Source organism: Vespa mandarinia, chromosome 3 (genome assembly GCF_050613455.1).
Source record: "Vespa mandarinia isolate Hongniang chromosome 3, ASM5061345v1, whole genome shotgun sequence".
NCBI classification, from domain to species: Eukaryota; Metazoa; Arthropoda; class Insecta; order Hymenoptera; family Vespidae; genus Vespa; species Vespa mandarinia.
The window spans coordinates 8,087,729-8,159,817 of NC_140812.1; the positions used below are offsets into that span (position 1 = coordinate 8,087,729).

A 72,089-nucleotide genomic window follows, 5' to 3' on the forward strand; every position below is an offset into this window, starting at 1 on the left:
TCTGTCTCTCTCTCTCTCTCTCTCTCTCTCTCTCTCTCTTTTTCTCTCTTTCTCTCTTTCTCTCTCTCTATATTTCTATCTATTTTTATCTCTTCTTTCTTTCCTATTAATTTATGATAATATTTAATAATTAAATAAATAATTCATATATATATATAGATATAGAGAGAGAGAGATATTTGTTATTTAATTAAATATATATTTAATTATTTAATATTATTGCTATATTATATTGTCTTTTAAAGAACAAAGACGAAAGATGAAAATATAATAAATATTCGTTAATATTATTTACATAAATTTATATATTATATAAATTTAATTGGTAATAAATTTATATAATATGTAAATTTAAATAGTATATAAATTATTTATATTATTAAATAATAAATAATCATAATTGTAATAACGTTAATGAATTACGTGTAATTATGTATGAATATTTATTATCTATTTTTGTAACCATTATTGAGTATTGAAAATTTTAATTATGAAAATGAAAAGTATACAATTCGATGAACATCACATTAAACATAATTTAAAAAAAAAGATCGAACCTATCAGCGTTAATATTAAATTTAAATAATATTCATGAGCGCATCTAGATCGAAATAATATATTTAGTATCTGTTCTAATTTTTCTATCTCTCTCTCTCTCTCTCTCTCTCTCTTTCTCTTTCATTCTTTCTATCAATGTTTCTCTTCTTAAATTGAAAAGATCTCGATAGATGATTTCCAACATGATAAAAGAAGATTAATATTTTCGACTGATCGAATTTCAATATCAAATCGAATCAATCCTATAAAGAAGATCGTGCTTCAATTTGAAAGCTAACGTTAGAGCGGCGCTATCATGAATATTCCTTTCTATTTCTTTCTCTCTCTCTCTCTCTCTCTCCCTCTCTCTCTCTCTCTCTCTTTCTCTTTCTCTTTCTCGACGTCTTCCTAATTGCATCGAGAAAGCGTATCTTGATCCGTTCTACCTCTCTCTCTTTTTCTCTCTCTCTCTCTCTCTCTCTTCTATCTCTTCTATCTCTCCTATCTCTATCTCTATCTCTCTTTATTTCATTCGTTGTTAGAGAACATAAGAAGAAGAATATCTGTCAAACGTTTTTAAAGATACCATGCGTACAATACATGCATACGTATATAGTGTAAAGATTTAACCGTGTTGGCGTGGATTTAACGTTTATTGACAACTCTATTGAGGATTATTTAAATAAACGAGAAAAGATAATTCGAGAAAAGTGTTGATCTTCCCCCCCCCTCCCTCTCTCCTCCACCATCGATATTTATGAATACGAACGGATAGTAAGAAGAAATTTTCTCGTCCTTTATTTTTCCTCTTTTTTCCCCTGTTTTTTTTTTCCTTCCATTTTTTTTTTTCTTTACTCCTTTATTCTTTGTTTTTACTTTCTTTCTCCTATTCGATAGGGCGTTACTATACTATTACTCGTGATTGGAAATATCGTTTATCTCTTTCTCTCTTTCTCGATATAATTTATACGCAGTACCTACGTCTAGTCAAAAGCTCGCGATACGATCGACCGAGTATTAATATAAACGTGGGCTCTCTTGTCTCGGAGCCCACCTACGCCCTTCTCAATCCTGATAAGATCTTCTCGTCGAAAAGTTTAAGCATGAAACTATATATATATATATATATATATATATATATATATATATATATATACACATACATACATAACATACGTACACATATACATACATATATACATACATACATGAATATATATACACTTTACATGCCTGTGTGTATATATATATATATATATGTATTTATCTTCTACCACCTTGTCCCGTCATCGTTGTACGTGGCACACGAGAAATCATCACGAGCTCTCACCCGTTGAAGAGAAAATGTCGTCGATGGGTACTGGAATGAAAGAGAATTTATGTTTGACGGCCTCTTCTTCTTCTTCTTCTTCTTCTTCTTCTTCTTCTTCTTCATTTGCTTCTTCTTCTTCTTCTTCTTCTTCTTCTTCATCTTCTTCATATTCTTCTTGTACTTGTTTTTTCATTTTATTATTCTTCTTCGTCTTATCGGATCACGATCGATTTTTTTGATCGATCATCTCTCATATCCGGTACACACATGTTGTCTTACAAATTTCATCTCTTGTTCCTTCTCTTCCTTTCTCTTTCTCTTTTATATATGTACGTTACACGCGATATTACGAAAGTGACGAAAGGAAATAATTCTTTTTGTTTCTTCCTTTCTTTTTCTTTTTTTTTCCTTTGCTTTTTTCCTCTCCTTCTCCCCTCCCCGCTCCTCCCCACACCCACCCATTCATCCCTACCTTTCTCGAGAACTATCGAGAAATTTCATTCAAAAATATTTTTTCTTTCTCTTACCTGTGTACATATATCTGTTATATATATATATATATATATATATATATATATATATATATACATGTTTCTTTTTCTTATATAATGAAAAAAAAAATAATTCAATATTTTTGTCTCTTTTTTCTTTTCTCTTCGAACGTCGAAAAATTTCATTCAAAATTTTTCGTTCTCCATTCACTTGTGCATGTACAGAATAATATTTAATAATGTAACATTTAATATATTTACATTCTTTATATTTAGACATTTTTTTATATTACAAACTGACAAAGAGGACGATTAATTTTTTTTTCATTTTTGTTTCTCGTACTTCGTGAGAAATTTCATTTACAAAATTTTTCCCTTCTTTTGATTATATTTATTTTTATTGTTTTTTCTTTTTTCTTTTTTCTTTTTTTTTTTTTCAATCTTTTCTTAATATAATATGCAAGTTTCCATGGAGATGTGAAACACAATGAGAACTTATTGTTGTTTCTCCTTCTCTGTCCCTTTCTCTTTCGTAACTTCAATAAGAAATGATTGCAGCTAAATAACAAAATAGAGAAGGAGAGAAATAAAGAAAAAAAAAACGAGAGAAAGAGAAAGAAAGACAAAGAGAGAGAGAGAGAGAGAGAGAGTGAGAGAGAGAGAGAGAGACAGAGAATAACAGTTTCGACTATTCTTTCTTTCTCTCTCTCTCTCTCTCTCTCTCTCTCTCTCTCTCTCTCTCTCTCAAGAAGACGATCTCGAAAGAACGTACAATTTGCATCCAGCCGGTAGGCAATTTCAGATAGCGAAGACGCTATGAAGAAGAGGACGTGTCGACGAAGACGTGAAATTCGATTCGACTCGTTGTATTTATCTTCCTCTTCTGACTCGTTTATTATAAGCCTCTTGTATACGAGATAATATCGATTGAATACTTCCTTAAAAAAAAAAAAGAAAAAAAAAATATATATATATATATATAGAGAGAGAGAGAGAGAAGAAACAAAAAAAAAATATATATATATATATATAGAGAGAGAAGAAACAAAAACTCTTTCGAAAAAAATAACGAAAAACAAATAGAAATAAAAGAAAAAGAAAAAAAAACCCAGTGATTGATACTGATACGTGCATAGAAGAGATATGAACCATTATTCTCTCTCACTCTCTCTCTCTCTCTCTCTCTCTCTCTCTCTCTCTCTCCCTCTTTCTTTCTCAATCTCTGTCTCGTTTATTTTTACGGTTCATGCAAAAAAGTAGCGTTTGAAGCCCCCTGGGTGCTAATTGTTTTCCTAATTCGGACGTGCCGCAATGTTGCGAGACAGGATTATGCACACTTCCAATTACAGTGATGCATCGGCAACACGAGACCAACGTCTCGGCTAAGTTGTCTCCTCCTTTTCCTCCTCCTCCTCCTCCTCCTCCTCCTCCTCCTCCTCTTCCTCCTCTTCCTCCTCTTCCTCCTACTACTTCTCTTTATCCTCTTTCTACTCATTCTCTTCTTTCCTCTCATCCTATCTTGACGTCCTCCTCCCTTTCTATACTTCAAGACTACTCGCTCTACGTTCTCTCTCTCTCTCTCTCTCTTTCTCTCTTTCTCTCTCTCTCTCTTTCTCTCTCTCTCTTTCTCTCTCTTTGTTTTTCCCTTTTATTTTCTCTCTAGTAAAGTAGAAAGACGAACAAATTGCCGTGTACAAGAGAAGAAAGAAGGTCTTTACCTTTCAATCGATTCGTTTTACATTCGATAAATCGATGAATTCGTAATTAAGTTACTTTAGTGACAAAAATAATAAAATTATTATTTATTCGAGGATTTTGTTTATCTTGCTTTCTCTCTCTCTCTCTTTCTCTCTCTCTTTCTCTCTCTCTCTCTTTCTCTCTCTCTTTCTCTCTCTCTTTCTCTCTCTCTCTCTCTCTCTCTCTCTCTCTTTCTCTCTCTCTTCAATTTTCTTTTCTCATTTCTTTTTCTTTTTTCTTTTTTTTTTTTTTACTTCTTTACTTTCCTTCTCCTTTCATTATTATCAAATGATATCTCGCAAAGCTATGAATAAAAGTAGACCATTATGGTTCCTTCTATCTCTTTTTGTCTGTCTGTCTGTTTTTTTTTTTTTTTTTTTTTTCTTTCAATTCAAATTTGCAAGTAAGTATGTCTTACGATTTGTTTCGTTTAAAGTTTTTGAAAGGAAGATTCGAAAAAATAAATTTCTTACAAAATTTTTGTCGATTCGAATTCGTATACATTACTTACGGTTTATTTATTTAATATTCGAGAGAAATGCTCGGGAAAAAAAAGAAGAAAGAAATTGAGTTTATACGTCCGTTTTTTAATCCAGAGACCGATTTCTATTTTTTACGATTTATTTGTTCATTTAAAATACGAGAGAAGTCTTCGATTGCAATCGAGATGTTTGTACATATTTCTTACGATATATTTATCTCCTCTACAACATATAAATATTTTTATATTTGTTTATATGCAATACGTTTATATCGCATAACATGTTTATTTCGTACGATAAAACGTATAGATAAATATCTTTTTCAAATTTCTTTTTCTCGTTACTTTTTTCTTTTTTTCTTTTCTTTTTTTTTTTCTCTCTTTTTTTTTTTTAATCATCCAACATTTACGTAAGTACGGAATCATTATTAAAGCGAAATTATTATTTCATTGAGGTACATTGCAAACGTGTTCGAAAATATTTTTATCTTAATTCTTGTTACTTTCTTTCTTTCTTTATTTTTTCCTTCTTTATTTTTTCTTTCATTCTTTATTTTATCGAAGAGTTTAAAATTAGATGAGTGTAATGGACTTTCGTAATCGGGATGTATTTTCGTCCTATCTCGCTGGAGCCGTCCTTCCTCGACGAATGCACGTCGTCGTGACGTTGCAGGTTTCATCGTTGAACGTTAACTCTCATTCTCTCTCTCTCTCTCTCTCTCTCTCTTTCTCTCTCTCTGTCTGTCTCTCTCTCACTCTCTCTTCTTTTCTTTCTTTCTAAGTCGACCTCTTGAACCCAATCACCGATCTACGGGAGTGCACGAATTGGAGCGCAGTATCCTCCGATGTCTACATCTTCTCTTTACATCGTACGAGTTAAGAGAACGAATGAGAATGAAAGAAGAGAGAACGAGAGAAGAGAAATAATGAGATAAGAAAAAGGAAGGAGTTAGATTCCGGACGAACAGTTTCAAATCGTATACGAATTAGATTAAAAAATAAGATAAATATTTGATATCGTCGATACTTTGCATTGTAATAAAAAAAGAAAAAAGTAAATAAATAAATGAAAAGAGAAAAAGAAAAATTGTGAAATCACAAGAAAAATAAAATTTCTTAACAATAATCTATATATATATATACATATATATATTTATAATAACAATATTTATTATCGTTAATATTACTATTTAATATTGTTATCAATATAATATTATTTAATATCATTATTAATATTATTAATTATTACAACTGATATCTAATATACAATTAATATATTCTTCAATAATTATTATTCTTATCATTCCTCTTGCTATTTTTAAACAATAATATAATATAATTATTACTATCGCTATCGTATGAATGAAACTTTCACTGTTTTGTAAGCTTAAAAAAAAAAGAAAAAAAAACAAAGAAAGAAAAAGAAAATAAAGAGAAAAGGAAGAAAGCGAGCCAAAAGAAAAGAAAATAAAAAGAGAGAAAAAGAATTCTTGACGGACGTTATTGAAAAAAAAAAAAAAAAAAAAAAAAAAAAAAAAAGAAAATAAAACAAACTAACAAACAAACAAGAAGAAAGAAAAAACAAAAAACTTTTCTTCCCTATCCCTTTTCTTTTCTTTAATACTTTTTTTTTTCAAATTTTTTTTTTCTTTCTCTTTCTTTCTTTCTTTCTTTCTTCCTCTTTTTTTTCCTCGCGAAACCGTTATTGACTCAGCTTGCATCCATTCAAATGGAGAACACACGACACGTTTAATCTTTGAAAGGACCGAAGATAAATCGCAAGGCAAGGCCACTCGCTCGTTACGAGATCGACGTTCGTCCCGTTTCGCAGGTGCAACGACGTACATATTTCTCCATGGGTAACATTTGTTCCGCTCTTCAATGGAAAGAGGAAGATTATGGAAAGAGAAAAAGAGAAGTAGATGGGTGAAGAAGGATGAGAGAATGGGAGGATGATGATCGGTTGGAAGGGGTAAAGGGGTTGAGAGGGATAGAAGAGATAGGAATGGTAGGAAGGGGAAATGATGGGAGGAGAATGTGGTGGGGTGAAGAAAGGATGATAGTGGTGGGCTGGAGGGATGGAGGTTGACGGGTAAGAAGGAGGATAAAAGAAATGATGAGAAACGCGCGAGGAGGAACGGGTGAAAGTCTGTACCAAACGATGCTACGTTTACACGGAAAGATTAGACGTCTAAAGTGACCGTCACTGTTTCTCTTTCTCTTTCTCTCTTTCTCTTTCTCTCTCTCTCTCTCTCTCTCTCCTTCTCCCCCTCTCTCTCCTTCTCACTCTCTCTGTTTCTCTTATTTACCATACCAATCTCTTCTCTTTTTTTTTTCAGCATACCCTCTATATCTTTCTCTCACTTCATTCATCTTCGTTTTTTTCTTTTTTCTTTCTTCAAACAACTTCTTTTTCCTTTTGAATTTTTTTTCCTTCAAATTTTGTTAACTCATCGTTAATCAAGTTGTCGAAGGAAAAAAAAACGAATTACTCTTAAAAGATTTCGAATTGAATAATAATTTTTTTTCTTTCTTTTTTTTTTTTTTTTTTTTCGATATTATTTGTCAGAGTTATCGAGACTTATTGCGAAAAGAGATAGAGCATATTTTGATTCTGTCTGTTTTATTAATGCAGCCCACGACAGAGAGACAGAGAGAGAAAGAGAAAGAAAGAGAGAGAGATGGAAAGATCATATGTTTAGAAATTTGTTCTTCTTCTTCACATACATACATCACTTACAAACATCTTTTTTACTACATATGTATATGTATTAGGATGGAAATTATGAAACGGGCGTTGAATGAAAATAAAAAACTAAACAAAAAAGCCCGTTTCATAGTTTCCAACCTAATATATATATATATATATATTATTCAATATATTTTAAACAACATATAAATATTGTTACATTGTAACCTGAAAAGAAATTGGTGAATTGAAGAGATTGATATGTAATACCTGATAAATAATAATTATAATTCAGAAAATTTAATTAATTTAATAAACTAATTCTCTCTCTCTCTCTCTCTCTCTTTCTCTCTTTCTCTTTCTCTTTTTCTCTTTATTTCTTTATCCGTCTATTTCTTTAATTCATTAAATGTATTACATATATCTACTAATGTATGTAATACTTATACGTGTATTCGTAATGAAAAGACACGCCCTTCGATAGTCCTCCTTCGTAAACTTTCTTTCATGTCTCTAAAATATATTTTATTGACGTTGAAAGAACACTTTGTAGCAATTCGATTCGTCGTTCGATACCGTCACTAAATGTTCTCCTTGTACTTCGCCGACTCGAGAAAGGCGATTAGCATCACTAAAAGACCAACCTACTCTGTGTGGCGCTTTCCGTTCCCTCCTCCGCGATTTATGTATTTTCGTAAGCGGTCACGTTCGTTTTAATAAACTGCCTTATCGCGAACACTTTTACCGAATCCGCAAATTTAACACGCGCGAGAAACGATTACACGAAGACGACGACGACAACGACGACAATGACGAGTTTTGAAAAGTTAACACGAACTAACTTCGAGGTCGTTTTTAAAATTATTCTCTTAGCGAGAAACATTTTTCAATTTGTTTTAAATAAATAATAAAAAAGTTCATTCGTATGCGCATAATGTAAAATGTTAAAGGAATTTAATGTATTATTTAAAAATTTTTACATTGATTATTAATACGATATTAATGAGATCGATAAGAAATGATAATGATTAAAGTATGCAAGAATGTGGAAGAAAGTAAATTTTGATTGTCTATAATGAAAAATTATATAACGGCGAAAATCATTTGGTTATATTAAATACGATTATATTTGAGTGTAAGTGAAATATGTATGATGGAAAAGGAAGAAGAAAAGAAAATTTGTTGTTAATGTTCATTTTAAAAGTTTACAATAATAATAATAATTCATAAAAGCGTTCATACTGACGCTGCGAAAAATAAAAATGAAAAAATTGAATATAAATAAAATATAAAAGATAAGTTTATAAGTTGCACGAACGATAATTCGTAAAAAATTATAACAATTACAAATAATTCTATTCACAAATGTAAATAAATATATAAAAACAAACGAAATGTATATATTCATATAATAATACATTGATGAATATACACATACGTAAATATACGTACATATATATATGTAAATATATATATTTATTTATTTTTTTACGAATGATCAATTTAAAAAGAAAAAGAAAAAGATGAAAAGAAAATATTTTTTTAATTAAAAAAAATTAAGAAGAGATCACAAATATATCTAAATGAAATACATAAAAAATAAACTTGTAAGAACAAACGGTCATAATAAAAATTAAAATAATAATTATGAAAAATTTGGATACATGTAATATCGTATCGATGAATATATATCTATAAACACACGTACGCAAGCCACACACGTACGCACACGCGTATATATTTACGCATAAAAATATTCACGCACGCGATCAGCTCGAGCCAAGGCGCCTTTTCATGAGCGCTCGCGCGCAACAGGCACGCGCAATAAGGCGAGCAATAAGATAACGGGGCGTAACCGAAGCGGCTTTGCCTCGCGGTGAAAGTTAGCGCCATGACGTTAATTGAGGAGCGCCTTAACGCCAAGGAATTAGAATTTTATTCGTATAAATGGAATCAAATGTAACGTCTCTCCTTAAAAAAAAATCTTATAACACACTTTCCACAATTTTATTACTTTATCACGTGTCTTTTTTCTCAATCAATTGTTTAAATTCACTTCGATCGAACGATTTATTCGTGATCGTTATTTGGCACAAATTTTTTGATCGTATCTCAAATTAAATTACCCTCGATTTCTATTGGAGAAAAAAAATTAAATAAATAGATAAATAAATAAATAAAATTAGTGATAATTGTTTTAATTCTCCTCTTAAACTTGATAGAAAAATTAGAAATTGTTAAATTCATGTACGTACGATTTCTTTTTCCTCTTTCTTTTTTTTTTTTTTTTTTTTTTTTTACTTTAACTTTCCCAACGTTCTAACTCAATTTAAATTATGAAAGAATAAGGATAAATTAAATTCTTTATCTTCATGAATTTCTTTTCAAGTTCTAATTTGATTTAAACGATTGAAAAAATGTATAATGGATAAATTTATGTTCATGCAATTCTTCGAGTTTCTAATCGTTCTAATTCAACTTGAATGATAAAAAAGAAAAAAAAAATTATAATTATTAAATTAATGTTTTTACTATTATGAATTTCTAATCATTCTGATTTAACTTAAATAATAGAAAAAAAAAAACTCGAATTGTTAAATAGATAGTGATAGACGATTAAATTTCTAATCGTATTAATAAAATGTATATCATAGGAGAACAAGAATGATGTATTTCATATACATACGATTACATTTTCCTTCAAATTCCAATCTCAACGATCGTTCAACGTCAATATCTCTTTTACGATCACGAATTTAGAACAAAATATACTTGTTAGAACAAAATATATTTTTGTTTAAAATAAAATACATTTGTTATTTCCAAATTCTTCTAAATCGTAATATTAATGTTCGATTTTACTTCAACACTATTACTAACGTGACTTCATTGAAAAATAAATCAATCTAAACTCTATCAAAACAAACGTACACAGAGATAAGAAAATTACATTTACGTATCATTCGTCTTTCTATCATTTTCATAAAATTTCATGATCATAAATTTTCCAAAAAAAATTCATAATTCATACGTACGATACATATACGCTCGCTTGAACATACATGCATACACACACACACACACACACAACAGACAAATTTCATAGCAACAGTTGCATTCGGACTCTGAACTCTGAACGACTTTCTCACCGCACATAACATTCGTCTCCCTATTCTATTCCTGGAGCCTTCGTAAACGCACTGCTTGCTTATATGCCTTCGTGCCAGTACTTCGCATATTTTTCCTACAAAAAAAAAAAAAGGAAAAAAAGAGAAAAAATCACACTTTAAAGAGAATATCGTGAAATAAACTGAAAGTCTCATCGAAGAACGAAATATGGATGCAGTCATACTAATACGAATATGAAAAATGTTTCCAGTTTCTCTCTCTCTCTCTCTCTCTTTTGTATCATTTTATATACAAAAATGATTTTCTTTTTTTCTTTTTCTTCTTTTATTTTATTTCTTACCATTATAATCAATTTTTCATCTCTTTCTATCAGCTTCGTTCTCCTTCTCATTCTATTCTCTCTCAATTTCTTTCCTCATTTATTTTTCTCTCTTTTTTTTTTTGTTTTTTTTCAATTTTATTTCTCTCTACATCATTACGATTTTCTGTTTCTCCCTATCGCAATTTCATCCTCTTTCGTCTTTCCATTTCACACCATTGTCGTAAATTTTTTCACCATTTCTCAATCAGTTTCATTCTCTATCTCCTTATACTAATATATCTATTTTAATCGATATCTTTCTATTCCCTATCATTCTCATTTTCTTATTTCTCTCTATTCCCCTTTGAAAGATTTCCTTATACCACTGTATATTCTACTTTTTCTTTCCTATTTCCATCCTTCTCATAGCAATTCTATTTAAATCCTTCAGAATTTCTTTCCCCCATTCTCTTCTATTCCCTCAGAATTTCTATCTCCTTTTATCTTTATTCTATTTATCTATTTTCTCTATTTCTACCTTTCTATCGCCGCAGGGGATTAGAGCTCATTCGGTCGAAGAAATCGGAGCAAGACCCTCTTGTACTCTACGGGTAATCGTCTATAAACGCGGGTGGTACCGTATACGGCCTCGTAAAATCCCTTAGGTAGAACACAACGGAATCCCTTTTGTGGATCATGGCGCCACGTAGATCCAACAGCCGATCGTTCCACCAACCAGGAGTTCCACTTACTATCGGGCTTTAACAATAACTGCAGAAATAGCATGCGACGACCGAACATCGATAATAAACTCGCCGTTTCGAGAATATCTTCTTGAGTTTTTTCTTTACTTTTTCCTTTTTTTTTTCATTTTTTTTTTTTTTTTTTTTTTTATTTATTCATATTTTTCTTCCCTCTCCGACATGCAATTCGTACGATATAAGTTGTACTGGAAATTGTGCGAATTGAAAATTATTTCCAATTGATTGACGATTATTGCCCGACGAAAATAGACAATCATTTTTGTTTCTTTTCTTTCTTCACAATTTTCACCTTTTCTTGTCTCGCATTAGCTCGTTGAACTGTTTCTTTGCCGAAAAAAAAAAGAAAAAGTGATCAATTTTTTTTAAACATTTCTTCGATTCTTTTTTTCTTTCTTTTCCTTTTATATCGACAACGAAAGTAGAGAAAAATCTGACTGATTAATTGCAAGTGCAATTAGTTTGATTAAATTTTTCGATCATAAAGAAATACGATATAAAACGAATATAAAAATCGAAAGAAAATTTGGTTAATATATTTTACGTCTAAAAAATGAAAAAAAAAATCCAATCAATTCTGAGATTTCGCGTGTTTGTTGAATTTTTTCCCATGACAAATAATAATTCATATAAATAATACCATAGAATAACTTCCTATAACTATAATCTATAAAGATTAATAAAATCATGTGCGTTACGTCAAAATCACCTGTATATCCTGTAAATATTTTTGTAAAATTGACGTTGCTTTTTTGATCTGATCGTTCAACGTCAACTCTTCCCATTGTTTTAATAACAACGACTTTATATGTAATTTATCAGACTGGGTAGATTGTAAGCAGTCTATCTATCTATCTCTCTCTCTCTCTCTCTCTCTATCTCTCTTTCTCTTTCTTTCTCGAGTGTTCACATTATAGTTCCTAGACAAATGCTAGGATTATCCTTCCTCGTTACGATCGCATTATTATCATTGTTAGTAGAGAGAAAGTCATCTACGGTGAGCCGTCCCATAAATCGACGCGTTATTATAGCCGATTGTGATTGTTAAATTATTCTCTGTAATTTATGCGAGAACGATCTTCCGGTATCTGTTTCTCGAATCCTGTTTCTTTGAGCTCACTGATGATTTTATTTCGTTTCATTGTTAATACATTAACAATACATAAGAGTATATACATATTATATATATATATATATATATATATATATATATATAGTTATATATAATTATTAAATATGAATAATATGTCCATCTAATCTCGTCTAATATAATATGATTGTTTGAATTAAGGATAATCAGATAAAAAATTTGAATAGTGTTTTCTATTTTCTCTTCTTTTTTTTTTGGCTTATTTTATTTTTTTTTCTTCGGCCTAAAAAAGAAAAAATACAATCCATTTCGAAAATGATTTTTAAAGAATTATCAAGAAGAAACGAAAAAGAAAAAAGAAATGAGGTCGAAAGATTTAATCTACGTTCGACCTCTTCCGGGTGTAAGTTTATTATAGTTGAGATTATAAATTTATAGGGAATATTATTAAATAACATTAGATGGAAAGCTTTGTGAAAGACTTAAGAATTCTCGATGTAATCCTCCCATCTAATTTCTTCTTAAAAATTCATCTTTCTTTAAGTAATCTCTATTTACGATAGGTTAGTTGACAATCAGTAAAAAGAATGATCATTAAGACCATTCAACTATAATAATTTTGCATATATCATAGTTAATATCTAAAAATACGTTTTATCGTGAAACTTCTTTTATTACTATTAAAAAATTTCTTCTGCAAGAAAACCAATTTTTCCTAATGATTTTCTAATTTTCTGTCTTTTTTTATATTTTCTTTTTTTTTTAATTTTATTAATCTCATCTCGATGTGTCGTATTAATTTTTTTCCTTTTTTTTTTTTCTTTTTTTTAATTTTATTAATCTCATCTCGATGTGTCGTATTAATTTTTTTCCTTTCCTTTTTTTTCTTTTTTTGTTTTACTATGAAATATTTTTTAATCACGAACGTTTTAAAATAAATCCCATGTTTTTTACTATCTTTTTACTATCCCTTTCTTTTTACTATCAAAATAATTATTCATCAATAATCATTTACTTTCCTAATAAAATTTGATTAATTGTTATTTATAAATATATTATACTTAGATACTATTATTTGTTATTTATGAAAAAAAAATATGTTTTGAATAATTTGACGAGTCTCTCGAGAGTCTAAACAATTTATAAATATATAAGTAATTATATCGACAATAAAATTAATCTTCCTTCTCTCTCACTCTCTCTCTCTCTCTCTCTCTCTCTCTCTCTCTCTATCTCTCTCTCTCTCTCTCTCTCTCTCTCTCCACCCTCGAGAGATCGAACGAATGCTAATTTAATCCTAAGAGAACATTGAAAAGAGAAAAAGAGAGAGAGAGAGAGAGAGAGAAAATGTTGAACGTAGAGAGTGTTGTCCAAGAGAAATTATTTATTCGCGATAATAGTCTCGATAGTTCGATAGATCGAGCGCAAGTTTCAATAGAGCGAATGAACGAACTGGCAAGTACTATTTCGTTAAAGCCATGTCTTGCGTTTTCTATGGTGCGAGAAAAAGGTCATAGTACGAGCTCGTGTCGAGTCTAAACGCTAACTGCCCGCGAGACTCTCGAGACGCAACGGATTCATTAATAATTGCACTCCTATTGCCGTTATTTTCGCACAGTGACTTGTACTACTATACATTTATATACAGATACTTACATACGTATGTATATACATATATACTGGGTGGTACATATGAAGTTTTACAAAATCATTTTAATCGATACAATATTTGAAGGATCGAAATTATTTAAACGATTATATTTACGTAGAATTAATATAGAACGCATAACTGATTTTTTATGTTTCAAGAAGAAAAAAAGAAAAAAAAAAAAAAAAGGAATCTAAATTTATGTACACATTATATAAAGTGTTGCGAACAACTTTAACTATAAAATCATAAAAAGAATTCTACTCGAAATTATATTTATGTTGAACTAATTAAATGCATGACTTAACATCGTTTTTGTCATAAGAGAAATAAAATTAAAAGAAAGGAAAAAACGAAGAAAAAAAAAAAAAAAAAACAAAAAATATGTAAGACTATAGAAAACTTATAATTAAAAAGTATAAGCGCAAGGGGGAAAAAATCGGACACGTTTCGTAATAAAATACGATAGGTATAAATTATAATTCGAGTTTCAATGAATTATAATAAACATAAGAGCAATGATATTAACACGATAGATCATGTTGATTTAATTAATGTGAAAATAAAATTATCGATATTAGAGAGATATCATCGTAATTTTAACGTTTACAAAAGTATTTTTCAACACTTTAAGTGGATCACCCTATGTATGTATTTATCTAAGTGTGTATGTTTATATAAAAGAAGAACGTATTGAAGATATAACAGACGAATATAATGACATATATCGTGTATGTACACCCTCGTTAAGAATATTATACACACACAAACTTAGTTAACACCAGAGACTTTCACATTCTGCCAACGTTCAGCACGAAACTCATAAATTCTTATTAGCGATTAGGCCATCCGAAATGTAATAATGAAATCGTGAGGCATTCCACTGTTAACTACTTGCTGTATCATTAAACTAAAGAAGAAGAAGAAGAAGAAGAAGAAGAATCGACGACAACGAAGACGACATTTCGTTGCGTAATTAACAATTACCTACATGAATTATCTACATAGACATATATATGGATATATATATATATATATATATATATATATATATATATATATATATACATACCCGCTCGATCGATTTATTATGCACCTGTTGATCCTCTCGATTCGAGAAAACAGATTTCTTGGCTACTGTAATAATGTACTTACTTGCACTTTGCCGATATCAATATCAATTTGAAGTATCTCGTAAAAGTTATATTTTTTTTTTTTCCCTAAGGTTTCGTTCAAAAGAAAAGACAAACCATAAATGTCTTGTTGAATATATCGAATGTCAAAGAATAAAAGATAATAGATTCTTGGATTTATATGATTTGAAAATAAATTTAATTAAAAATTATAGAATTTATTCATTGTATATTATTATTATAAGAAGTAACTATAGTACAATTACTATGAATAATAATTAATTAATAATTAAATAACACTCAATTGGCTTTGAGTGTTATTCTAACTTATTCTATTCTATTCGTTTCTGTTCTGCTTCCCTCTTCTGTCCTATCGAAATTTATTTTGAATTGTTATCATTTTGTCGTCATTTCGAATGATCGTTAAAAGAATATATTTTTCTAAAAAGGAACATTTTTTCCACAGATTTTTAAGTTCTTAAAAAGAAAATATATTAATTTAACATAAACTAATTAAGAATAAAAAAAAACAGAGCAAATAGAAAGTGTCGAAGGTAAAAGTTATTCGTTGTTTTGTGAAAAAGAAGATGCCATTAACAAATGTTACATAGTTCTCATAAAAAATAAAAACAACAAAATTATTGACTCAGGTAACCTTGAAAACTTTCACGGAATCAAAAATAAATAATGTCATGTTTGACCCATTCTCAGCCCCAATCCTCCTAAAAAAAGAAAAAAAAAAAGATACAAAAAAACTTTGTCTCAAACTTTCTTGACAAAAATCCATTGTTTTCGAGATATCAGGAGGTGTCAGGATTAAAAAAAAAAAAAAAAAAAAAGAAAAAAGAAAAATTCATCCCGTTCATGTACATATCGAATGTTCGTGCAATTGTAAATGATTTTCTCAAGTTGTACAATTTTTTTCAATTAAATGCCAATAGCTTCGAATTAAAGTTGAAAATCGAGTTTATCGAGCACTCTTATCGGTGGATGGATTTTCCAGGAAGAAGAAGGAAAAAAACTGGATGTACGTTTAAGATTATCTATAGTCTACACGATTCGATGAGAATTTTATTACATATATATCGTATATATATATATATATATATATATATATATATGTAAAATGAAGTCGAAAGAAAATTATGTACATATATAATTCTATGTATACAATATATAAAACAAAGTCAAAGAAAAATTATATATATATATATATAATTTATATAAAATATATATATATATATATAATTTATATAAAAAAAAAAAAATATATATATATATATAAGAATTTTATTCTTTTCTCAAAAACACGACAATCATTTTTCTTTGGGTTTGTTCTTTCTTTCGAACGGACGAACGATCGATCGATTTACCGATCATCGATCATTTCCAAACGATTAATTCGATCTAGCCGAAAGTCAGTGTTCCTCGCAAAAGCTCGCAAAAAAAAAAGGACGAACAGTCGATATCTCAATGCGTCGTCTTCAGCGATATGTCGTCTTTACGCATCGCTGAAGCGAAAAGAACCAAACGATCGCCGCTATCGTTTCATTCCTTCATTCTATCTCTCTCTCTCTCTCTCTTTCTCTCTCTCTCTCTCACTCTTTCTCTCTCTTTCTTTCTCTCTCTTTCATCTTTAATCTCGAAAGAAACTGAAAAAGAGATCTTAATTAGTTGTGGTTCTTGATATTACAAGTTCTACTTTCTTTCGAATATATTAAATATTAAATGATTCGAGATTGAAAAATCGAAATAGAAGAAGAAAAATTAAGTGATCTATTTTTTCGAATACCAGTTTGAACTGTCGGAAGGAAAAAAAAAAAAAAGAGAAAGAAAAAAAGCAAAAGATAAAGTAAAAAAGAGAAAACTGTCTTACGAACATGAGTCAGAACTTTTACGGGAGAAGAAGAAAAAAAAAGAAAAAAAGAAAAACAAGAAAAGAAGAAAAAAAGAATTGAGAAGGAAACGACTTTTTTTCTTCTTTTTTTTCCCCCCCTATATTTGATTCTTTTAAATTTCGTACGTGAAAGAAGGAGGGAGAAAAGAAAATGATTTTTCGAATACGAGTTTAAAATAATTGCGGAAAATCGAAAATCGCTAAATGGGAAATAAATGTTGATTGAATGTGAATTTACGTTCTTACGAGGAAAGAAAAAAAAGAAAAAAAAAGAAAAAAAAAAAGGAAGAAAACAAGAAGGGAAAGTGATTTTTCAAATACAAATTTCGATTGAACGCCAACTTGTTTAATATTCGATCGAGAAGATATCATCGTAGAGATTAAAAAGTGTTCTTGATAAACAAAGTAAAGAATAAGCATGATTCCTTTTTCGAATCGAGAGAGAGAGAGAGAGAGAGAGAGAGAGAGAGAGAGAGAGAGAGAGAGATAGAGAAAGAAATAAATGCGAAGAGAGACTTTCTCTATTAATCAAACAACCACGTCACTGTCTTCATTACCTTCTCACCTCCTACTGCGCATCGAGGATCGAAAAAATATCAACGACAAAAAGTTAAGAAGAAAAGAAAAGAAAACGGAAGAAGGAGGAAAAAAAGAAAAGAAAGAAAGAAAGAAAAGAATAAAAGAAAAGAATAAAAGAAAAGAAGTCGAAGAAAGCGAAGCCCGTTAGTCGGCAAAGTATTAAGTAGGTTAACTACCGAAATCAAGATCATCGAAGCGCTGTCAAATATATTATATATTATTTTCACATTTACGTAATAACAAGAAACACAAAACACATGCTTTATCTCTCTCTCTCTCTCTCTCTCTCTCTCTCTCTCTCTCTCTCTCTCTCTCTTTCTCTCTCTCTATCTCTCTCTATGTGTATTTGTATGTGTTTTACATTAATCATATATACTCGTTCAAAGGAATATTACGAAATTATTACGTATGCATTCGTTTATTCTAAATAAACGAAAAATAATAAATAAATGTAGAAAGTAAAAGAAAAAGGATGATCGATACAATCCTAATCGCTTTTAAATTCTCTTAAAATTTTACACTGCATGATCTAAATAATAGAATGCTCAGACTGATTAAAAAACTAATAAAACCTATGTATGATTTTATCAGAAAAAATGTATATAATGTTAAAAGATATATACTCTTAGAAAAAAAAAAAAAAATATATATATATATATATATTATGAAATTATTACGTATGCATTCATTTACTCTAAAGAAGAAAGAAAAAAGAAACAAGAAAAAAGGAAAAACAAAATAAATGAAGACAATAAAGGAAAAAAGAAGTGATCGATTCAATCCTAATCGCATCTAATTCTTTAAAACGTTAAGCAGGATAATCTGACATAATCCTAAAACCAATAAGACCCGTACGTGTAAGATCATCAAAGAAACCTAAGAGACACGATCGTTTATCGGTCAATCAATAAATTTCTACTCAATGAACCTTTCGAAAACTGATTAAATAAACTTCATCGTAGAGTATCATATTAATAGAAAAGAATTCAAATAAAAATGCTAATGGTTCTTTATCGTTAGACATCGGTATGAGCTACCGTTAGTCTGTCTTTTCATGATAGATTTCATTCCATCCTCCTCTCCCTTCCAATTCATATTTTCCCCTCTTCTTTCCTCTCCCACCCACATCTCTCTCTCTCTCTCTCTCTACTTCTCTATCTATCTATCTATCTCTCCTTGATTTATTATTTCCAATATTGTGAAATGATTCTAATGTCGAATTCTCGAATTGAATACCTGATCTGATAATCGATCGAAAGGTATTGAAAAACGTCGGAATGGGTAAAAGAGAGAAAGAGAGAAAAAGGAAAGGAGATAAAGAAGAGTTGATATATATATATATATATATATATATATATATATATATATATATATAATATAAGATAGAAAGAAAAAATGTAGAGATACTATATAGAATCCGACGAAAGGTTGCGTCTACTCCTAGCTGGATTACGGAGAAACGCTAAGATTACTTGGCAGTGGGTCTGCACGGCCTGCCTACGGACGGTTGTAATTCTCAGCAATTACCTGGAGCACAGTGGCGTAGCCTTGAAAGTACCTTAGAACCTTTCTTCGGACCGAAAGCAATTCTTAAGACCATACCTGTACTATAAGTCCTAACGAAAGGAAAAATTCCTTCCTAATCGCACCATCATTTTATTCGTCGATCTTAGAAATAAATGTTTCTAAGGAAACGTTCGGTACGACGGACGATTTATTTTCTTTGTTCTTTTTTTTTTTTTTTGTTTTTTTTTTTTTGTTTTTTTATTTTTTTTTTTTTTTATTTTTCCTTCTTTCATTTTTAATCGGTGGAACAAAAGATAGAAATTTGTTGATATTGTTATTAAATTTTTTTTTCTTCTTTTCTTTTTCTCTCCTTTTCCCCTAGAAATATTATATGTTACTTCAATATGACGATTGTTACTTTAATATGTATTATGATGATTATTATCGATCATGTTAAGTAATTTAAACAAAAGACAAGATTCTTTATGATGGATAAGAAATTTATTAAGCGCAAATTACATAGAAGCTTTGTAAATATATAATTAAAATATTTCTTTAATAAAATCGATAAATGATTTTATCGCGTTAATATATTAATTATTATTGATATTATGCGTTTATCTTAAAAGAAAAAAGAAATAAAGTTTTTTTTTTACGAGCGATAATAAATTTCTTATTTGTCAATTTCTTTGAAAAAAAAATTAATAAATAAAAAATTTCTTCCAGATAATAATTATTATCAATCGTACTCTCTCTCTCTCTCTCTCTCTCTCTCTATTTTTCTCTTTCTCTTTCACACGTGCACATGCACACATATACAAGTTTTTAGAAAAAGTGATATATCAGGTAGAATATTTCTACCTTATTCATATTTTTTATATTTTCTAAATCTTACGAGCAAACATCATTGTTATATTACACATATTCTTTAATATCGAGAATAATGTAAATTAATTTTGTAATAATAATCAATAAAATGAAAAAAGAAAAAGAAAGAAAAAGAAATAAAATAAAAAAAATAAAATAAAATACAAAAATAAAAAGATAGATAAAATATAGAAAAAAAAAGGAAAGAAAAAGGGATTAAAAAATTTTGTTAATTCGCAAATCGTATCTATTGTCTTATATCATTAGAGTTTTTCAAATCTTACGAACGAAAAAAAAAAACCAGAAAAAAAACAAAACAAAACAAAAAAGATTACTGTTACGCTATCAACATTTCTTTTTCATATCTTTTCTTTCTTTTTTTTTTTTTTTTTCTATGAAATAGAATCAATCTTTTACAAATATACCGCACTCTAATAGAAAATGCAATATGCAATACACGAAATACATATGCACATAAGTACGTACATACTTATATATATATATATGTACGTAGAAGTAATAGGTAAGGTGAGAGATCTCGGAGTTATAAAGAGGAGAGAAAATAAGAAAAGGGAGAAAGGGAAAGAGAGAAGGAAAAAAAAAAAAAAAAAAAAAAAAAAGAAAAAAGGAAGGAAAGGAAAAAGAAAAATAAGGAGGAAGAAAAAAGAAGAAAAAAGAGGAAAAGAAAAAAAGAGTGGGAGGCGGCGATTGGAAGCTCGGAAAAGAGAGATAGAAAGAGATAGAGAGAGATTCAGGCGAGATAACTGGCGCCACTGCTAATAATTTCATGCTAGCCGTTTCAAAGGCATGCACGCGTGGCCTCCTAATCGTTCCTCTATCATTTAATCGTTCTCTCTCTCTCTCTCTCTCTCTCTCTCTCTCTCACACACATACACACACAAACACACACAAACACACTCACTCTCCTTGTATCTCTCTTTCTTTTTCTTAGACGTTCTCGCAAGCATGATTCGTGCTCGGACACGAATAAACGTTTGTGTGTATGCAACAGGAAACATTCGAGAAAAACCGGTGCCGTGCAAATGATTCCACGCGTATTCGAATGACATTTAAAAATTATGCTCCTTCTATTGCTCCGTCTATTTATTTTTCTAATCGTTCTATATACAAAAATATCATTTTTTCTATTCTCATTCCCTATTCTTTTTTCATTTTCTTCCTTTTCCTTGTATCTTTTTGTTCTGATAAACTCGAAAATCGAAGATATTAACGGGGTAATTTGATCTGTTGAAATTAAAACGAACTGTTTAATAATATATATATATATATATATATATATATATATATATAAATATATATAATAAATAACATTTATATGAATAAATTCAATTGTATATTCATTATATGAATATAAACAACATTACAAAATTATCTGAACAATCATCAATTGATACAAATAAAAAGAATTATCTGAACGATGTTATTAATTAACAAAGGATATTTTAATAATGTACGAATTTGTGAAATTAAAAAAAAAGTAAATCTACGCCATTGAAAGGACGTTCGTATTTTTCATTCGTCCTTTCTTCACGCTTTACAGTCACGGACTTTATATCGATCGGTGACTTTAACGTCGCGTCCACGTGTAGATACTACCTCATACTTACGTCGTTAGAAAGGGCGTACGCGACAGTGATCGACAAATAAAATTAAATGACTAACGATAGTGAGGGGGAAAGAAAAAGATCGGTGGGAAGGAGAAAGGGGAAGAAAGAGAAATGACAGAATCGAAGTAAGTTGAAGAATCGGGATTTGAAAATGTTCAAAGCATCTATATACTATTGCTTCAAATATTTTCTCGTCTAGATAAGTTAAAATCGAGTTATTTATATATACACACACGCACACACACACGCATACACACTCATATATATATATATATATATATACACAGTGTGCCCCTTAATGACGTTCGTTCAGTACTTCAAGGTAGCTATACAATTCCATCGGACAATGTACCCTTAAATCGACCATTATTCCAATTCCATGTCCGTCTCTCATTTCTACGCAAGACTCTTATTGGCAATATATGTACACATACGTCAGTATATATGCATACATATATACATAACACAGACACATGTACCCATGCAAACATATATATTTTTCGATATTTCGATCCATAAGAGAAGAGACAAAATTTCAAATAGAAAAGAAAAATTTATGAAAAATTATTACAGAAATAAATTTTAATGAAACAAAATTGATTTAAAAAAAAAAAAAAGAAAAAAAAAAACAAGAAAGTAAAAGAAAATCCTGATCAAGCAAAATAATTAGAGAAAAAAAAATAGAAAAGAATGAAATTAATATAAAAAGAAAAGAACGATGAAAATGATAAAGTAAAAATTTAATAATTTTTGACTCAACGAATGTCATTCGTAAATTCGTCTAAAACGATACGTCGCAAATTATCTATCTGTATAGTAAAAAATTGATTAAATTATTATATTGTTATATTATTATAATATAAAAATGATTATTTTAATATAAATACGTACATATATTAATATATAAATTCAAATAAACATTGTAAAATGTATAATTGCAAACATGTAGCTTTCATTTAACGACATATAAAGCGATTAAGATAGAATAGTCTTAGAATAATCGTTGTTACTGAAATAAATTATTTTTTATTTTATGATAAAACAAATTTTGCCCTTTAATAACTATTAAATAATTGAAATTAAGGAAGTTTATTATGAATATAAAAAATGAGGACTCTATCATGTGCTTCGGCACTTAAATTTTTGAAAATTTTTAAACTGGAATAAATAGATTTGATTTATGCACGGCTCATATATATATATATGTATATATACTCACGTACACACATATATCTATACTGTACGAATATATAAAATCAAATATGAAATAAATCGATGTACTTCATACTTTTCGACAAAAAAATATCAATAACACTTGACATTTAATCAGAACAATTTCTAACTGAATGAAAAATCTCTTTATAAAGTCCCGACAAAATCTTTTTCCGACAGGATAAAAATACTCTTGCTAGAGAGGATCGACAAGTAGAAACTAGGATAATCTCGATGGGAAACGGCGATTGGTCGTAATTGGAATGCCATCTCTGGATGGAGGACGATCGACGAACGACGAACGACCGAGTACTCTGTGTTATCGTTCTTCTTCTTCTTCTTCTCCCTCTTCTTCTCCTTCTCCTTTTTCTTTTACATAAAAACAAAAATAAAAGAAAGTAAAAAAAAAAAAAAAAAAAAATATATATATATATATATATATATATATATATATATATAAAACAAGATGAAAAAGAAAAGGAAGAAGAAAAAGAAGAAGAAGAAGAAGATCATACTTTTACGCAAGAGACTCTTGCACGTTTGCAAAGACGATGATCCCTGTATACACCTACACACTTGCATAGAGCAAAGAAGAGAAAGAGAGAGAAAGAGAGAAGAAGTAAGAATAGAAAGAAAGCATATGCTCATGTATGTATATATGTATATATATATATATATATATATATATATATATATATATATGTATGTATATGAAAAAGAGATAGACTATATATCACGAAGAGGAAAGATTCACTCACACGAATGAGACGGAATCCAGTTTGCCAAGAAGTTTTTGCAAAAACTGTTGGTGTGCACGTCTCGACCAGTGATTCCTGGACAACGTGACGCAATTATGCAACCAACTGGTCTCTCTCTCTCCCTCTCTCTCTCTCTCTCTCTCTCTCTCTTTCTATCTCTATCTCTATCTATCTATCTATCTATTTATCTCTCTTTCTCTCTCTATCTATTTATCTCTCTCTCTTTCTCTCTCTATCTATTTATCTCTCTCTCCTTCTCTCTTTCTCTCTCTCTTCTTCACGATTCGTTCTTCTTCTATGCTGCTTCGATACTATCGCTGACCTTGAAGCCCTCGAAGACTCCCTCGCGGCCTTGCAGTTTGTGCCAGGACTTCGGGATCAGGGCCGATCGTAACGACCGTGCAGGCCTAATCACACGTTAGAAAGAGAAAAAGAGAGAAAGAGAGAAAGAGAGAGAGAGAGAGAAAGAACGGTAATCAAAGTGATCGCCATGCTAGTCTGTGTTTCTTCTTCTTTTTCTTCTTCTTCTTCGTCGTTGACTGTAATTGATTGATTCGAAAGTAATTAACCTACAAGAAACTATTGATGAACACCTGTTGGTGGACAAAGGATATACGGTAAGGTATGTCGAGTTGCCTCTAGACAGGCGCAATTCTATTATCGTTGAATTAAAATTCCAACAACGTTTAATAAGTTTTTATCTTTAAAGGATTAGCTATTCTGTTAGAGAAAAGTTGAAAAGATTTTTTTTATGAGAATAGAAAATAGTTAATCATTATTTAAGCATTAATCAATAAGTATAAGTAACAAAGTAAAAAAGTTATTATTTTCTTTTATTTAAACGTGTTTAACGCAATCTTTTTTTCATATCAAAAAAGAAAAGAAAAAAAAATAATATTACATAATGTGGAACATATTCTATTAATTATATTACTATAATTGTATTATAGTAATTCCATAAAAATAGAAATACCAAGTACTATAAAAATATACTATACATGAAAAAAAAAAATTTTAATATGATATAAATTAAGAATTAATTTTGTATAAAAATACACATATATACTTATTTATAAATTACATAGGATTGCGAAAAGTTAAAAAATGGACAAAACATTTTGATAGAGACCTAATATTTGAAAATAAAATATGTAATCCAATCATAGCCATTGAAAATATCCCTAAATAAGTTTCCCTAATATCGTAAAAAATATTCTAGTTAAGTTTTGGTAAATCGAAATTACATATTTAAATATATTTATAACAGAGATTTAAAGAAAAACTAAATTATAACATATTAAACATATTAAATATTATTATATTATATTAAATATTAAACATAAATATGTTTTAATTCTTCAACCTTTACAAACACTTCAGCGTTAGAAAAGCTCGTATGTATTACAAACACCTGTATATACATTTATATATATATATATATATATATATATATATATATACACATGTATATATATAGATACACCTACGTTCTTCCTCTTTCTTTGAGTTTCTAGCGAACTGGATCGAATATCCTCGAGCAATGCAAATTCAGTAGGAAGATTCTCTTATGGCGTCTGAGTTTGGCTTGGTGTAGCTGATCTCGATCACACGGTAGCACGAAGAAGAAGAGAGTTTACCGGTGCTGAAGGCAGCCAAAAGGATCAAAGAAATATGATAAGAAGAGAGAGAGAGAGAGAGAGAAAAAGAGAGAGGGGGGAGAGAGGGGGGAGAAAGAGGGAGAGAGAGAGAGAAAGACATACAGAGAAGAAGAAAGAAAAAAGGATAGTGAAGTAACTGGTAGTGGTGATCTTCTGCGTAACACCTGCTGCTCGTGTCGTAACTTGTCTGACATCCTCATTGCCGAAAACAGAAGCTGCTGGGGCTTCCAGATCGACCGATATACCGGTATCTCATAACGGCTCGCGCCAAGAAAATGGCCTTTTAAATTGCACACCGACGTTACATCGACGCCTTATTAACTCTGAGAACGTGAATACGTGAACGTGATTCTCCGAACAAAGTATAAGGAGCACGCGTTACTCTTTTATTATACTCCTATGCCACTTTTCAAATTCTTTAATCAATTGTCTACAATTGATCCTTATGTCAATTGTCTACAATGATAATTTTACAATGATTATTCTATATAATTAATATTTTATATAAATATTTTTAACTCTTAAATGAATATTTCTATTTAAATATTTGAACGTATTAACGCATAATATATGTAATATTATATAAGAATGCTTAATATATAATGTGATATAAGTGATAACGTTTAATATATAATATAATATAATAATGTTTAATAAACGCTAAATTAGGACATATTAATATTTAATATCTAATGTAATATATGTATAAATATTTATATTCATGTGTATATATATATATATACATATATATATATATATATATATATATATATATATATATGCCAATATTTAGTTAATCATAAAATTCCATAGAAAAGAAAAGAAAATAATTATGATAATGAAATATTTTCTATTTACTTTCTTTATTATATAGACATTTACTTTAATAAATTGTATAAAAGGAAAAATAAAATGACGAATCAATATACACTAATAATTAATAAAGAATTTCAATATCCTAAAAATGATTCGGTCAATTTTATTATAGACTAAAATGCGTCATAACTACATCCTACGAAATACGCAAGAACTTTCGAAATGATCTGATATTAAGATTAAGACATATGTGAGAAACTAAATGACAGTTTTATTCGACATAAAACAGAAATATGCGGAAGTGACCATTATATTTAAAACTACAAATAAAGTCATTATTTACATTTCCTGCACGTATCATAGTTACTGACATAACATATGGTTCGATGTCATTATAGCTTATCAATTGGATAATAAATTAATTTCTATTCAGAAACTGCGTATAAATACCATGCTTGAATCCTCAAAATTTTGAAAGTGGAATAGGAAGCAAGCGATCATGAAGGTATCCGCGACCTCTCTACTCTTCATTGTGGCTTCTACCACGGCCCTCTCGGTAAGTTCAAATAACTATAATAAGATCATCATTTAATCTATTATATTGAAAGTTCATAAAAAGTCAGTCTAACAATACGAATTATTATACAATAGATACCAGCAGGTAATCGACAGAGTCAAGAAACAGGATCAATATCAAATCCAATAAACAATGTCAGACCTAGCCAAGGAATAAATGCAGAAATAAATGCAAATGCAAAAGTAGGATCAAATATAGGAGCTAATTCCAATATAAATGAAGGTTATCGATATGGTCAAGGAATAGGATCAATATCAAATTCAATAAACAATGTCAGAGCTAGCCAAGGAATAAATGCAGAAATAAATGCAAATGCGAAAGCAGGATCAAAAACAGGAACTAATTTCAATATAAATGAAGGAATACAAACACAATCGAAAGGAAAATCAAATGTAGGAGCTAATTTAGGTATATATACAGGACTAGGTCAACAATGGAATATTCCGTCTCTTTCCAAACATTCTGAATATAATAATGATAATAATTATAATAACGAATATCCATACTACTTTCCTCGTATAATCGGATTTCCTAAAATACCAAAACTTCCTCATATACCCTTACCTTACCCCCTTTGGTCTACGAAAACAACATCCACTACAACTGAAAAACCGTGCGACGAAGAATCAATGACTTCTACTACTGCACAACCAACAAAAGCATCAACGAGTAAACCGCCATCTCAATCTTCTTCTTCTGCGCCATCAACGCAACCACATAGCAACTCTTCACCAGCAGGAGCGGGAGTAGGAATAGGCGGAGGAGTAGCAGGTGGATTAAGTGGATCAGGATCAAGTTCAGGAACGGGTACCCAAGGAGGCGCAGCAGGGGGAATCGGTACAGGATCGGGTAAAGGAGGTATAGGAGTAAGCGTTGGAGTAAGTATAGGAATAGGAAACGGAGGACACTCGAGCAGCCCAAGTTCGCCAAGTTCTTCCACTTCTAAAAAACCAAGTGAAGCACCGAGCAGTACGGCGTCAACAAGTTCTGAAACTATTCCTTGCGAAGAATCTAGCGCAGCACCAAGCAGCTCTGCCCACCCAAGTTCTACCAGCTCTAAGAAACCAACTGAAGAACCGACAAGCTCTGCGTCGCCAAGTTGGCACAGTTCTGAAAAACCAACCAAAGCTCCAAGCAGCTCTGCCTCACCAAGTTCTTCCAGCTCTGAACAACCCAGCAGAGCACCGAGCAGTTCGGAATCGACAATTTCTGAATCTACTCCTTGTGAAGAGTCTAGCGGAGCACCAAGCAGCTCTGCCTCACCAAGTTCTTCCAGCTCTGGACAAGCCAGTGGAGCACCCAGCAGCTCCGCCTCACCAAGTTCTTCCAGCTCTGAACAACCATGGGGAGCACCCAGCAGCTCTGCCTCACCAAGTTCTTCCAGCTCTGGACAACCAAGTGAACCACCAAGCAGCACTGCCTCACCAAGTCCTTCCAGCTCTGAAAAACCAAGTGAACCACCAAGCAGCTCTGCCTCACCAAGTACTACCAGTTCTGAACAACCCAGTGGAGCACCCAGCAGCTCCGCCTCACCAAGTTCTTCCAGCTCTGAACAACCCTGGGGAGCAACTAGCAGCTCTGCCTCACCAAGTTCTTCCAGCTCTGGACAACCAAGTGAACCAACAAGCAGCTCTGCCTCTCCTAGTTCTTCCAGCTCTGAACAACCCAGTGGAGCACCCAGCAGCTCAGCCTTACCAAGTTCTTCCAGCACTGGACAACCAAGTGGAGAACCCAGCAGCTCTGCTTCACCAAGTTCTTCCAGCTCTGAACAACCCAGCGGTGCACCCAGCAGCTCTGCCTCACCAAGTTCTTCCAGCTCTGGACAACCAAGTGAACCCTCAAGCAGCTCTGTCTCACCAAGTTCTTCCAGTTCTGAACAACCCAGCGGAGCACCGAGCAGTTCGGAATCGCCAATTTCTGAATCTACTCCTTGTGAAGAGTCCAGCGTAGCACCAAGCAGCTCTGCTTCTCCTAGTTCTTCCAGCTCGGAACAACCATGGGGAGCACCCAGCAGCTCTGCCTCACCAAGTTCTTCAAGCTCTGAACAAGCCAGTGGAGCACCCAGCAGCTCAGCCTCATCAAGTGCTTCCAGCTCTGGACAACCAAGTGAACCACCAAGCAGCTCTGCCTCACCAAGTTCTTCCAGCACTGGACAACCAAGTGGAGAACCCAGCAGCTCTGCTTCACCAAGTTCTTCCAGCTCTGAACAACCCTGGGGAGCACCTAGCAGCTCTGATTCACCAAGTACTTCCAGCTCGGAACAACCCAGTGGAGCACCCAGCAGCTCCGCCTCACCAAGTTCTTCCAGCTCTGGACAACCCAGTGGAGCACCCAGCAGCTCCGCCTCACCAAGTTCTTCCAGCTCTGAACAACCCTGGGGAGCACCCAGCAGCTCTGCCTCACCAAGTTCTTCCAGCTCTGGACAACCAAGTGAACCACCAAGCAGCTCTGCCTCACCAAGTCCTACCAGTTCTGAACAACCCACTGGAGAACCCAGTAGCTCTGCCTCACCAAGTTCTTCCAGTTCTGAACAACCCAGTGGAGCACCCAGCAGCTCTGGCTCACCAAGTTATTCCAGTTCTGAACAACCCAGTGGAGAATCCAGCAGCTCTGCCTCACCAAGTCCTCCAAGTTCTGAACAACCCAGCGGAGCACCGAGCAGTTCGGAATCACCAATTTCTGAATCTACTCCATGTGAAGAATCTAGCGTAGCACCAAGCAGCTCTGCCTCTCCTAGTTCATCCAGTTCTGAACAACCTAGTGAAACTCCAAGCAGCTCTGCCTCACCTAGTTCTTCCAGCTCTGAACAACCCAGTGGAGCACCCAGCAGCTCAGCCTCACCAAGTACTTCCAGCTCTGAACAACCCAGTGGAGCACCCAGCAGCTCAGCCTCACCTAGTTCTTCCAGCTCTGAACAACCCAGTGGAGCTCCCAGCAGCTCTGCTTCACCAAGTTCTTTCAGCTCTGAACAACCCAGCGGTGCACCCAGCAGCTCTGCCTCACCAAGTTCTTCCAGCTCTGGACAACCAAGTGAAACCTCAAGCAGCTCTGCCTCACCAAGTTCTTCCAGTTCTGAACAACCCTGGGGGGCACCCAGCAGCTCTGCCTCACCAAGTTCTTCCAGCTCTGAACAACCCAGTGGAGCACCCAGCAGCTCAGCCTCACCTAGTTCTTCCAGCTCTGAACAACCCAGTGGAGCACCCAGCAGCTCTGCCTCACCAAGTTCTTCAACCTCTGAACAACCCAGTGGAGCAACCAGCAGCTCAGCCTCACCAAGTACTTCCAGCTCTGGACAACCAAGTGAACTACCAAGCAGCTCTGCCTCACCAAGTTCTTCCAGCTCGGAACAACCATGGGGAGCACCCAGCAGCTCTGCCTCACCAAGTTCTTCAAGCTCGGAACAACCATGGGGAGCACCCAGCAGCTCTGCCTCACCAAGTTCTTCAAGCTCTGAACAAGCCAGTGGAGCACCCAGCAGCTCTGCCTCATCAAGTACTTCCAGCTCTGAACAACCCAGTGGAGCACCCAGCAGCTCAGCCTCACCTAGTTCTTCCAGCTCTGAACAACCAAGTGAAACCTCAAGCAGCTCTGCCTCACCAAGTTCTTCCAGTTCTGAACAACCCTGGGGGGCACCCAGCAGCTCTGCCTCACCAAGTTCTTCCAGCTCTGAACAACCCAGTGGAGCACCCAGCAGCTCAGCCTCACCTAGTTCTTCCAGCTCTGAACAACCCAGTGGAGCACCCAGCAACTCTGCCTCACCAAGTTCTTCCAGTTCTGAACAACCCAGCGGAGCACCGAGCAGTTCGGAATCGCCAATTTCTGAATCTACTCCTTGTGAAGAGTCCAGCGTAGCACCCAGCAGCTCAGCCTCACCAAGTTCTTCCAGCACTGGACAACCAAGTGAACCACCAAGCAGCTCTGCCTCACCAAGTTCTTCCAGCTCTGGACAACCAAGTGAAACCTCAAGCAGCTCTGCCTCACCAAGTTCTTCCAGTTCTGAACAACCCTGGGGGGCACCCAGCAGCTCTGCCTCACCAAGTTCTTCAAGCTCTGAACAACCCAGTGGAGCAACCAGCAGCTCAGCCTCACCAAGTTCTTCTAGCTCTGGACAACCAAGTGAACCACCAAGCAGCTCTGCCACACCAAGTTCTTCCAGTTCTGAACAACCAAGTGAACCACCAACCAGCACAGTCTCACCAAGTTCTTCCAGCTCTGAACAACCCTGGGGAGCACCCAGCAGCTCTGCCGCACCAAGTTCTTCCAGCTCTGAACAACCCAGTGGAGCACCCGGCAGCTCAGCCTCACCTAGTTCTTCCAGCTCTGAACAACCCAGTGGAGCACCCAGCAGCTCTGCCTCACCAAGTTCTTCCAGCTCTGGACAATCAAGTGAACCCTCAAGCAGCTCTGCCTCACCAAGTTCTTCCAGCTCTGAACAACCAAGTGGAGAACCCAGCAGCTCCGCCTCACCAAGTTCTTCCACCTCTGAACAACCCTGGGGGGCACCCAGCAGCTCTGCCTCACCAAGTTCTTCCAGCTCTGAACAACCCAGTGGAGCACCCAGCAGCTCAGCCTCACCTAGTTCTTCCAGCTCTGAACAACCCAGTGGAGCACCCAGCAGCTCAGCCTCACCAAGTTCTTCCAGCTCTGAACAACCCAGTGGAGCACCCAGCAGCTCTGCCTCACCAAGTTCTTCCAGCTCTGGACAACCAAGTGAACCCTCAAGCAGCTCTGCCTCACCAAGTTCTTCCAGCTCTGAACAACCAAGTGGAGAACCCAGCAGCTCCGCCTCACCAAGTTCTTCCACCTCTGAACAACCCTGGGGGGCACCCAGCAGCTCTGCCTCACCAAGTTCTTCCAGCTCTGAACAACCCAGTGGAGCACCCAGCAGCTCAGCCTCACCTAGTTCTTCCAGCTCTGAACAACCCAGTGGAGCACCCAGCAGCTCAGCCTCACCAAGTTCTTCCAGCTCTGGACAACCAAGTGAACCCTCAAGCAGCACTGCCTCACCAAGTTCTTCCAGCTCTGAACAACCAAGTGGAGAACCCAGCAGCTCCGCCTCACCAAGTTCTTCCACCTCTGAACAACCTTGGGGGGCACCCAGCAGCTCTGCCTCACCAAGTTCTTCCAGCTCTGAACAACCCAGTGGAGCACCCAGCAGCTCAGCCTCACCTAGTTCTTCCAGCTCTGAACAACCCAGTGGAGCACCCAGCAGCTCAGCCTCACCAAGTTCTTCCAGCACTGGACAACCAAGTGGAGAACCCAGCAGCTCTGCTTCACCAAGTTCTTCCAGCTCTGAACAACCCAGCGGTGCACCCAGCAGTTCTGCCTCACCAAGTTCTTCCAGCTCTGGACAACCAAGTGAACCCTCAAGCAGCTCTGCCTCACCAAGTTCTTCCAGTTCTGAACAACCCAGCGGAGCACCGAGCAGTTCGGGATCGCCAGTTTCTGAATCTACTCCTTGTGAAGAGTCCAGCGTTGTACCAAGCAGCTCTGCCTCTCCTAGTTCTTCCAGCTCGGAACAACCATGGGGAGCACCCAGCAGCTCTGCCTCACCAAGTTCTTCAAGCTCTGAACAACCCAGTGGAGCACCCAGCAGTTCAGCCTCACCAAGTTCTTCCAGCACTGGACAACCAAGTGAACCACCAAACAGCTCTGCCTCATCAAGTACTTCCAGCTCTGAACAACCCAGTGGAGCACCCAGCAGCTCAGCCTCACCAAGTTCTTCCAGCTCTGAACAACCCAGTGGAGCACCCAGCAGCTCTGCCGCACCAAGTTCTTCCAGCTCTGAACAACCCAGTGGAGCACCCGGCAGCTCAGCCTCACCTAGTTCTTCCAGCTCTGGACAACCAAGTGAACCCTCAAGCAGCTCTGCCTCACCAAGTTCTTCCAGCTCTGAACAACCCAGTGGAGCAACCAGCAGCTCAGCCTCACCAAGTTCTTCCAGCTCTGGACAACCAAGTGAACCACCAAGCAGCTCTGCCTCTCCAAGTTCTTCCAGCTCTGAACAACCCTGGGGATCACCCAGCAGCTCTGCCTCCCCAAATTCTCCCAGCTCTGAACAACCAAGTGAACCACCAAGCAGCTCTGCCACACCAAATTCTTCCAGTTCTGAACAACCCAGTGGAGCACCCACCAGCTCTGCCTCACCAAGTTCTTCCAGCTCAGAACAACCCTGGGGAGCACCCAGCAGCTCTGCCTCACCAAGTTCTTTAAGCTCTGAACAACCCAGTGGAGCACCCAGCAGCTCAGCCTCACCAAGTTCTTCCAGCTCTGGACAACCAAGTGAACTACCAAGCAGCTCTGCCTCACCAAGTTCTTCCAGTTCTGAACAACCCAGTGGAGCACCCAGCAGCTCTGCTTCACCAAGTTCTTCCAGCTCTGAACAACCCAGCGGTGCACCCAGCAGCTCTGCCTCACCAAATTCTTCCAGCTCTGGACAACCAAGTGAACCCTCAAGCAGTTCTGCCTCACCAAGTTCTTCCAGTTCTGAACTACCCTGGGGATCACCGAGCAGTTCGGGATCGCCAGTTTCTGAATCTACTCCTTGTGAAGAGTCCAGCGTTGTACCAAGCAGCTCTGCCTCTCCTAGTTCTTCCAGCTCGGAACAACCATGGGGAGCACCCAGCAGCTCTGCCTCACCAAGTTCTTCAAGCTCTGAACAACCCAGTGGAGCACCCAGCAGTTCAGCCTCACCAAGTTCTTCCAGCACTGGACAACCAAGTGAACCACCAAACAGCTCTGCCTCATCAAGTACTTCCAGCTCTGAACAACCCAGTGGAGCACCCAGCAGCTCAGCCTCACCAAGTTCTTCCAGCTCTGAACAACCCTGGGGAGCACCCAGCAGCTCTGCCGCACCAAGTTCTTCCAGCTCTGAACAACCCAGTGGAGCACCCGGCAGCTCAGCCTCACCTAGTTCTTCCAGCTCTGGACAACCAAGTGAACCCTCAAGCAGCTCTGCCTCACCAAGTTCTTCCAGCTCTGAACAACCCAGTGGAGCAACCAGCAGCTCAGCCTCACCAAGTTCTTCCAGCTCTGGACAACCAAGTGAACCACCAAGCAGCTCTGCCTCTCCAAGTTCTTCCAGCTCTGAACAACCCTGGGGATCACCCAGCAGCTCTGCCTCCCCAAATTCTCCCAGCTCTGAACAACCAAGTGAACCACCAAGCAGCTCTGCCACACCAAATTCTTCCAGTTCTGAACAACCCAGTGGAGCACCCACCAGCTCTGCCTCACCAAGTTCTTCCAGCTCAGAACAACTCTGGGGAGCACCCAGCAGCTCTGCCTCACCAAGTTCTTTAAGCTCTGAACAACCCAGTGGAGCACCCAGCAGCTCAGCCTCACCAAGTTCTTCCAGCTCTGGACAACCAAGTGAACTACCAAGCAGCTCTGCCTCACCAAGTTCTTCCAGTTCTGAACAACCCAGTGGAGCACCCAGCAGCTCTGCTTCACCAAGTTCTTCCAGCTCTGAACAACCCAGCGGTGCACCCAGCAGCTCTGCCTCACCAAGTTCTTCCAGCTCTGGACAACCAAGTGAACCCTCAAGCAGTTCTGCCTCACCAAGTTCTTCCAGTTCTGAACTACCCTGGGGATCACCCAGCAGCTCTGCCTCACCAAGTTCTTCCAGTTCTGGACAACCAAGTGAACCACCAAGCAGCTCTGCCTCATCAAATTCTTCCAGTTCTGAACAGCCCAGTGGAGCACCCAGCAGCTCAGCCTCACCAAGTTCTTCTAGCACTGGACAACCAAGTGGAGAACCCAGCAGTTCTGCTTCACCAAGTTCTTCCAGCTCTGAACAACCCAGCGGTGCACCCAGCAGCTCTGCCTCACCAAGTTCTTCCAGCTCTGGACAACCAAGTGAACCCTCAAGCAGCTCTGTCTCACCAAGTTCTTCCAGTTCTGAACAACCCAGCGGAGCACCGAGCAGTTCGGAATCGCCAATTTCTGAATCTACTCCTTGTGAAGAGTCTAGCGTAGCACCAAGCAGCTCTGCCTCTCCTAGTTCATCCAGTTCTGAACAACCTAGTGAAACTCCAAGCAGCTCTGCCTCACCTAGTTCTTCCAGCTCTGAACAACCCAGTGGAGCACCCAGCAGTTCTGCTTCACCAAGTTCTTCCAGCTCTGAACAACCCAGCGGTGCATCCAGCAGCTCCGCCTCACCAAGTTCTTCCAGCTCTGGACAACCAAGTGAACCCTCAAGCAGCTCTGCCTCACCAAGTTCTTCCAGTTCTGAACCACCCAGTGGTGCACCCAGCAGCTCAGCCTCACCAAGTTCTTCCAGCACTGGACAACCAAGTGAAGAACCCAGCAGTTCTGCTTCACCAAGTTCTTCCAGCTCTGAACAACCCAGCGGTGCACCCAGCAGCTCTGCCTCACCAAGTTCTTCCAGCTCTGGACAACCAAGTGAACCCTCAAGCAGCTCTGTCTCACCAAGTTCTTCCAGTTCTGAACAACCCAGCGGAGCACCGAGCAGTTCGGAATCGCCAATTTCTGAATCTACTCCTTGTGAAGAGTCTAGCGTAGCACCAAGCAGCTCTGCCTCACCTAGTTCTTCCAGCTCTGAACAACCCAGTGGGGCACCCACCAGCTCTGCCTCACCAAGTTCTTCTAGCTCTGAACAACCCAGTGAAGCAACCAGCAGTTCTGCCTCACCAAGTTCTTCCAGCTCTGGACAACCAAGTGAACCTCCAAGCAGCTCTGCTTCACCAAGTTCTTCCAGCTCTGAACAACCCAGCGGTGCACCCAGCAGCTCTGTCTCACCAAGTTCTTCCAGCTCTGGACAACCAAGTGAACCCTCAAGCAGCTCTGCCTCACCAAGTTCTTCCAGTTCTGAACAACCCAGCGGAGCACCGAGCAGTTCGGAATCGCCAAGTTCTTCCAGCTCTGGACAACCAAGTGAACCCTCAAGCAGCTCTGCCTCACCAAGTTCTTCCAGTTCTGAACAACCCAGCGGAACACCGAGCAGTTCGGCATCTCCAATTTCTGAAAGTACACCTTGTGAAGAATCTAGCATAGCAACAAGCAGTTCTGCTTCGCCTAGTTCTTCCAGTTCTATCCATCCTAGCGGCGGAGCAAGTAGCTCTTCTTTGCCAAGTTCTGGTTCATCCCCTTGGATCAGTTCGACCCGTTTTCCTCACCACTTTACTGATTCAGTCGGTCGACAGTGCTATTGTTATTGATTTTTAATGTCACGTAAAATTTTTTAATTTGGCTAAGTTATTTTAAAACGTCTACAATTTTTCCATATCTATCTGAAACATAATTACTAAACAGAGAATAAATTTATAATTGCCTTTTTTTGTAAATTGGATCAAACTGTTATTTTAATTGAATAAATTATTCTATGAAAATATCTCAGTAGCCGAAAATTAGATGTACTTAATCATCTTGTTATATTTTCCACAAATTTTTTGTCCGATGTTGATATTACATAGGGAAATATGAGGCGAACGAGTCTTTTATTGATGAGATTTCAAAAAGTTCGTTCGTTCATAAAAATCTGATAATCTACAGATGGGAGCAATTGTATTTATTTAATTATATCTTTTAGATCACACCTCGAAATTCATCACACGATCTCTTTTTATCTATGTAACACTTCAGACACAAAGAATGCAAAACTACGTATTAACGGAGAGAGAAAATTAGACTATAAAATTAGACGAATGGAAAATGTAGGAAAAATGAAGCAAGTAAAATTGAAATTAACGATCATATACATATAGAAGAAAAAATGTTTGATCGAAAAATATAAGATTATAAAATTGAAGGAAGAATAATTCTTATATGAACGTATTAATCGAAGATAAATTGGCTATCAAAAAAGAATTGTTTCATTGGAAATATTTTTATATTCTTTCAACAAATTTTTAGAACAATAATTGTTTAAATAGAACTCATCGTAACGAAAAGAGGAATCAAACAGGGTGGAGCTCTCGCAGTTGAATATGAAAAGAAAGGAAAAGAAAAGGATAGATGAAGAAAAAAAAATTTAAGAGCGGAAAAAGAAACAGGAGAAGGAGTGGAAGAAGTTAAGAAGCAATGATGGAAGGTGGGTTGAGGGGTTGCTGGGATCTCTGTGGTCTGCTACATCTATTTATAGCGTACACCATGCTAATGCATATACGCCTATGCACTACGTTAAGCCTTCGCGTCGAGCATAACGGGCTTTTACGTGTTACACTGAATATTCCCCGTGCCGTGAACGCGTGTGCGTGTCATTTTTCTTTTTTTTTTTTTGTTTGTTATCCCTCTCTCTATCTCTCCTTTCTTTCTTATACCTACACATATATATATATATATAGATAGATAGATACATCTCACCCTCTCTCTCACTCTCTCTCTCTCTCCCTCATGTTGAACGCACGTGCTTGGCTCTCGTACGCGCATGCGTACTCACTTTGCTTCGAGCGTGCAAAACTCGATCCAAGAACCGACGACGTTTACGTTTCACGCTTTTCCACCATCCTCTGCTATTCAAGGATTATTAAAGAGGAAAATTTACAGGTATGTATTCTTAACTATCGACTTCGAAAGTTCGTTCTTATTTATTAAATGGAAAGTTCTTTTTAAATATAACAAAAAAAAAAATATTTCTAATGTGAAATATATTTTCATTCGTAATATAAGAAAAAAAGTACGATTTGTTTTCTTAAAAAGGAAAAAAAAAGAAAAAAAAATAAGTACAAAAAATTATTATCATCTTTCATACTAATCATTGATTCTAAAGAGAGAGAGAGAGAGAGTGTGTGTGTGTGTGTGTGAGAAAGTAAGAAAAAAATAAATAAATGAAAAATAAAAAAATTATATAGAACAAAATTCTAAATTTTTAATTAAACTTAGAAATTAAGCGATAATAATTTGTTCTTTAAAAAGAATAATCGATTATGATCTTTCATATAAATCGTAGATTACGAGAATGCGTTATTTGCAAAAATAAGAAAGATGGAAAAAGAGGGAAAATAAATAAATTAAAGATAAATGAAAAAAAAAAAAAGAAAAAAAAAAAAGAAATGTTAGGAAAGAAAACCTTCTAAAAACAAAATGATATGCTGTTTAACAAAAATAATTAAAAAAAAAATAATCGTCATCTTCCATATAAGTCATTAATTGTAAAAATAAAGAAATAAAAAAGAAAAAACATGGAGAGAAAGAGAGAGATAGAGAAATAGAGAGGGTGAGAGAGAGAGAGAGAGAGAGAGAGAGAGGGAGGGAGAAAGAGAGAGAGAGGGAGAGAATAAAAGGATTTGTTTAGAAAAAAAAAAGAAGAAAAATGAAAAAGAAGAGAAAAGAGAGAGAGAATACAACCGGTTTGTACATAGTTTTTCCATGAAATATTTAAATTCGCCGATGTCGATGGCACGTACTGTAATTTACGTTCGATTCCCGTCTATCTTCGCGACAGATAAGAGCTTTGCCAGAGCAGCAACTCTTCTTGCAGCTCGGGGCGTTATAACTTCGGCAGTTGTTACTTATAAATTACCATCGGGGCAGTTATAACTCATAGACCGTTCGCGACGCCTTTATAACTTATACCTCTGACTTATAAGTTATAAGCACACGGTACTTACGTATAACCTGTATACACATATACGTATATATATGTATATATATATATATATATATATATATATATATATATATACGTATACATATGTGTTACGATTGCCGATGATATAAGATAAAGATTCGACACCACTGAATGCGATATTAACGTATTACACGCGATACGTTTCTTGTTCTTCGAACTTGACGTTAATGGTCAAAACGACTACTTACCTTGTTTTCTCACGATAAGAAAAGAAAAGAAAAAAAAAATAAATAAATAAATAATCTGAAAGGAAAACGATTATTATAAAGACGAAAAAAAAAGGAAAAGAAAAAGAGGAAGAAGAAGAAGATGAAGAAGAAGAGAAGGAGAAAAGAATTGTGTGAACGATTTTAGAACGATCACATTTGGTATCTAATTATAATCATGACATTTCGATTGTACGAATTTGAGTAAAAAAAAAAAACAAAAAAAAAAAAAAAAAAATAAAAAAAGAAACAAATAAATAAGTAAGAGAATTATTAAAAAGTAATGAACAATAAGGGAAGATAAAAAGATTGCAAACAAGAAAGATAGTCAAGCACATCTAATAATTATAATTATTACGTTCTAATAATACAGATTCGAAGGAATGCTTTTCGAAGTACGATCGCTCGGGACGACGATATAGAAAATCGTCAATGTGAGAGAAAGAAAAAATAAAAAGAAAAAGAAAAAGAAGAAAAGAAAAAGAAAATGAAAAAAAAAGAAAAAAAAGAAGAAAAAAGATTATAAACAAAACGAGTGGTCACGTCTAATAATTATAATTATAATATTTTAATTATATGAATTCGAAAGGAAGTTTTTCAAAATACCTGTTAAGGAAACAGACAAAACAGGGAGAATTGCAGATTGGTACGGAAGGAAGTTTCCCCACTCGAAGAACGAGGTAACGAGATTGGCTTTTTCGCGTCGCTAGACTGGTCACGGCGTCAGTAAATTGACCGATAATGTAGCTTGGCACTGATTGCTGGATAGCAATGATGAATGCACGAGGGACACCCAACCGACCCTCTCCCTCCACGCCCCTTACTCCTTCTGATACTAGCCTCTCGATGCACGCCAAGGTCGATGACCTTGCACGAGCCCTCGGGTACTCTTTGGCGCCACACTCTGTTCGTTCTTACTTTTCGTTTTCTTCCCTTTCTCTTTCTATCTTTTTATCATTGTGAAATTCATGTTTGGTCTTCCTATTTTGAAAAATCATTCCTATTGACTTTAACCAAACGCCATAAGATGGAAATTATTTGTCTTGATCTAACTGGTCAAAAGCATGATTCCATCAGACTCATCCTATGTAAAACTGAATAGCGGTATGGTGAGACAGAAGAGAATGAAGCAATTACGAAAATTTTTTTCCCGTTTCGTCATTACATCCAAAGATCAATTTTGTCTGAATCATGTAAGACAGTGACTTTGTATCTTTTTTCGATATCTTCACGTGTTAGCAGACTTTGGAGTTTGGTATTTTTTTGTTGCTTTTTTCTTTTTCTCTCTTTTTCATTTGGAAAAAGTATTAATTATGGATTGATCTTGAAGCAGGTAAGCTCATTAACATCGACGAGTACAACATTCTCTTAAAAAGAAATTTAAAAAAAAGAAACAATATACTTCTTTGAATTATTCGTTTTTATCAACAAGATCGATAAATCTTTAACAGCGCCAATATATCTGAACTCGTTATCGACACCTTTTCTTATTCTTCTTCTTCTTCTTCTATCTATCTATCTTTCTATTCTATTCTATTCCATTTTCTCTGTTTCAAGATGTAGGATCTACGAGCATGAGATGTAAAAGAGCGACATAAAGTACGAATGAGACGAAACGAGCTAGGAAGGTGACGGGGTAAAATGAGAACGAGCCACCCCCGCTCAACGATAACAAATGGTCCTTTAGAAATTCTGCGTGACCGAGCGCAGGTGGTATCCGATGGTGAAACGCCCACGTTTTCTTTTTACACATCCGTTTGTTCCATAACTATTTCTCTCTCAGTTCTCTTAAAATTTTCTTTATTACGGAAATACATTCGTTCAAAGCTTCCCTTTCATTTCTTTACAAATTTATCGCCCTTTCGTAAAAATTATCGAGGAACTATGAACATCGTTAAAATTCTAACATATAATACAAATCGAATTTATCGTTTATACCAATATTAAATAATTGAAAATATTACTGATCTTACGAATGAATATAAATCAACATTGTTCATATTATTATTAAATAATTGACGATATTATTAATATCTTATAAGAATTAGTATAAATAAAAATTGTTAATAATTATTGAATATATTATTAACATATATCTAATTGTTCTTTCTTGATGACTGAATAATTTTCTTTATTTATCGATTGATGATATTGAAATAGTGGATGTCATGTATAAAATAAAAGAATTTCAATGTACACATACAATATATGTATAACGGATACGAAGAAAGCGGCGGGATCCATGTAAATCCGTATGCGAGAAAGGTACCTTTAGCATGATCCTCTCAATGTCATCGATCTCAGATCGTCGTCGCATCGCTCGAGCCGTCGTGGAATGTGCACCGCTCCGGTTTCAACCTCAACACGCCGCAGGAAAAGTTCTTAACATTATTAAAACCAGTTAGTCACAGTGGAACTGCTTCGGTCGCTCTTATCGGATTATAATTGTGGATTACGAGTTCTCTCTCTTTGACTTTTCGATAGAAAGTTTTATTAATACGACGTACGCCTATTTACGTCAAGACTTATGTAAAAAAGAAAAACGAAAAAAAAAGAAAATAATTCCTTTCAATTATAAAATTGATCGAAAATGATTAACGTAAATCAAAGACCAATATTGTATAATTTAAAAAACTAGACGATAATTTACGTCAAAGTGTTATTTGTTTTACTTCATGATTTCTACCTTACCGATGAGACTTTCGTTACCGATCGAGGTATCGCCAGTGATGAAAATTAGAAACACATACCTAAATTAATGTTACTCGATCGATATTGAAGTAAACTTCTTTCAATGCATCATAAGATATAAACAATATTGATATAATAATAATAAAAAGAAAAAAAAAAAAAGAAAAACAAGAAATAGAAAAACTCTTCATATAAAAATTCATTTTATCATATACTTTCTTTTGAAAAGAAAGGTAACAAATTTATATATTATCACATATTTGAGATTTTTATAAATACGATAACAGACTTTTTTTATGTATTATTATTAAAATAAAAATATATAAAAATGAAAATAGAACTAAAAAGAATTATATAATATTGATCTCTAATGTATATGTTAGCTTTAATTTCAAGAAAAATAATTTTGTTTGTTACGTTGACTTTTCTTTTTAATGAATCCATTATACTGTTTGTTTAATTTCCAAGATTATCGTGCATTTATGATACTAGATGATAGTGTAATACGGAAAAAGAGATCGTAAATGCTGAAAATGACGCAAAAGAGGAAATACGATGTAATATATATATATATATAAATATAAGTAGTACTTCTATTGGATTGATAGACGTAGAATATTATTTCTAACCAATAGAATAGTACCACATGTAACGAAGAAAATCGTCGACCAATGAAAGCAGAGTTCAGAATGAGTAGAATTTTTCGTGGACGTAATGCTTGCATGCAGTCGATTAGTCGTATTGCATCAGTCGAAGGTGATATAAGGGAGTTTTTGATAAATTTTGCTTTTGGTTATGTGTTTTGTCAGTCTACACAAAACACTTGGAAGGACAGTGTTAGATCATCAATCACGAATGTACGATAAAAACTTGTGATAGAAAAGTGATAGATCGTATTTTTATTTGTTATTATATATATATTATATATACATATATGTACATGAATGAATATGAGTGCATTGAAGAGCGTTGTCATCGCATTTCCTAAGGGTCTTTCCAAGGGATCTGCTATTGTGCCCAATAACGATCTTGTCAGATCGGTTCCAAAATTAAATTTTTCAACGTCAATTTTAACCGATAAAACGACGGAAATGGATATAACGAGAAAAATACCAAAGCAGGAAGAACTCCACGAGGAAAGTACATTTTTCAAACCAGATGTCTGTATTAGAGGAAAAAAACGTCGTCTTGATCATCTCACGTGGGAGGAAAAATTACAGAGGAAGTACGTTGGAAAATGTGTTTATTAAAATTCTATTTTCAAGTAAAAAAAAGAAAGAAAAAAAAATGGATTCCATCGTAATAGATGAAAATAATTGATTAAAATGGTATATTTTTTTATTTTTATTTTATAGGAAATTAAAGAACAGAGTAGCAGCACAAACTTCGAGAGATAGGAAGAAAGCTAAATTGGATGAATTGGAAGAAACTGTTAGAACGTTGAGGGAAAGAAACGATGTATTGACCCAAGAATGTGCATTATTGAAGTCACAAAATGAGTCGCTTATAAGTGAAACAAAAATATTGAGGAGAGAAAGGGAAACGAGTAATATGAGCGAGCAACTTTGTTCATCGTGTCAGGCTCGTGTCGGTTGTCCTGTACCTTCACTGGGATCTGCAGTATCCCCACAAAACCCTCTGCCGCAGGGTGGGACAGTACAGTCGGCACCATCCCTGACACTAACACCAGGAGCAGCCATATTACTGAAGATTATGACCCTTTACCTCCTCTCGAAGAATTATTTGGAGATCTCCAAGGGGATGATTACATCGATCGACTCGAAGAACTTGCAGAAAGCCTCCTTCGAGAAGTTACCGCAGAAGTGGAAGCAAATTCTCATAGATCAAATGAACAAGTGAGTTTTAATTGAGGAAAAACATTAATCTATCTGAGACAGTATTTATATATGTATATATATATATATATATATATATATATATATATATATATATATATAATTATATATATACATACACCTCATCTACTCAGTTAAATGTTTCTTCAATTATCAGATCTTCCAGAAATGGATGAAATATTCTAAAGTAATAATAATCTATATAAAGAAAAATTTAATATATTATATATATATATAATATATATATATATATATATATATATATATATTATATATATATATATATTAGCATTCTCATGTACAAAAGAATGTTCATCCATTTCTAATGTATCTCTATATCTTTTTAATTCAGTTTTTTCTTCATTAATAATATAATCATCTCCATAGGTGTCAAACGAAGAAAATACAATTAAAAAATCTGATAATTCAAAAAGAATGGTGGGGCAGACATCAAAAAATGTGGAAACCGATACAATCGTCGCTTGTAGAAGCGTGAACGATTACGATAATTGGCATCTTAACTGTAGCACAGACGTCACGCATATTGTTCTGGATAATAAACGAACAACACCGGTATCCATTAAAAATGAAATTGAAGTTAAACAAGAACCCGATATGAACGATATGGAAACAGTATATGGTACATACGACGAAACTACAAATTCTATAACTATTATTTATCCTGGCCAAGAAGATAATGTAGGCATTCAGGAATGCGTACAAGAAATAAGCTCTGATAATGTTTGTCATACTGATGATGTAACAACATCGTTAACAACCTATCACTCTTATTCCGATCAATTTTCACCTGCTTACACGTGCACAGACATAATGTCACCTTCGAGTATATATTCGGACAATGTCGATGCATCTTCTTCGATCAAATCAGATTCACATTTTTCAGACGGTGGTTATGAATCTCACGATTCCCCTAATGCAGATATACGCAGTAAAAAAAAAAGAAATAACAATAATAATAATAATAGTAGTAATAATCATAATAAAAATAATCATAATAATAATAATAGTAATAATAATGTATGTTTAACCGATCTTTGGCACGAAAGTTTTACAGAATTATTTCCAATGTTGGCTTAAAATTCAACCAATTTAAATAGAAATTTTATCATTGCTTAATCTTTCCAAAATACAAAAGTAATGAATGATTCATGAGACAAAAACATATGAATGGATTAAACTCTCTTCTTATGTATGTATTTACTCTCTACATATCTTGTCATATTGCACAAGAAGTAATGTGAACAAATCATTTCAAATAATTCATTGAACAGTAGTAATAAAAAGCGTATACAGAGGGCGGGGGCAGAGGCGGGAAAAGTGAGATTGTTATATATATATTTTTTATATGAATTTGTAAAACCAATTTCTTTTGTTTTTGGTTTTCTTTTTTATACTTTCAATGTTACACTCGGTTAATTAGTAAGTTAGCAATCTTGTAGCTTCACTGTATACTGTATATTATTTTATACACGTATACACACTTTTATCTATTAAAAAAAAAAAATATCTGTTAATGTGTCTGTATGTGTGTGTATATATATATATATATATATACACACACACACATATATATATATATATATATATTTATTGAATAATTATTTGACGACATGTAAAATGCAAGTACTTACTGTGCGACAGTATGCCAAATAAATCGTGTATACAATATTTCTCTGTTTATTTAAATTATATATCCTTGATCTCTTAATCTATATGTCACGTTTTTAATAATAAAAAAAAAAAGATAAAAAAAAAAACTAAACCTCACACAAGCTGTACAGTGCATAAAAGAAAATAAAAAATTCTCATATTTTGTATATGAATGCATGTAGTATATTTTGCTTACATTTTCAGCTATTCTATACTATTACATCATTGTATATGTATTATATACCTTCGTATGAACTCTTGAGAAAGAAGTATCATGTACACTTACTATAATGTCTATCTCGAAAGAACGATAGAAATAAACGTGTGTGATGATTCGATCTTTATTTGATTAAAAAAAAAAAAAAAAAAAAAAAAAAAAAAAAAAAAAAAAAAATAAATGGAAAATGAATATCGTTGCTTGCTCGGAATTAATCGCTTTAACTGTACATAAATATTTCATAAATATAATTATGAAACTTAATGAACATATCCATTTAGAACTGTTCTCATTTTATATATATATATATATATATATAAAATATGGATTATATATAGAAATTATTGGAAACAATTAAATTACGTACATATCATTAGTTGAAAGTAAAATTATTAAAAAGAAAAAAAAAATGAATTAGTTAAAACACATTGTGAATTAGCACCCTTTTTTTCATTAATCTTTATACATTTATGACGAAAATTTTAATGTCATACTTTTTAATGTCCTTCCTTTAAAATATGTATGTACGTATGTATGTATGTATGTATGTATATATGTACGTCCATGTTTAAATATTGGAAGACAATACAAAGCGTATTATCTATTGAGGGACTTTATTAAATTTATTTTTATTGAGAAAAAGAGAAAGAGAGGGAGAGAAAGAGATGTAATAAAAATGTTATAACTAACATCTACTTATCTTTCTACTTAAGAAAATTAAGGCGTATAAAAATTTTAAAAGGCTGTATTAAGCTGTAGCAAAATGATTAATGAACTTTAATTTTCTTTTTTTTTTTCTAGTTCATCATCGCATCGTTTAAAAGTTTAAAATTATAATAATAATAATAATTATTATTACTATTACTAATAATAATAATAATTATTATTATTATTACTATTATTATTATTATTATTATTATTATTATTATTATTATTATTATTATTATTATTGTTATTATTATTATACGTATCTATAGATGTGTCAACGGTTCGTGTATTATGAATTTCATTCTTATTCATTTATGTGTGAATTCATAAGTTCTTTTTTCTTCGTTCGTTTATAGATAAAATCTTGAGTAAGACAGCCCTATCACTTGATCATCGTGTAAATAATGAACGTATGAAGTATAACGATATTTGTCGGGTGATTTTATCCAAAAAGTTTGTCGAAGCACCCATGGCAGTATGGTTTATCATTTTGTTCCTTGAAAGTACCCTTATTTAATTGTTTTAAACAAAATGCACAGACAAAGTGCTCTGGATGGAATTTTCGGAACATGGCAGTTATACAGCGTCCTATAATTAAAAGAGAAAAAGAAAAAAAAAACAAACAAAAAGAAAAAGATAATTAAATTTAAGTAAAATTTATATATTCATTATTATGTACTGATATTTACCTGTTATTGGTTTATGACAGCCAGCACACAATGACCCTCTTTTGGCATGATAATGTGTTTCACAATACGGCAATCCTTCGTGATCAAAAAAGGATCCCCCTTGAAACTTTTGCCTGCAGTCCTGCAAAAATATCAATTTGATTTTCATTAATTTTTTTTTTTTTTTTATTTTTTTTATTTTCTTTTCTTTAATATTTTTTTTTCTTTTTTTTTTTTTTTTTTTTTTAATTATATTATATATTTTTACTGACAATTAAATTATTTTAATAATAATATGTATTACAATTTCAAATCATTGTTATTCATATCTTTCTTATACGATTCAAATATCTATAAAAAAAGAAAAAAAAAAATAATGTGTTTTATAAACACATAAAATTGTTAAAGATAAAAACATATAATTTTATATTAAATAACAATGACGACGAATAACAATGTGTTAAAATTATATAATTTACATTTTATAAAAAATAAAAAAAAAGGAAAAAAAAAAGGAAAAAAAAAAGAAAGAATGAATCAAAAACACAAATGTAGACGAATGTCTCAAATGTTACACGAATGTAGACGAATGCATACAAATGTACACAAATCTATTTAAAAAAAAAAAAAAAAGAAAAAAGAAAATTCTCATTTTATGTAATCTCCATATATACTAACTAAATATACCAATCGATTATATGTGTGACGGTAATAATAATAATTTATTTGTAGAATATGAATCATGCCATATAAATAAAATTTATCGAAAAATTGACGAAAATCATATTACTATAAACGGTGTATGTGCGTGTACGTGTATGTATGTTTACGCACGCACACACATACATACATACATCATACATATCAAACAATAACACACGTAAAAAGAAAAAGAAAACAGAATACAGAGGAAATTGATCAAAGAGCGATCGTACGGTTAGACATATTTCTAAAATTAGACGGCATGAGTGCAGCACGGCCGTGTTCACACGGGCTTTCAACGAACACGCGTACGACTTTGTCGCACGCGGTTCAATGTCACCCTAGTGTTGTTCGCTATGTGTGTTTTGTTTTTTTGTTTTTGTTTTGTTTTTTTTTGTTTGTGCTTTTTTTTTCCACATGTATATATGTATATATATTTTTTTTAATAATAATTTATTACATTCTTTTTCTTTCTCATTAGCCTCATACATATTTAATAACATCTTTAACATGTAAGATTACATAAAACGATCCTTTAACTATTTCGATTGAGCTCAAATAAAAAATAATTGCTATCAAAAAAAGAAAGAAAAAGAAAAAAAAAAAAGAAAGAAAAAAGAACACACAAAAAAAAGGAGAAAAAAAATGTGAATGCGAAAAAGCTCCCCATTAGACTTTTAAAAAGAACATTTAACGATAACGATCGCGTTCGTGTACATGTGTGTTTTTTTTTGTGTAATGGAAAAAAAATTCTGCTCGTCGTTCGATATAACACCTGTTCGAGAAAAAAAAACAAAGAAAGGAATAGAAGAAAAAAAATGTTGGCACTACATTTCTCGAGCCAACGAAATAAATGAATAACATCTGGGGGAGGGCGGGTAGTCGAGTTTCAGGCAGGGTTAAGGGGTGGGCGGATGGAATAATAGACATTTTCTATAAGAAAATAGAATAATAATAATCAACGACTGTGAACATCGCAAAATTCATTTTTCTTTTCTTTTCTCTTTTTTTTTTTTTTTTTTTTTTAGGCCGCTTCTTCCTCTTCCTCTTCTTCCTCATCCACGCCAACACATTTTGGACATACTGGTTTTCCTTCCATAGCATAGAATGATTTACCAGAAACCGGTTTCTTGCAATCCTGTAATTGTTAACATTTAAAACACACAAGGACGACATATGAAAATTCCAAAAAAAAAAAAAAAAGAAAAGAAAAAAATCAATCGAATCCAAATAGGTAACGTTGCGATTTGATCTCCTGTTAAAATCAACATATCATTGTCATTATTAATTATTTAATCAATTAATTAATTAATTAATTAATTATTATTATTAACAAATTAAACGTACTCTGCAGACGAAACAATCCGGATGCCATTGACTGTTCAATGCAGAAATATAATTTTCTATGATTGCTCGATTACAACCACCGCATTTAGGTGCAAACATGTCGAAAAAATCCTCCCGACAATATGGCTTTCCATCTCGTTCATGGAAACCTTCCTCACCAAATTGTTTGCCACACTGAGCACAGAAAAAGTGTTCCGTGTGCCAAGTCTTCTCCAAGGCGGTAACACATTTCTACAAAAAAGTTATCTTTTATCATGTCTGATTATCCTTAAAAGATATCATCATCATCATCATCATCATACATATACACATATATATAAATATGTATATACATATATATATATATATATTTATCAATCTATCAATGATGATCTTGAATATCTTACGTCGAGAATTGGACCATTGCAATAAGCACAACGTGGTGAAAAAAGATTATGATAATCAGGTTCACAATAGGGATGTCCTTCTCTTTCAAAAAAGTTACGTGTACCCAATTCTTGATTGCAATGAGTACATGTGAAGTGTTCAGGGTGCCAGGTCTTACCCAAGGCCGTGATTACCTAAATGAGAAGATAATGAATAATGAAAATGATGGAATAAAACAATATATATATTTATATATATAGAGAGAAAGACAGAGAGAGAGAGAGAGAGAGAGAAATAGAGAAATGATGTAGATCAAGAAGATTGATTGATCGTCATTCACCTGGCCTACGATAGGTTTTTCGCAGGCACTGCAGCATCCCTTTTGCGTAGTGTTCACACCTTGGCGACTCATATCTGCCTGGAGATTTCCTAGCATAGAATCCAATTGATTCTGTTTGATTTGTGTCGCGGCTTGTGCAGTATGACTTTCCCCGTGTTGTTGTTGCTGATAATGATGTGTTGTTTGAGTTTCTGTAATGTGTATTCTCGTTTGTGTACCCTCAGCCGGTGGTAATGGGCTTTGCGAACTTTTAGTCGCTTTATTGGGTTTAGCGTATGGAGAATCGGTCACCGTTTGATGTTGATGAGAACTGCTATTGATCTGGAAAATAAACGGGACTATGAAAGACCTTGTAGTTTTATTCATTTATCTAGAAATAATACGAAAACAAAATAATAATAAATAAATAAATACATAAATAAATAATTAAATAAAAATCGAAACAAAAATAAAAATGGACAATGAAGTAGAACAATCCAATCTACTTTTTTCTTTCTTTCTTTCTTTTTTTCTTCTTTTTTTTTTCCTTTCTTTTTTTCTTTTCTTTTCTTTTTTATTCTTTTTATTCTCATCAAAAATCTTAAAGCTTTGGAACGTGGAAGTCTAATATAATCTATAAGAAAATGTCAAGGTAAGATTTTCAAGGTATCTTATGTGAAAACTAAGGAGAGGAGAAAAAAAAGAGAAAAAAAAAGAGGAAGCGTTGTTTAGATCCTCACTGTGGGAGATGTCGAGTGTTACAGGCGAGCTTGCAGACTGGCCGAAAGCTTTCGGTGGCTTCGTGGATCACTAGACACCTCTCCCCACCCCCCTTCTTCTTCTTCTTCTTCACTCACCCCTCCTATATATTTTCCCTCCACGCCACGTAGAGACATAGTGAAAATCAAGAGAAGTGGAGAAAAGGAGACGCCAAAAGAGAGGGGAGAGGAATAGGAAGAGCGTAACCGGGTAGGTAATTCTACTGCTCCGGTGGATGGTGGAATGAAAGTTATTTTGGTAACTCGCGGAGCCAAGAATGGGCAGGAGTAGTTTGAACATCACTGTTTTCTGATTCTGCAGTGAATTGAGAGAGTGTGAATAGCCCACATATTACATGTCAGTCTTACCAAAAAGGAAAATAATAGTCAATTAGGAATGTTCTTTTTTTTTTTTTTTTCCTTTCCTTTTCTTTTCTTTTCCTTAAGACATTATCAATCATTAACATGTAAATCCTTGACAATTGATCTTAACTTTTCTTCGTCATCAGCTTGATCCTCACCTTCTCTTTATCCCCACCCACCCCTATACCCCTTCTTGTCTCTCTTTATTTTAAGAGTCAAATAAGTTATACCTTGAACTCGGAAAGGGAGGCCATCAAATCGTCGAGCTCTTTCGTTGCGTTACTGGCAGTATGACCGTTGGCATAACTACGTTGTTGAATCTCTGATCGATTCAAGGAACCATGCTGACTCGAAGGATAACCATCATAGACCGGTTGAATCTCTGTTGAGGTTTCCTGTATGGTGACCTTCACTCTACCATCACTGGGATAATCCCTAACGATGATACAATTTTTCTTGTTGTTGTTGTTATTTTATGGTTTTTTTTTTTTTTTTTTTTTTTTTTTTTTTTTTTTTTTTTTTTAATGAAAATTTGTACTTACCCATTAGGCACCGCTGTGTTAAGTTCCTCGAGCAAAGCATCGACGGTGGGGCGAGGGGCTGACATACTACTTGGTGAGCGTAGCATTGGACTAGTCGTACCCCCATTTACACCCCCCGTTGATACGTGACTATCTAGAAAGACGGATGTCTTTTATCGACTTTAGTTCGAAGGTTCTTCACTTCAAAGAAATTCAGTATGAATAACGTAGAGAGTTAAGAAGTAAAGTTATTTAATATATTTTAATATATGATTAATATAATATTAGTTCTGTTTAATAATTTACGTATATATTTAATATCAAAAATATAAAATATATTTTTAAAAATATATTCAATCTATTAATATTATTAAACAATAATACCATGATAAATGATATATAATTAAGTAAACATTTTGTAAACATTTTATATATTAAAAATAGATAGATATAATCTCTACGTATTATTCAATATATTATCGTAAAAATTATTAAAAAAAAAAAAAAAAAATAATAATAATAATAATAATAAATAATATTATTTGTTTCATAAACTCTTCTAGATAAGTTTATTCATTTTTAGACAAATAATAAGACTCGAAACTAACCTCTCTCATGATAATGCGAATTGTAACGTGCATTGCTCAAATCTTGAAGCAACGTGTCCAGTTCAGAAAGATTGTTGTTCAACGATGGCATTTTCCCACCAGTGCTAGGGTTTTGCGTATAAGTTGTACTCGAAGATTTTGTGATGGTCTCCTCGATGGCCTCACGATTTTGATAAGTCGGCTGTAATATTTGTAGGTCAAACGTAAAACCCGAAAGATAGTATATCTCGATGAATTTTCGAAGAAACTTTTTTTTCCTCCACCTTTCAAAAATATTTGGACAACAAAAGTAACAACGTACGTACGTACGTGTGTTTGTTTATGTATGTGTTTTTAAACATATATCACACACGAGAAGATATAAATATATTTATATATGCAAAACATTACGAACTTTCCGTGACGAATTTTCGTCAGGTGTGGAATAGTAATTTATTCACGATAAATCAAAGTGAGATTATTAATACCAGACAAATCGATTTGTTTTTCGAACAATAAGATCGAAACAAAAGTCGTAAACATTATAACAAAAATCTCACAATAAATGGACACACCCACACGCTGCATGCACACGCACGCACACAGAGAGATTAATCGAAAACGATTTTAACAACACTTTAAATAACTTTTTAGAATTTAATTTTTTCATATATAAAAGAATTGCATAATATGAAAATTATATACAGTATTATTTATACCAGTATAATTATATTATATAAATGTATATGATATACTAAGAATAATATAATTATATACAATGGTGTAAAATTATATTAAGTATTATAATTATAATATAACTAGTAAATTAATATAATATATTTATATATTACTTACATTATACTACTATAATTATACCAATTATAAGTATATACAACTAACAATAAGTGTGGTATATTTACAAAATTATAAAAAAGAAAAAAAAAAGAAAAGAAAAAAGAGAAAAAAGAAGAAAAATAAAGAAAACATCTAAATTAAAGTAACGATTAACTTTTTCTTTCAATAAAATGAGATAAAGTGTAAAAAATAGAAAATGCAGATACACGAAAGTTACAGGACGTCGTAGAAAATTAACGCGGCAAATAAACGCGGCTTTTTAAAATTAATTAGAACAGTAGAATAAGAAAAGATCACATAAGATATTTTTAATGTGTACGTAGATGAAACATAAAATGTAAATGCATATATATATATATATATATATATATATATATATATATATATACATGTATGTTTGTATATCATAAACGTGAAAGAGCATGATTTTTGGCTTCTTTACCCACTTTTATCACTCTGCCAAAATCCTTAGGTACGCACATTATTTTGAAAACATGATGTCATTATCGACTATACTAAACTGCCTTTGTAAATACATACATTATCAATTAGCAAAGAAGAAACGAGCGCGAAACAAGGCGTACGTATATATATACATATATATATATATATATATATATATATATATATATATATATATATATATATGTATGTATGTATATTTCCAATCCAATCCAATCCAGACGCTTGCCAATAAGTTTATCCCGTGAAGGTCTCGTTTGATACAAAATTATCGTGTTAACGCATCTCTCTCCACCGAGGATCAAAATAATTCCAGTATTTATATAATAATTTATTGTGCGCCCGCGAATATTACGACGCTTCGTCTTTGGGCGTTTACAAGCTAATAATAATAATAAGAAGAAGAATAAGAAGAAGAAGAAGAAAATAACGACGATGATAATGAAATTAAACATTTGATAAAATTGTTGGCAATAATTGATTTTTTTTTTTAATATAAAGATAAACAGTGATCCACTTGAACTGTAACAAACTATTCTTATATGATTTCTATTTTGCTGGGTTAATAAAAAAAAAAAAAAAAAAAAAAAAAGAAACCAATAAAAAAGAAATATCAAACACGATTGTTTAACTCGTATAATTTCTCTTATGTTCAATTAAAAAAAAAAAAAAAAAAAAAAAAAAAAAAAAAAAAAAAAAAAAAAACACGATTGCTTTTAAGATTAACAATATTAACAAACAAATCTGTATATTCTATGAATAGAATATATAACACTTTATGTTGTTGTTATGATCATCTTGGAGAAAAAAAAAAAAAAAAAAGAAAATAACAACAAGAATATTTTTCTTTCTTTTTATGATGACATTCGACTATGGAAAATCCCTTCTTTTTGTAATAAAACATTAGAAACGGCATATCCTTCGAAACTAGGTTGCCTGCAAAGTTACCAATCCAAAAATATCCGTAGCGAACGAGTAGAAACATGTCAGCAAGACGTATCGGATTATCACACGAAATCGTAAAGTTTCAGGAAAATATCAAAAACGAGAATAAAAGAGAGAGAAAGTGGGGAGACAATGGAGAATAGGTTGGTAAAACAACAAAGATCGAAGTTTCAACAAATTCGAAATCGATTTCGAATTCGCGTCCTTGTTCGAATTCAAAGTCCCAATTGTATTCGACCGACTTTTATCTTGTGAAAAGAATAAATAAATATCGATGAATATTGCGATCGTGAAATTCACTATGCCATACGAGTTTATAAATAACTTCAATGATCGAACAATAAATTAGATTTTGTTCATGAATAAGAATAAAATGACTAACATATTATAAAAAACAAAAAGGAAAGAGAGAGAGAGAGAGAGAGAGAGAGAGAGAGAGAGAGAGAGAGAGAGAGAGAGAGAGAGAGAGAGAGAGAGAGAGAGAGAGAGAGAGAGAGAGAGAGAGAGAGAGAGAGAGAGAGAGAGAGAGAGAGAGAGAGAGAGAGAGAGAGAGAGAGAGAGAAGAAAAAGAAACTTTGAAAATCGACATATAGCGAGGATTCGAAAATAAAAAAGGATGATAAATAGTAAAAAAGATGAATTGATTAAATCTATCGAAGAAATGAAAAATTAATCAACTTGCAAATACCATTTTTCCATTTGAAATGAAATTGCAAAACATTTTTTTGTTACTTTTTAGAATAGAATAGATTATGGTCTATTAAATCTGCGTTAAAAATAAAATGAAATAAAAAAAGAAAAACTAAAAATAAAAAAGAAATAAAAAAAAAATATAAAATATAGATATGTATATGTAAGGATATATACATGCATATACTTATTATAAAAAGTAACAAATAATAGAAAATTTTATTAAATGTATAATTCTTATTATAATTAAAATGTGTGTGTTCGTGCGTTTGTGTGTGTTTGTGTGTGTGTGTGTGTAAAATAATTATAATGTCTAAAATAATTTATAATGATTTCTTTGAAATAAATTATTTATATGTAATGCAAAAGCAATAAAAAATAATTTGACCCGATTTCACAAATAAAAATTATTTAATTATTTATTAAAATAATTTATTAGAAATGAATTATTATTGAAAAATTGATCAGTTTAATCTAACTTCAAAATCAAACAAAAAAAAAAGATATATATATATATGTATATATATATATATATATATATATATATATATATAGAGAGAGAGAGAGAGAGAGAGAGAGAGAGAGAGAAAGATCCAAAGAAAATCAATAAATAATAATGAATCGAGATAAAGATCTCAACTTTGTGCATTTTATCCACAATATAGCTTTTATTGTTTATATGAATTGCTGCAATGATCACATTCTGTTTATACAAACGAGAAATGTGTCAACACATCGAAATTATATATCTAACTTACGTAGAAACATTTCCTTGGAATATCTAAGACAAACATTTGGCGTTGCACACGATACAAAAAACACATAATTCGTCGAACGATCAAGAATCTTTTTTCTTTGTACTTTTTTTTATTTTCTGTTTGTCTTTTTCCTTTTTTTTTTCTTTTTTTCTTTTTTTTCTTTTTTTTTTTTTTTTTTTTTTTCTTTTCTTTTAATTTGAATAAAATATCTAACGTCTCAAAATGATAATTTATTAAAAAAAAAAAAAAAATGAGTTATTATTATCGGCCTTATGCACGCTATGAATAAATATGTCCACTTATATTTGCACAATCACCTCCATCTTTTCTTTTGCATAATCGAGATCCATTATATCTATTAATATTTAAATGCAATTCTTATGATGCAAATCGCGTAACTTATTTTTATTATTAGTATTATTATTATCATTGTTTTTTTTTTCTTATATATTATATGCAATATATGAACACTAATATAAAAAAACACCTACATACGTATATTTATTTGTGTATGTGTGTGTGTGCACTTGCATTATATATATATATATATAACTATATATATATATATATATATATATATATATATATATATAACTATAATTGAAAATTGAAATAAGAAACTGTATTATTTATTGTATCATATATATACACAATAAAGTTAACAATATTTATAATGTTTGTTTACAGACACGCACCCTTAGTGTGTGTGTGCGCGTGTGTTTACAGTGTATACTTATAATAAAAAAAATAATAAATTGCAACTATTTTAAATCATTCGAAGCAGGTAAAAAAATTTGCGCGTAGAAAGTGAAACGCAAAAGATATAAATAATTCAGTCTGTTCTGCAACTAGAATCAATAAAATTGACGGGAAAAGAGACAGGTGTTCTTAGAAAAACGATCGATAATAGTCTTCATACTTTGTTCGTATGTAAGTACGTGAACTATAGTCCATTTCTTATTCGCGCGTTTTTTTCTTCTTTTTGAGTTCAACGTTTGTGTTCTCCATGGAGAAGGAAAAAAAAAATAATAATAATAATAAATATACGATAATACCAAAACACAATAATAATAATACAATAATAAAATAATAATAATAATAATAATAATAATAATAAAAATAATAATAATAATAATATAAAATAATAAGAGCGAATATATTTTTATTCTTCGATTCGATCTAATAACAAAAGATGTTAGATATTAGATTAATTAATATAAACGATATAATATAATGTTGCATAATGTACTAAAAATAAATGAAACAACTAATTCATTTGACGAGTATTGACTTTAGTTTTGATCGCATCAAAGAAAAGGCCTTTCCTCTTGTATATATGTTTTTAAGATAAAAAAGAAAAAAAAAAAAAGAAGAAAAAAGGAAAAACAAGCTCCATCAAAGTCGAGGATTTAGCGACGATGAGAGTCGATTTTAGACACCATATTGCTTCTAACTTTAGACACTTCTTACGCCACACACGCTTGAAAGAGTTCTCTCCAAGTTGTCCAGACATCATTTTTCGACTATCTTTATCGATTATTATCATTATTATCTATCATTATCGAGTTACAAAGTTTCAATGTATTTCTTGTAAAAAAGAAGAAGAAAAAAAAGAAAAAAAGAAAAAAGGATTAAAAATAATTACGTTAAATTTGTAATAAAATGCGATCGATTAAAATACCTTGAACAGAACTTATTAATTATGTTCATATTTTCTTCCTCATAGCGATTGGAAAGAAAAACAGAAATTAAAAAAAAAAAAAAAAAAAAAAAAAAAAAATGAGCACTTCGAATTCATCGAAATTAATTTCTGTATATATGATAATTTTATTAATATAATTACTTAATGTAATTTATGTCACAATTATAACATAATTATTACGAACAAATTGACTATAATAAATAATAATAATTACATTCATTTTAAATATGTTAGTGAAATTTATTATGTATATATATATATATATATATATATAAACAAGAAATAAATAAAATAACATCTTTTAAATCGATTCGAGTTTTATCATTTTAAAATATTTAATAATTTATATTAATTATGATACAAGAGCCAAATATGAATATTCTCATTGTAAAAGACGAAACGAATATACTCGGTTAAATCGAATTTGGCACTCCATCGCGATATATCGACGAGTAAAGTTTATTTACGGATTCTTCTGGTTCGTACAGGCAGTCGCTTCCGTCGTCGAAGTAATGACGACGAGCGACCGCCGAACGGGATCGTTCTATTTCAGGATATTATGGAATATCAAGGGAAGGTCAACATCAGACTTTAAATTTGACCAAGATTTCACTAACAAAATGCGCGCGTGCTACCACTGTCGACATCTTTCGGAAAAATTTGACTTCAGATTAAAAAATTGACCGATCACCGATAACGTAGATATTCTTCTTATTAATCGACTTCCCATATAACATTAATTTTTATTAGAGAAAAAAAAAAAAAAATATCTAACTGTACTTTCTTAAATATGAAAATAATTGTTTAATTAAACAATAAAAGAAAAATTGTATAAAAAATAATGTGTGACGAAAAAATCAGAAACTCGTACGTCGAATATTGATCGGAAGAATAAAAAAAAAGTAATATTTAATTGTTTCTCTTGAAATGTGTGAAATAATTTTTTGAAATTATCGAAATACTATAAATAAAGCTATATTTTTATGGCGGAGAAAAAAAATTAAAAAAATTAATTATGAAAAAATCAATAACGTGTATGTCGATAAAATGGAATTTTTGTTTTTTTATGATTTGTAATAGGATAATCGGTATGCAGATTCCTACGTTAACTTGATCAAGCCATCTATCAGAATAATGTTGCAACTATATATCACAAAAAAAATGTTAAGATTGATATAAAGAGATGGCACGTAAATTTTATCTTTTACTTTTTTTAATTTATTTTCATATAAAATTTGTTCAATTATCTCGATCGATAAGGTAATCATTAAAATATTTCCAAAATTAATATGAAATAAATTCAAATTTATAAGAATAACGTCAATCATTTGTAATAATCAACAAAGCCTTGTAAATGTAGTAAACAGATTAATTTCAATATGTGTTATTTAATAATTATTCTCTTTTATATAACTTATCACAAAAATCAGTATAATAAAATGCCATCAGAAAAAAAGTTTCAAGAGAGAAAAGAAAACTTCGTCATCATGTTTCCACTCGTGCTAATATGTATATTATAAATATTTTATGTAAACATCTCAAATAACGTGATTTTTTACGTGCCTTCGGCAAACTTCTCGCTATCACGAATAAAACTGGTATCACGTTTAAGTGCATAACAGATACAGCCGTGTCTAAAATAATCGGTGAGACATGTGGGTGTTCCTTTTCTTTTACGATCCATTAAGTATTCGATGGGATGATAGAATGATCGAAGAAGAAAAACATCGTTCTAACGAATATGACGTCTCCGATACAAAAAAAAAATCATTGCACACTTCCTTTCTCAGTCGATAACATCGCAGCGCGCTCATACATTATTTTATATACGACATTATTTTCAAAGTTGTTATATATTCAATATTTTTTTTTTACAAATTGATTTAAAATTAATTTCCTTTATAGATTGAAATATCTTATTTCCTTTATTTACAATGTTAAAATTGATAAGAAAAATGGATTAATAAATTCTTCAACTAATTTTAAATGTTTATAAATCATTAATTTAACATCACATTGATGGATTTTTTATAATGTTTAAAAAAAAAAAAGAAAAAAGAAAAAAACCATCACAGACCTATCAAACAGCTTTCAATATTTATAATGAATCATTGATTTTCAACATCAAATTGATGGACGTCAAACAATAGACTTACCGATTGTGACGGTAATGGTGAAGTTCTACTTTCGTACGATCTGTATGCATTCGTATTATGCGTTCTTGCACCATTTAACGAACCGTAACCGGGTGTAGCGTTGCTACTAACGTGATTGCCTTCGGACGATACAGTATTTTGTAAATCCGCCAATAGGGCATCTGAAAAATAAAAATAAAGAGACGAGTTGTTTAAAAAATTTCGAACAAACAAAAGTGTTACTTCGTAATATCTAAATTATAAAATGATAACGAGGACAAGCTTACAAAACAACAATTTTGTAATATTTTCGTATAATACTTATCAGAATGTGTATTAATCGAAACGGATTTGGCGATGACGTCACGCATATACATATACATACATACGACCAATATTTAAAAAAGAAAAAGAAAAAGAAGAGAAAAAAAAATTAATCGGCTTGACAATTAAATCCTTCGTGACGCCATCTTCGTTTTACACTATCGTTAGTATCTCGTATAAATCAAATATTGTATAGTTTTATATACGTGTCATGTATGTGTGTGTGTTTGTATGCATGTTGTGTACAGAGACAAAAAGAAAAATAGATTTACCAAGATTAAAAAGATTATTATCAGCCTTGTCAACTTGATAAGTCTCGTAGATGTTATTATTCTCTGTATAAGATTGAAATGCACTGGTATCTTGTTCCTCCATGATAAATAAAACGAGTTGACGTTGAAACAAAACAAACTTCTTTCTTTTTTTTTTCTTCCCTCTGTCACTACAATATTTTTTCCTTAACGTTAAAATTCACGAACGTAACTTATCAATGTTGAGAAATATTTTCACATACTATTTGTCACTGTTCAAAGCGAACGCGTGTACGATATGCACATAAACGAGAAAGAAAAAAGGAAGTAAAAAAAGAAATGAAAAGAGAAAAGAAAAAGAAAATTAACCTGAAAAATCGTCTATTTCGTCATACAATAGAATTAAAACGAGGTAAGAAAAAAAGTTATAAGTTCGTCTTGATGATGTCATCCAAATGCAAAAGGTTAATGATCTTCGCTATTGTATGACGCGTCCTCGACGAATATTCTTGAGAAAAAATGTTCATTATTCGAATTTATTCACGTAAGTTGTTCGAAGAATTTTGATTATTTCTCAGATCGTTCGTTGCAAATCTTTTTCAAAAAGTTAACCTCAAACGTCGTCGTTATAGTTGTTAGTCGAGAATTTTTTTTTTTTTTATCGAAAATCTAACCACAAGAAAATATCTTACAATTAATTGTCGGAAATCTTTTTTCAAAAAAGTAACCTTGAAAACAGAAAAAAAGTTGATTATTCGTCTGAAAAATCTTTTTCAAACAACCTTGAAAAAAAAATGTTATGATTATTCATCTGAAAACCTTTTTTTAAAAAGCTAACCTTGAAAATATGTTTTTAATTGGAAAAACAAATCTCAAAAAAATTGTTTTGTACATATATGACTCTCTAGTAACAATAATAATAATAATAATAATAATAATAATAATAATAAAATAAAATAATAAAATAGTTAATAAAAATAATAATAATAATAATAATAATAATAATAATAATAATAATAATAATAATAATAATAAATCGTGTCTATTTCACTAATACACACGTTCGCTTTTACTTCGCCGAAAAGAACAAAAAAAAATAATAAAAAACGAAGATGGTTGTCTACCGAATGAGATATCCAATGCAAAAGTTCAAAAAGAAAAAAAGAAAATTCGATATTAAGTATCACGTGTGTCACAGTGCGTAAGGAAGAAATATCCGCACACGTACGTCCGATCAGCGAGACGATACTGATTGTCAATAAGGTTCTCGGTAAAGGCGAAGCTGCAAAAGAGAGGAGAGCAGGTCTAGATGGTTGCCCTGAGGAGGGGAGGAGGAGCCAGAGAGGGGAAAGAAGAGGATATGGAGGGAGAATTCTCGAAGCAAGAGGTAGAAATACGATGATACTGCCTTTCGTGTTAAGGAGAAGAGTTCCTAGACTTTTTCTCTCTCTCTCTCTCTCTCTCTCTCTCTCTCTCACACACTCTCTCTCTCTTTTCAAGCAACGTGCAGCTGAGTGTCAGCTAACTCTTGATACGAAAAAGAAAGGCAGAAACAAAGTCGACAATGTGCAGGGAGATCATTCTAAAGAAAACACATCCTTTGAGAACTCTCCTCCAATAATTTTTCTTAGTTCTATGTTTCAAATCTTCAAATCGAAAAAAAGAGGAAGAAGAAAAAAAAAGAATTGAAAAGAACTTCTCTCTCGCTCATATATGATGCTCGCATATATATATATATATACATATATATATATATACAAAGTTATAGAATTTGAGATTATGATAATGAATTGAACTCGAAAATAAAAAAACTGAAGAGAACGTATATTAAATATCTTTTCATTTTTTTTTTTTTTTTAGACGCTTAAAAAAGAAATGAGTTTATGACGACAAAACGTTGTAAAATAAATGAAAAAAATTTTACATGCATCTTTCTTCGAAACTGAATTTTTTTAATTCTATTTTGTTTGTGTTTATTAAAAAAAAAAAAAAAAAAAAAAAAAAAAAAAAAAAAAAAATAGATACTACGTGTTGTAAAATATACGGAAATGATAAACGCTTATATATGTATGTACGTGTGAATGAGACCTAAATATTGGCCAGAAGCCCGTTCAACTTCAGAGTCCTATTTTATACATCTGATTCATACCGTCTAACGAATCCGGGCGTCAATATATTATTCATGCGAATGTGTGCGTGATCTCGTATAGATGACGAAGTAGAAAAAAACACAGTAAAGACAGAGAGAGAGGGGGGGGAGAGAGAGAGAGATAAAGAAATGCGAATAAATGAAGAAACCACACGAATGTACATTAATTATATATATACGTTAATTATATATAAAAAGAGAGAGAAAGAGATAGATACAGAAGAGAAAAAGATGGATAGAGAAAAAAGAGACAGGCATGAAGAAAATGTGAATAAATGAAAGAAACACATCAATGAACATTAATTACATATATACATTCGTCAAGATATATTTATATTCGATCAAACATCGAATCATTCGGAAACAAAACAAATAAAAAAAAAGAAAAATTATGTTTTTCTCGCGATAAGAATGATACTTACTAACGTATTGTTCCCATCGTGCATGTCGTTGAATAATCGCCAAACGAACAGGCGACATGGGTCTTATAACATCCGTCATATTTATCACGTTTTTATCGTTTATTCTTCTCCCTTTCTCTTTCTCTCTCTCTCTCTCTCTCCCTTTCTCACTTTTACACATACATACACATACAAAAACTCAATAAAATTTTCCTTTCAAAAGTGCCGCGAAATGTCAAAGAGATATCAATCGTCGAATTTTATCAAAGAGCCAGTGATCTATGTATAATAATATAGACTCTGGACGAAAAGGGTGCCACGTGATTGGCTAGTAAAGCGATTATATGTAAGACAAAAATAAACCTTGAATTAGAACGGGGTTAGAGAGATAGATTATTCGTTCGTATTACGATATTAAATCTGACCAACGTAAAAGTCAAATCACGTGGACGAATTTAAAGGTAGAAAGGAAGACATTTTTTATGTGAATATTTCAAGAACGTCCTTCTTTTCTTTTCTTTTCTTTTCTTTTCTTTATTTCTTTTTCTTTTTCTCTTGTAGACGTAAAAATCTACGGCACGTATGGCATCAGAAAAAAAAAAAAAAAAATTTCACTTCTAACATTTTTTTTTTATCCGATCTCCTACAAATTTAGGATCTATTTGTGGTACGTTAGCATAAATCTTTTCTCGGCGTTAACGAATGGAACGAAACGGAACGGAACGGAAACGCACGTTAAGTAAAATTTGCGACGGGATCTACCTTACCGAGGGTAAGCAAAATTGCAATAAGAAGTTGAGAAGTTTTCTTTTACCTTTCTAGTTTCTCTTCTTCGTTATCGTATCTTTTTCAAGGTCATGTTTACTTTGGTCTGTAATCTTTATATCAGAAAGAGAAAAAGAGAGGGGAAATAAACAGAACATAAAATTTAAACTTTTGTGCTAACAATAAGATCTATTTTACTTTTGGTAAGTCGCCAAGTAGGAACTTATTTACAGTGCGTTGAAAATGCGCGTGCACGCAGGAAATCGACAAAATATAATAATAAATTTCGTACGGCTAGAAATAATAATAAAAATTTAAAAAAAAAAAAAAAAATAATAATAATAATAAAAAAGAAAACAAATTTCGTGTTCCTATCAACTACTTATGTATTATCACTGACACTGTATTCAATTTTGTTGTGCTCTCTCATCCACGCTTTCTAGGAGTCGTAGAGTAAAAATAAAAAATAAAGAATAATGGAATTATAAATTTCGTATCTTGAGGAAAGAAATAAAAATAAAAACTTTCGACGCGTATACATAAATTTCCTACAAATAAATAAATAAATAAATAAATAAATAAATAAATAAATAAATAAATAAATAAATAAATAAATAAATTCGTCAGAATAAAATAATAAATTTGTTACAATAAAGAAGAAAGAAAAGAAATAAAGAACCAAAATAAAAACTAATAATAAAAACCAAAATAAAAATCAATAAATTCTTTTCCAATCAATTACGACGTATCACTGACACTCTTATCGACTTTGTCACGTTCACATGAATTTCTTACGGATAATATTGAAAATAAAAATGAAAAATGAAAAAAAGAAAAAAATATATTCGACGACGTACGAGTATAGTATTCTACGAAAGTCTCATACGATGGTGATCAAGGTCAAACCTACCAACGATAGATCGACGATATCACGTGACGAAAGAAAGAGAAAGGAGGAACAGAGAAAGAGAAAGAGAAAGAGAAAAAAAGAAACACAACACAACGTAGGAGTAAAGAATGTGCATCGACGAAAAGGCCCGATCGTCTGGTAGGACCAGACAGAACTGACTCTACTATGCACGTGTTAATCTCAAAAAGCTACACCTACAAAATATCATCGATAGTTACGTGAGAATTATTTTACATCCTTCTTCTTCTCCTCCTCCTTTACCTCCTCCCTACTCCTTACTTCTCACTATTTTCTCGATTCTAATCTCAAATTGTATATGTATCTACTTGACTATAGACAGAACATTTTCACCTAGATCCAAAACGACAGACTTTACAAAAATAAACCACCTTTTCCTTCCTCTTCCTCTTCTTCTCTATATTCATATGCATCTCTGTGTGTATGTGTGTGTGTATGTATATATCTTTCTACACTATTATTCATTATCCTCAACATTTGGCACACAACGATCAAAGTCACACACGCTAGTTTCTAAAACAACCTTGTAACGATCTATTTTCTTTTTTTATCTAATTTCTCTCTCTCTCTCTCTCTCTCTCTCTCTCTCTCTTCTCCCCCTCTTCCTCTTCCTCTTCCTCTTCACCTCTCTTCTCTATTTCCTTAATATCATTCTGTAATTTAATTACACTAGGAAGCAACCTACGAATTAGTAAACGTATGCGTAGGAAGTAGTATCGTTCTATGAACGAGCCAGATATGGTCGTGAACTCTTCAAGTCTGATCAAAGAGGAAGAGGAATATCGATGTTATTTTTACCTTGGGAAAAAAAAAAGAGAGAGCGAGTGAGAAAAAGTAAGATAATGAGATAATGAAACATTTATAATTCGAGAATATTGAAAAAAAAAAAAAGAAGAAGAAGAAGGAAAAGAAAAGTCCTTGAATGAATACACAGTACCTTCTTTGAGTCATATCCAATGATATTCGAATATAAAGTTATATCGAAGATTCGATTAGACTATTATTGAATTATTTTTGTACTTTAATGATATAAGAAAAATTGCCTTAATAGATACTCGAATATATTAACAACAACGTCAGAGGTTAATTAAAAATAAAAGGGGAAAAAAAAAAAAGAAAAGAAAAAACAAAATTTGCGTGACTCGACACGATTACGCTGACTGATAAAAACTGAACGTGAAACGTAAAAACCAATCACATTAGAAGAACACAGAATTAGATATCGTTTCAATAGAAACGGAAGGGATTGCCTTGATCGATCCAAAACCTTTCAAATATGCGATTAGTTTTCATCGTTATAATAAATCGAATAGAAATTTACATTTATTTAATGAAAACGAGACAAAAGAAATTTTTATTTATATTTTTGTTCATTCTAACAAGATGGTACTTTATATATATATTCTAAAAAAAAGAAAAAGAAAAAGAAAAAATATTCTACTATATTCGTTCGATTTCTCCGTTCTTAGAATGGCAAAGTAAAATACACACGAAGAGATTAGTACGTAACTGTGCGTTGTACGGTTTTCCTCGAGGTCAAGTAGGAATTTACTGCTACTGTATGTTTGCTCGATAGTTACGGAGCCTAATGCTTGGAAGAAGAAAAGAATACACAGACTTTGTTTTTTCTTCTTCTTCTTCTTTTTCTTCTTCTTTTTGTTTCACATCATCGAATATCAAAAGTACGTATTGGACGAACAAAAGATCATTAAGTTGACCATTTTGGATCCCTACGTATCGAAGATAAAATTTGATTTCCTTTCTAATGAGAAAGAAAGAAAGAGAGAGAGAGAGAGAGTAAAAAGAAGAAGAGAACATAATTAATCGTGATGCAAAGTAACAAATAACTAATGAATATTCGAACAAGTCTAATTTTAAATCTCACCTTTAGTCATGGTGAATGAATTCATTTCGCGTTATCGTATCAACGTAGTAGACGGCACAATATTCGAATTCTTTATAAGGAGAAACGTTGTTGATTACATCCGGACGCTGAGCAATCCATTTCCAAAGAAAAGAATTTCTCCTTATGCGGCTTCGCGTTAGTATATAAAAAGATATGACGTCACAATCAAATTCTTCTTTGCGTAATTGAAAACTTCGTAAATGATAAATACATTTGACATATTACGAAAACACTTCGTTTCGAACATCTCGCGATTTTAATATTTTTCGAATTTTCAACTCGTATGATTTTTCTCGATCATTTAAACTAGGGTGTTTTTTAACTCTACTTACGACGTAAACTGTCCTAACGAACGAAGTTTCAATTCTTACAAAGAGTCGTATACCTTTCACCACGCCTAACGTTCTAATTCAATTTATTCTTTTACTTTTTCTTTCCTTTGCCCCACCCCTCACCCCCTTCAGGAAAGTCATTTTCGAACGCGTTCATAATTTATATATAATGTAGAATTAATAAAAAATCCGTTTTTTCTTCTTATTATTGTTATTATTGTTATTATTATTATTATTATTATTATTTCAATGCTTCATTAGCAATAATTAATTTAAATAATTTTTGCAAATGATATGCAATAAATATCGACCGTCGGTAAGACAGGAATCTTCCGTTAATGCACAAAAAAATACAATCGAATTTAATTAATTTAAAAGTCCCTCGAATTATTTCAACATACTCTTTAAAATAATTACATTTATTTACTTTTACGTAATAAATTATCGATAAATACCGATCGTCGATAAAACAGAGATTCTGCCATTCCTTCGATTGTATAATATCCTACATAAATTTTTATTATCGATGATCGATAGAACAAACAACATTTGTTTTTCGATACTGGATTACGATGGAACATTAGAAAAAAAAAAAAAAAAAAAAAAAAAAAGAAAAAACAAAACAAAAAAAGTATTATGTAAATCTATTTCTTCAATCCAATCGATTTATTTACAGATTCGAAAAAAATGAAAAGATGAGATAATCGATTATTTTCGAAAGTGATACACGATGCTAACACGATCGATGAAACTACTGTTGACTGTATTTACAGTCATACCAAAAAAGGCGTACTACTGGATAATGAGTTCGATAAGTATACCGGTATGTTTAGTGTCAAGGCAATACTCTCTGTGGGTGAAGGGTACTTGAAAGAAGAACCAGTGTGATGCTGTATATAAATGTACTCGACCTTTCTTTAATGCATAACCTTCTTTTCAAAACGACATTATCAAGGTGGGTATCTTTTTTTTTTTTTTTTTTTTTTTTTACAAATATCCTGTTAATATTTAAACGTACATTCACAAAGCTTTTTTTTTTATTAACCCAAAGATAAAAATAAAAGGAAAATTACATAAAGCTACAAGTTCAATGCTTCACAAATTATCTCGTTTCTAATATATCACACTTGATCTCATTTATTCTAGATTCGCGCGTAAAACGTAAAAATATATTTTATCGCGTGTAAAAGGAAAAAGCTTGTTTCCTGTTCGGACAGCGTGGGCGTTTAAAAGCACGAATAAAATAATTGGCGTAAATTGATGGTAAAGGATTACGCAAGCGATAACGATTGCTCTATCACCGAACGTGATATGTATAGTGTCTCGTTTGACTAGTGCAATGTTCTCGTGAAAATGTTAATTAAAAGAAAAAAGTAAGAAAAAGAAGAGAGAGAGAGAGAGAGAGAGAGAGAGAGAGAGAGAGAGAGAGAGAGAGAAAGAGAGAGAGAGAGAGAGAGAGAGAGAAAGAGAGAGAGAAAGAGAAGAGAGAGAAAAAAAATAAATTACTTGTAAGCTATTTATACAAACGATTCAATAGATTATCGCATTAACAACATGAATATTGTCACTCGCATACCGGTATCAAACGCTTTTTATGTAAGGAGGTCGTGCGGGTAGTATTTGTTACATGTAAAATACGCCGCGAGCGTAAACTCCGTAAGGATTATGCAACACGTAATAGTATTTCGCACCGTCCTCGGTGTAATTACAAGTACGAAACAAAAATAGAAAACTTTCTACGATGGTAACAAGAAACCCTGAGCTCCGACTTTTTTTTCTTATTTTTTTTTTTCTTATTTTTTTAAAAATATTTCTCTTACTTTTTATTTCTTTACTTTTTGAATAAATAAAAAATCGATGATGTAAAGAACGAAATTGACACTTACAGCCAGGAAGAGAGCCTTTCTTCACGGTGATCCTAAACGGTTGATAAGTGGCGCCTGGTTGCACCTTTCCGTACATCGTTCGATCCATAGCCATTTTCTTTTCTTTTTTGTTTTTGTTATTTATATATATATATATATATATATATATATATATTTTTTTTTTTTTACGCGCACAAAATATTACAAACGACTTATTTTATTCGAAGAAATGACGGAGCACGGGCACCACCATGTGTATACATACGCACCCACTGACACGCGTGGAATAAACGCAACACGCGCTACTCGAGTCACGTGGTACTGTTATGCGAATCGCCGATTGGCTGACGAATCAGAGGGATGGAAGACACAATCGTTTAACCACGCGCCACCGCGACCACTTGTTGCAGAATGGCATCGATATAAACTATATATACATACATATATGTATATACATTTCTGATATATTTATAAACAATTAATTTTTTTTTATACTAAAAAAAAAAAAAAAAAAAAAAAAAATCAATGAGAACTATTCTAACACATTTTCTTTTTAAAAATATGTTAAATTAATAATAATAATAATATTACTGAATTGTGTTCAATGCATATTTATATTTTTAAAAAGAAATAGAACTGTTGTATATATATAACACTTTTTGTATATTAATAATGATATATGTATATATCAAAAACGACGTTCAATATATTTTTCTAAAACTATATTTGATTAGAAGTCAATAATTCTTTTTTTTTTTTTTTCTATAGAAAATAATTTAATGAGAATGTATGATGTTAGTATACTTGTTTCTATTTTTTTTGTTTACGAATGTTAAATTAAAAAAATCTAATTAAAAAAATTTAATGAGAACAACGTTGATATCTTTTCTCTAAGAAAAAGTTTAAACTAAAAATAACAGTGATTTACTCAATGTATATTTATAAGTATAGTTTAAAAATCAATAAATTTGAGATAAAGTATCATAGACATGAAAGTGACAGGAAGATTATTAAAAATTGCGATACGCGAAACCGATGGATAGTTTATCGTAAATCAACAGTTCGCTGCGATAATAACTCGATCATCCCACGTATATACGTACGTATGTATATCCTAATACAACTATATGTATTCTCTTGAAATACACGCTTATCTAATTCTCTCTTGCACCTTCTCGTTAAGTCGATACAAACACTTTTTTACACTTCTAACAAAAGTTTCAAATATTGATCAAATTCCAATTCGAAACAACACTATATTTATAATTAAATTAATGATAATATTGAAAAACGAGAAATATCGAAGAACGATGAGAAACGTGGCACATACGATGAGTCCAATAATTATCGTTATTTCTGATACTTTTTTTATTTTATTTATTTATTTTTTTTTTTTTTTAATGATTTCGTGCGAAATAAAAAGTGATGAAAAGCAATATATCTCATTACGTATTAAGAAAAAAATTTTATCATCTGACGATAATAAACATACCAAATATACCAAATCGTTTAACAATTATGGGGGACAAAAAATAACGAAAAAAAAAAAAAAAACTCAAAATAAACAATTTCTTAGAAAATAAAAAATAATAAGTAATAATGTGAATACTTTTTTCTTTCTTTTAGTCAAACAAAAAAGAATTATTTCTTCCTACGATAATTAACGATAATAAACATCATAAAGAGAAATGTGTTATTTAACAAAAAAAAAAAAAAAAAAAAAAAAAAAAAAAAAAAAAAAAAAAAAAATGGAATTTCGTACGAAACAATGAACTAATTCAAACAATGAAAATATTTTGTTTTGAAATATTTTGTTTGAAATAATTTAAATTAATGAAAAATATTTTGTTTAAATTAACGCGAGTAAAAAAAAAAAAAAAAAAAAAAAAAAAGAAAGAAAGAAAAAAGGAAGAAGAAGGAGAAAAGAAACAAGAGAAAAAGAAAGAAAAACAAAAACAAAAAAGAAAAAACAGAAATAATTTATCAACAATAATAAACGGCAATCACTCCAAATAAGAACACGCACTAATAAGGATTCACACAGTACACATATCCCGAGATATCCCGACTGATTATCCTGAAGAGGAATTCAGGAAGTATATGCGTAAGAGAACTGGCACTCGGTCACGACGATCTTGGTGGATGCAGAGACAGTGTAGCAACATTGGAGTAGTTAGAACGGGATGAAGGGGGGCGCGGGGAGGGGGGACAGCCAAGAAAAGGGGGAAGTTCGAACGAAAGTTAAGTATATTTCAGGAGCTCTCGGCCGTATATATGTATACGTAAATATATATATGTATATGTAATATGTATATATATATATATATATATGTGTATGTTTATATATACAGGAACCTTTCTACCTATCAACAGAGGAGTGAAACACGAGGAAGTTCGGGACGACGGGAAACTCACTAAAAATACGTACGATCGTTGGCGCTTGACTACTGCGTTCAACAAAACACCTACTACTCCTTTATTGTTTCATACCACAGGCAAGACTAACAATAGGGGGGGAGGATACTAGTTGGAATCATTCTAACCAAAAAACAAAAAAGGAAGAAAAAGAAAAAAAAGGAAAAAAAAAAGAAAAGAAAACGAGAAAAAAATGAAGGTAAATAAAGATCGACAATTTTTCGATTTGTCTTATAATTAATTTCTTTCTTTTTCAATTTATTACGTCAAGTTTAAAATCTGAGTTTTTTAACTCATGATTACGTTGTTGATTAGAAATATATATATATATATATACATATATATATATATATATATATATATATATATATATATATATTGAGATGTGTTGTAACAAAATGTGTTTTCAATAAAAACGTTAACAGTGACATCTCGCGAGATTGATTGAAAACCAATATGGCGGTCGCCGTTTGAAAGCAATGACATATTGCTTACGTTGTATTTAATTAGTGAATGGTTTCTCCTTATCTTACTTTCTCACTCTCTCTCTCCCTCCCACCCTTTCCCTCTCTCTCTCTCTCTCTCTCTCTCTCTCTCTCTCTCTCTCTCTCTCTCTCTCTCTCTCTCTCTCTCTCCATGATTTCATTCTTGATATTTGACACAGGGAATCTCCGTAAAAATTATATAATTTGTTAACGTCTTATCTTATTACAGACATGACAGAAATATTTATACACATATATCAATATATACAAATAAAATATCTATAGATATATAGAAAGAGAAATAATTCGAATGTACTTTTGTTTTCTTCGATTAGCTCATTTAAACTAATAATTTGTAATAAACTCGTCGAACTAATAATTTGTATCAAACGTCATTATTCATCCGTGGCGTAATCGTCAGATATCATTTGAATCATTTTTACAATACAGTTCATCGACGTGTAAACGAAAATCTATTATATATATATGTATATATGTGTATACACATACACATACATACATATATACATACATACATACATCACATACATCACATACATAGATATATATGTATATATATAAATGTAAATGAATGTTTTCACAGTTAACGTGTACTTATACACATCGTGTTTTGACAAAAGGAAAGTCTTCAGGCTTATACGATGTTCTTGAATGTTTCATTGTAACCGATAAGTAACAATGAAAATTATCATTATGACAATCGAAAATGCACTTTCACAAAAAGTTTCAATTCACAATTTTAATTTCTTCGAGTTTTACGATTATACATTAAAAACGGGTTCAAAAACATATTTACTAATGGATAATTATAATAAAAAAAAAAAAAAAAAAAAAAAAAAAAGAAAAGAAAAGAAAAGAAAAAAAAATATAATAAAAATAAAAATACAAATAAAACAATAATTATTATGAATGAAAAATAATGTCTAAATTGTATAACATAAAATTGATTTTGAAAACTTATTATTCATTATTTGCAATAATTATTACGATTGTTATATCAAATTATGTGCTTGTTTACATTTATAAATACATTAATTATAATCAATTGTTATATTATTTTAAATTCATAATATATTTATTAAGCGTTCATTGAAACGTCGATACTGTCAATTTCCATTCTTATATGAGAATAATTTAGATACAAGATGTCACATTGTAGGGCCCATTTTCAAAGAATATTTGATGAAATAAATGTATACATTAAATTACGTATAACATAAAAAAGAAGTTACCAATTTAACTTTAAATGAATAATGAAACAAATGAAATCGTTGATCACTTTTGACAGGGTCGATTAGTTGCCTAAAAATTTGAGGTTAGACCATG

The 72,089-nt window shown here is 32.2% G+C and overlaps 4 protein-coding genes across 12 annotated transcripts in view; 2 read left to right on the forward strand and 2 right to left on the reverse strand.

Moving 5' to 3' along the window:
* Window positions 1-26,684: 26,684 nt before the first annotated feature.
* LOC146873134 (uncharacterized) lies at window positions 26,685-36,156 on the forward strand. Its single transcript, XM_085656087.1, has 2 exons — window positions 26,685-26,786; window positions 26,882-36,156. The coding sequence occupies exons 1-2, from the start codon at window positions 26,730-26,732 to the stop codon at window positions 35,981-35,983; spliced, it is 9,159 nt and encodes a 3,052-aa protein (XP_085512213.1). The 5' UTR covers window positions 26,685-26,729; the 3' UTR covers window positions 35,984-36,156.
* Window positions 36,157-42,013: 5,857 nt separating this feature from the next.
* On the forward strand, window positions 42,014-43,790 carry Xbp1 (X box binding protein 1). The gene is made up of 3 exons (XM_085656091.1): window positions 42,014-42,516; window positions 42,647-43,147; window positions 43,535-43,790. Exons 1-3 carry the CDS (start codon window positions 42,236-42,238, stop codon window positions 43,641-43,643), a joined length of 891 nt encoding a protein of 296 aa, XP_085512217.1. The 5' UTR covers window positions 42,014-42,235; the 3' UTR covers window positions 43,644-43,790.
* Window positions 43,791-43,989: 199 nt separating this feature from the next.
* Pax (paxillin) lies at window positions 43,990-67,995 on the reverse strand. Of its 8 annotated transcripts, none has more exons than XR_014981999.1 (11): window positions 59,518-59,678; window positions 58,943-59,103; window positions 51,396-51,576; window positions 50,809-50,941; window positions 50,497-50,701; window positions 49,167-49,487; window positions 48,847-49,020; window positions 48,461-48,691; window positions 46,433-46,553; window positions 44,800-46,331; window positions 43,990-44,655 (listed from the first exon to the last, which is right to left on the reverse strand). XR_014981999.1 is itself a non-coding variant. In XM_035880145.2 (11 exons), exons 2-11 carry the CDS (start codon window positions 62,144-62,146, stop codon window positions 46,186-46,188), a joined length of 1,752 nt encoding a protein of 583 aa, XP_035736038.1. In that variant the 5' UTR covers window positions 62,147-62,216; window positions 63,722-63,868; the 3' UTR covers window positions 43,990-46,185. The 8 variants fall into 8 exon arrangements, 7 of the variants coding, with proteins under 7 accessions (XP_035736038.1, XP_035736036.1, XP_085512215.1 ...); XM_035880145.2 differs by lacking the exon at window positions 59,518-59,678 and adding exons at window positions 62,068-62,216; window positions 63,722-63,868 and having other exon boundaries at window positions 43,990-46,331; XM_035880143.2 differs by adding an exon at window positions 60,621-60,759 and having other exon boundaries at window positions 43,990-46,331; window positions 59,518-59,687.
* Window positions 67,996-71,773: 3,778 nt separating this feature from the next.
* The window catches only part of LOC118447788 (RING-type E3 ubiquitin-protein ligase PPIL2), a 3,489-nt gene continuing 3,173 nt past the window's right edge, over window positions 71,774-72,089 (reverse strand). The window contains exon 11 of one of the 2 annotated variants that reach the window (XR_014981981.1): window positions 71,774-72,065. The gene's annotated coding sequence lies outside the window, so the exon portion shown is untranslated. The other variant, XM_035880155.2, reaches the window with a different exon arrangement.

Coding starts and splice junctions, on each gene's coding strand:
- LOC146873134 (XM_085656087.1), top strand. CDS start 26,730: ATGAAGGTATCCGCGACCTCTCTACTCTTCATTGTGGCTTCTACCACG. Junction 26,787..26,881: donor CTTCTACCACGGCCCTCTCG/GTAAGTTCAAAT, acceptor ATTATACAATAG/ATACCAGCAGGTAATCGACA.
- Xbp1 (XM_085656091.1), top strand. CDS start 42,236: ATGAATATGAGTGCATTGAAGAGCGTTGTCATCGCATTTCCTAAGGGT. Junction 42,517..42,646: donor GAGGAAAAATTACAGAGGAA/GTACGTTGGAAA, acceptor TTTATTTTATAG/GAAATTAAAGAACAGAGTAG. Junction 43,148..43,534: donor CTCATAGATCAAATGAACAA/GTGAGTTTTAAT, acceptor TCATCTCCATAG/GTGTCAAACGAAGAAAATAC.
- Pax (XM_035880143.2), bottom strand. CDS start 59,620: ATGGAGGAACAAGATACCAGTGCATTTCAATCTTATACAGAGAATAAT. Junction 59,104..59,517: donor TAATAATCTTTTTAATCTTG/GTAAATCTATTT, acceptor TTTATTTTTCAG/ATGCCCTATTGGCGGATTTA. Junction 51,577..58,942: donor CACCATTACCGTCACAATCG/GTAAGTCTATTG, acceptor CAAATATTACAG/CCGACTTATCAAAATCGTGA.